Source organism: Pollicipes pollicipes, unplaced genomic scaffold (genome assembly GCF_011947565.3).
Source record: "Pollicipes pollicipes isolate AB1234 unplaced genomic scaffold, Ppol_2.1 Scaffold_7262;HRSCAF=8765_pilon_pilon_pilon, whole genome shotgun sequence".
NCBI lineage: Eukaryota > Metazoa > Arthropoda > Thecostraca > Pollicipedomorpha > Pollicipedidae > Pollicipes > Pollicipes pollicipes.
In genome coordinates, this window is record NW_023597055.1 from 8,942,705 (window position 1) to 9,012,946 (window position 70,242).

General features: G+C 55.6%; 3 protein-coding genes across 7 annotated transcripts in view; 1 reads left to right on the top strand and 2 right to left on the bottom strand.

The window, feature by feature from the left end:
* The first annotated feature begins 8,103 nt into the window (after positions 1-8,103).
* LOC119113388 (kinesin-like protein KIF19) lies at positions 8,104-51,448 on the top strand. The gene is made up of 26 exons (XM_037237709.1): positions 8,104-8,173; positions 9,457-9,567; positions 10,205-10,292; positions 10,820-10,935; positions 11,435-11,584; positions 12,013-12,105; positions 13,097-13,204; positions 16,079-16,206; positions 20,527-20,659; positions 21,983-22,090; positions 24,009-24,118; positions 24,568-24,743; positions 25,139-25,214; positions 25,449-25,521; positions 26,936-27,019; positions 38,133-38,262; positions 38,916-39,058; positions 42,552-42,581; positions 42,613-42,626; positions 42,894-42,989; positions 45,767-45,904; positions 47,400-47,477; positions 47,958-48,066; positions 48,646-48,700; positions 49,781-49,814; positions 51,319-51,448. The coding sequence occupies exons 2-26, from the start codon at positions 9,457-9,459 to the stop codon at positions 51,446-51,448; spliced, it is 2,511 nt and encodes an 836-aa protein (XP_037093604.1). The 5' UTR covers positions 8,104-8,173.
* Positions 51,449-52,272: 824 nt separating this feature from the next.
* On the bottom strand, positions 52,273-58,976 carry LOC119113389 (thioredoxin domain-containing protein 3 homolog). The gene is made up of 8 exons (XM_037237710.1): positions 58,816-58,976; positions 58,284-58,436; positions 57,392-57,606; positions 56,492-56,647; positions 55,747-55,842; positions 53,521-53,692; positions 52,525-52,681; positions 52,273-52,313 (listed from the first exon to the last, which is right to left on the bottom strand). Exons 2-8 carry the CDS (start codon positions 58,434-58,436, stop codon positions 52,273-52,275), a joined length of 990 nt encoding a protein of 329 aa, XP_037093605.1. The 5' UTR covers positions 58,816-58,976.
* Positions 58,977-61,459: 2,483 nt separating this feature from the next.
* Positions 61,460-70,242, bottom strand: part of LOC119113855 (phosphoribosyl pyrophosphate synthase-associated protein 2) — a 16,415-nt gene continuing 7,632 nt past the window's right edge. For 4 of the 5 annotated variants that reach the window (XM_037238079.1, XM_037238082.1, XM_037238080.1 and 1 more), the window contains exons 4-11: positions 69,935-70,098; positions 69,312-69,436; positions 68,264-68,351; positions 65,947-66,083; positions 64,414-64,518; positions 62,943-63,065; positions 62,103-62,249; positions 61,460-61,639 (exon numbers count right to left, since the gene is read on the bottom strand). In XM_037238079.1, the coding sequence (XP_037093974.1) occupies positions 61,481-61,639; positions 62,103-62,249; positions 62,943-63,065; positions 64,414-64,518; positions 65,947-66,083; positions 68,264-68,351; positions 69,312-69,436; positions 69,935-70,098 (1,048 nt within the window). In that variant the 3' untranslated portion in view covers positions 61,460-61,480. The remainder of the gene's footprint in view (positions 61,640-62,102; positions 62,250-62,942; positions 63,066-64,413; positions 64,519-65,946; positions 66,084-68,263; positions 68,352-69,311; positions 69,437-69,934; positions 70,099-70,242) is intronic. The other variant, XM_037238083.1, reaches the window with a different exon arrangement.

A 70,242-nucleotide genomic window follows, 5' to 3' on the forward strand; every position in this document is an offset into this window, starting at 1 on the left:
CCTTGGAACACCGGACTGATGTTCGGAGGCCTCGGAGTCACGAGTCCTCGAAGCGATCGTCCGGTCTCGTGAGATGTGCCAAGTCGGGTCCGCAACTCGGACTCATTCAGCACACCGTGATCCGGACTCGGTCTCGGAGTCAGTTGGCTGGACTCCGCCCCAGCCCGGCAGCATCCCTGTGAAACTGAAACACAGCTTGGAATCGCGAGATCGCGCCATGATTGTTGCCCGAACGGGAGACCTACATACGTCCCGGATGACACGACAGCTGAGAGTAGCTCGATCCCCAACTTCCGCCACCATCAGCTCATGCTCCACCCAGGGAAACCGTAGGTGGTGGTGGGGGGTCGAGCCACAGTTCAGAAATGTCATTTCTGAATTTTCCTGACTGCTGATCTAGCCTGTTCTGGCCATTTCATCGCACGAATTCGATACATTTATAATCATTGGCATCAAGGCGTTTTTTTTTTGTTTTGTTTTTTGGCGCTCCGGGGAAAGCTCACGACAAGGATGTTTCTGAATCAACATACGGGAATGTGTGGACGCACGGCAAACGTGCGGCGTAGAGGTGCGAGCTAAGACAGCTACGCATTTGCCATCAACGCCACGCGATCAATGCGTCATTTCGGCGCTGCTGTCAACATGAGAAGGTGGCGCGTCACTTCTGGATTTGCATGTCGACCTGCAGTGCTCTTGCGCTTCGCAGGATTTTACCAGTCAGCTGGTCTTGAACTGTGCCCCGTTGTAAATGGACCACAGGGCTTGCGATTCGTGTAGAATTGCTGGACCCGTCTTCCCGATGAGAGTTTGGAATGTTGTACGCCTGTCAGAGAACCCCATCGGAACACAATCGGAACACCATAGAACACCATAAGTACTTAGCATGACGTCGCAATGCCGTTCTCCGTGGTGGGAGTAATGAAATGCGTTTTTTCAAAAACTTCGGAGGCGTAGGCATTGGGTGGTAAAATTCCCTCAGGAGCGTATTTCGGCCCTCAACCATTTGCTTTTGAGCCCCATGACTGTTGGGCCGTCCATGCCTACGTGCACCTAGGCGAGTAAGCCGATACCGACAGCAGCTGCCGTCGCGTCGCGTCGCTTCCGCGCCGCTACCCCCCCTCCCCCCGTGCGGCGTCAGCGTCGGTGTCGGTGACGGGGATCGTCTCCCGGCGTTGCGGCGGCACGTCTGTTATTCGCGTTGCCACGCTACAGGCGGCGCGGGCCGGCCGCCGGGCCCCCGCCGCCGCCGCCAGCCAGTAGCCAGCGACCGGCCCCCGCGTGGCACGCGCTGGCCGGGCCCGATGCGGTGAGAAGGCGGCGGAGCCGCAGCGCGGGCTCGCCCGCGCCCGCCGCCATGGGTGCCAAGAGGGCGGAGGGCGGCCCCGGCCCCATCGCCGGCGGTGGTGACATGGAGCAGCTGACGGTGAGATGAGAGGCCGGGGCGCGGATGTCCGCGGTGGCGGCGCGCTTGGCACGGCTCGTGCAGCGGAGGGCATGAGTTGTATGGGTGGTCCGTTGTTGTTGTGTGTTGGTCTCGAGACCTAGTTAGCAAGTACGGCAGTCCTGCTACTCCTTCTGTAGGACGCGGGCGCCTCGCGAGACTCTCCGCAGCGAGACCAAATCAGTACCGGCAGCCCTTGGGCCGGGGCGCAAAGTGCCTTGGCAACACTACGGCTTTGCCCGTGCCAGGAAGTGTTAGCCAATGTCAGATGCCCTGAAAAGTGCAAGGCGCGTGTCATTGCCGTTGTCACTAAACGATGGCAGTTCTGGGTCGTTGATCATAGTGTTAGTACAATACATGATGCTGGGGCTTAAAATAGCTTAAAAGAACTTATTTGCATATCCATATACGTAAACAATAGTTGAGAACATCTTACATCCTTCTTGTCACAGCTTCAACTTGTCGGTTGATTCATTTGCGTTATTCTCCGATACGCTAAAATGAACATTTAATTCTAATCAAAGGTTTGTATGCGACGGATTTGGTCCTTTAAAAAGATTTTGTTTTGATTTTCAGAAAGATTCAATTCTTGCAATTATAATACCATTGGAACGAATAGAACATATTGATGCCAAAAACCAGCTATCAACAGCAACACAAATAAAAACGATAACCTGAATATTGTAGCGATTAAACTTTGTATTCCACTGCAACGCCGGGGACTAAAATATTGCCGTAATGGCAGTGTTACCAGAGGCACTCGCTTGCCATTGAGTCAGTTGCTATTTCAAAAGGTTGTTAAAATCAAAAACTATGCCTAGGTTATGCACTGAAAAGAGAAAACTTCCACTAAGCCTATAACAAAGCATGCCACGGCGTTAGTGGTGCTGAATGCAAAAGCGATTTTACGGGCTTGGCCCCTTTAAGAGTTTTGTCAAAGTTAAGTTCGAAACGTTTCCAAATCCCCAATGCTCACGTTTCCAATTTCAGCCACTTGCGATTGTTAAATTTGTGCATTTGTTGGTGCTCCTGGTGTATGGAATCCAAAGTATAATATTTGTATACTCCCACCTGGGCAGGCGTCTGGGTAACATACAACTGCAGGGGTCGTTGCCGTTTTTACAGACTTGGCCTCTGACGTCGAATGGATGAGTGTCAAACAATGGTGAAGACTGTTAGTGCCACCCCTGCTGGTCGAGCATGATGTCTTGAACAACACTATTGCGAGAAGATTGGGCCCAGTTGATACCGCTCTGATGGGGGCCCAGTTGATACCGCTGTGATGGGGGGCCCAGTCGATACCGCTCTGATGGGGGGCCCAGTCGATACCGCTCTGATAGGGGGCCCAGTCGATACCGCTCTGATGGGGGCCCAGTTGACACCGCTCTGATTGGCAATAGCCACGACTGCCTTGCACAGCGTCATCTTACTGCCCGTGTTCTACTCAATTGCAAAATTGGTGCGTGAAAAACTGCTCGTGTTTTGCTGCCAATCACGTCAAGTCATTTTACCCCCATGGTCGTTATTCTTTAGCAGCCACCGACATTGTTTCAATACCCCCCACCCCCCAATGCGGTGTGAACAACAGAAGAGCTGACCTGACCCAAACTCTGTCAGTGTTTTCGGGGACGATGTGAGGAACATTGGTTACCACGCCTCAAAAAACACTGTCAGAAAGTGCCCTGACCTCTAAGCCTTTCCGACGTCAATTTGAGGTGGTCGTTGAGGGATCCCTTTGTGCAGACGCGAGCCGATTGTAGCGCCGCGATTCCACGGTCCGGTCTTCGTACCTCGTGTATGTATCCCCCCCCCCCCCCCTGCATCCGCACTATCACCACAGGCGGCTGCACCCTCCTTGCCACCTCCCTGCACTCGCCCCTGTCCCCACACTGTCCGTCAGGCCCGCTGTACCCGCCTCTTTCACACCGCTTGGGCTCGCCTCTGCTACCAATCACAGCAGAGTGGGCGAAGGGGCGGGGGCCGAGGTGCAATGGCGGCGCCTGACCTCCTGAACAGCCGTCTCATTACCTAGACCGGCCGGACCCATAGCGGCCGCAGTCAATACCGGCTTACGAGCCGCCCGAGCCGGGGAAAGGCCTCGGGCTGCGTCACAGCGGACGGTCAGACGGGCTCGTCACACGAACCGCTGGAAAGAGTGCGTCACAGTGGCCCACCAGAGAGGTCCGTCACGATAGGCAGTCACAGCGGCCAGTGACGGATTTTCGTCACAGCGGCCTGACACAGCGGCCTGTCCGGGTCAATTTGTTGCGGGGATTTGTTTCTGTGATGGAATGCAGTAGCCTGTCACAGTGGTCAGTCATTCCTTCGCAGGTTGGTCACAGCGCTACGCCACAGTCCTTCGCAGCTGCAGTTGCCTTTCACAGCGGCTCATTACAGCGGCCCGTCACGGCCGCCCGCCAAAGCAACTCGTCACACTGGCCTGTCACAGCGGCCCGTCACACCCGTCCGATACAGTGCCTCGCCACAGTGGAATGTCACAGTGTGCGCCACATTGGCCTGTCACAGCCTCCGTGACGCACGTTACATTGCATGTTGCGTTACCCACCACAACAGCCTGACGCCATGTCCGTGACAGCGTCCCGTCACAGTGCCAGTCACAGCGTCCCGTTACAGTGCCAGTCACAGCGTCCCGTTACAGTGCCAGTCACAGCGTCCCGTTACAGTGCCAGTCACAGCGTCCCGTTACAGTGCCAACCACTATGTCCTGTTACAGTGTCAGTCACAGCGTCCCGTTACAGTGCCAGTCACAGCGTCCCGTTACAGTGCCAACCACTATGTCCTGTTACAGTGTCAGTCACAGCGTCCTGTTGCAGTGTCAATCACAGCGTCCCGCCACAGTGCCAGTCACAGCGTCCCGTCACAGTGTCAGTCACAGCGTCCCGTTACAGTATCAGTCACAGCGTCCCGTTGCGGTGTCGGTCACAGCGTCCCGTGACAGTGCCGGTCACAGCGTCCCGTTACAGTGCCAGTCACAGCGTCCCGTTACAGTGTCAGTCATAGCGTCCCGTTACAGTACCAGCCACAGCGTCCCGTCACAGTGCCGGTCACAGCGTCCCGTTACAGTGTCAGTCACAGCGTCCCGTCACAGTGCCAGTCACAGCGTCCCGTTACAGTGTCAGTCACAGCGTCCCGTCACAGTGCCAGTCACAGCGTCCCGTCACAGTGTTAGTCACAGCGTCCCGTTACAGTGTTAGTCACAGCGTCCCGCCACAGTGCCAGCCACAGCGTCCCGTTACAGTGCCAGCCACAGCGTCCCGTCACGTATTCGTCGCATAGGCCCGTCACATGGTTGTTTAAAGCAGCCTACCACATGCGCAAAGTCTGTTACATATTCCGCTGAAATGCCATTGCAGAGTTCGTTACAAGTTCCGCGTAGGAACGGACTCCGGCGCATCAAGAGGCCTTGTCGGCGGGTCGCGGCATGAAAGATCATTCCGCAGCCTGCTTGCCAAAAATTTGAGAGCGTTGTGATAAGTGTCGTCGTCGTCACTGTGGCTGTGCGACGCACCCAGCTGCTGAGGCTATATGGCGTCGCCTGCGTCTCACCCTGGCGGAAAGGGCGACCACCGTGGGCATCGAACCCAGTTCCTCCGGTTTCCCAGACGCGCAGTGGTTAACGCAGACGCGTTAGCCACTCGACTGCCGGCACGCAGCTATGATGAGTGTATAACATGAGAATATTACTTATACCTTTTCGTTATTCTGCTAGTCAATTTTGATTCACATCACGTCATTCAAATGCAAATTTCGGGCCTGTTTTGCCAGAGAGCCGCTGTCAGGATCACTGGAATTAGTTGCTAAAATTACCATTTCTTTGTTGTCGCTCTTCTCAAACTTAAGCCACGATTTAGCTCCCACTTCATTTGGGCAAATGTGCATTTTAGAAACGTCGGTTACTGTAAATGACTGTGGGAGGCCGAGGGGACAGGCCGACAGTGAAGCCTATCCCGAAATGTGAGTTTCTGGACGGAATTAACCCACTTCATTTCGGCAAACAGCTATTTCTGTGTCTAATTTGTGTGTAATTTACAACATATTTTTTTGCCGAGCAGCGTTCTGGTCAGGGCCGGCAAACAATGCCCATGGAAGGTAGTTTTTTTCATGATAACTTGATTTTACTTTTTTGGGACGTTCCTGCCAAAAATATTGTGGGACACAAAAAATTCCGATGAGGCCCAAACCAACATGGGGCCAGCGCCCTCTCAAAAGCATATAAAGTACCAGCTCTATTACAATCAACATTTCATTAAGCCGCTTTTCTGAAAGCAAGGCTGGTTTAAGCCAAGGCTCCGTGTCCAGTCACTTGGGTTAACGTAAATTCGATTCGCGCTGCTTTGCTTGCTTATGTCTTCTGTAATCCGACGCTAAACAGTGTCAGAGTGCTCAGACCCAGCGAAACGAAACGCCATGGAGTGGCGAAAGGCTGAAGACATATGCCACATACACTGGGATGCAGCACGGGCGGGAACGGGACACCGTTGAAACAGAGAAACAGAGAAACAAGAAGACAGCGGTGACATACATGCAGCAAATAGACCAAACAACGCAGACGCAAGAGGCAGTACGTGCACACACGTGGCGGACACAAAAAAACACAGCGCAGTCATCGACGTCACAGAGAAACAAGGAGACAGCACTGACATAAGCTTAGCGAAGGGATCAAACAACGCAGACACAACCTTCGCTAAGACAGACACAACACGAATACATAGGTTGCAAGTACACATTGCAGCACGGACACGGACCTTCAAAGACACAGACAAAGCCGGCAGTGGCGACGGCTTCTCGGCAGCTAGGACCATGACGTGACCGGTGCCGGGCTTGTGTCGGCGACCAGAACTATCACGTGACCGGTGCCGGCCCTATGTCGGCGACCGGGGCCATGACGTGGCCGGTGCTGGCCTTGTGTCGGCGGCTGGGGCCATGACGTGACCGGTGCCGGCCTTGTGTCGGCGACCAGGGCCATCACGTGACCGGTGCCGGCCTTGTGTCGGCGACCAGGGCTATCACGTGACCGGTGTCGGCGACCAGGACCATGACGTGACCGGTGCCGGCCTTGTGTCGGCGACCAGGGCCATCACGCGACCGGTGCCGGCCTTGTGTCGGCGACCGGGGCCATCACGTGACCGGTGCCGGCTCCGTCCGTGGAATCAGCGCGGCATCTATGCAGACCGGAAATAGCCCCGGGCCTTCGGGGCGCGTGGCTGTAAAGACTGCGGACAGTGGCGGAGTTGGCCACGCAACCAGGGGGGGGGGGGGGGGGGGGCGGTGATGCCGTGACTTACGCTAGTAATCACACTGGGCTGAGGAAAGAGCTTCAGTGGCGTCATCCCACTGGAGGGAAAAATCATTGAGAATGTTATACAGTTTGCGGTTTCGTTTTCTGTGACCCGGTTTTGTTCACAGAAAATAAAAAACAAAAGCATAGACATCACGGTGTCTATGCCGGCAAGAGATAGCATATTTATGGGCGTCACTGGTGTAGGGAATGCTGAGCTGTGGGCATTATTCAGCACTTGGCGAAGCACATGACGTCACGCGGACCCCAACGCCGTAGAAAACCTCCCAGGCTCATCCTGATATGCCTGTATGGGCCATGGAAAGATGTTGTCTTTATGCTGCGGTAATGCGTGTAGCTTCGTGTTCATGCCGAGCTGGTTACGGGTAGTGAATGGCTATGTGATGATTTGGTACGTGACTGAAGTTAAGTACCTCCATCTAAGTTGTCGGTGTCAGTGTTTGTGCGCATAGGCGGATCCCGGGGGGGGGGAGGCACGGGGCCATGGCCCCCAAAAAACTCTGGGAGTATTTTTGGACCCTCTCCAAAACATTCCCAGGACCTCATAAAAGTTCCGTCTAATTACTGTCCGTTTTAACTTGTGATGGTGCGGTATCAAACATTTCTGTTGACTTGAAAGAAATATATTATGTTATGAGCTTTGTAAACATGCATACTGTATATAGAGATTCAAAAACATTTCGGTGCTTGAATGGTGTCCCTACTAGGTACTCGTGAGAGGCACCATGCACTGGACCTCGGATCCCACACCAGCCAGCTGACGACGAACGGTTGCCCCCCACCCCCCCCCCCAAAAAAAAACTCCAAGCTAGATCCGCCCCTGTGTGTGCACCTGTACTAGAGTGTATATTAGTATTAATGATACAGCCTTAGGTGCGTAATTTAACAAAAGAAGTTCGGGCGCTGAACAGTGAAAAATGACGTGACCATCCCCTGATTACGTGAGCAAGCTGGTTTCTCTCTAGGTTCACTTTCTTCTCAATGTGTGTGTGGGGGGGGGGGTCCACATTGGAACCCAGCTGAAAACAAAGCTACAATCCTCTGCGGCGTACGACGTTAGCAGCACAAATACCGGTACTGCTTGACAATGCTGTGGCTCACCGGATCCGGTGAAGAGTTCTGTCGCCAACACCAAACCCATTTTTATCCCTTTTTATCCATTTTTTTACCGCGCCATGCCATGTCATTAGTTGTACATTTTTCAAATATTGGGAACGCCTGCCCTCTGTCCACCTTCTTCCCCCCTCCCCCCCCCCCCCCATTCCGGCCGTTCGTGTTCGACAGTCGTGTCCGTCACCACGACACGACCGATGCTCACTTCTCGTCTCTGCCGGCAGGTGGCAGTAAGGATCCGACCCCTGGCGCCGGCGGAGCGGGCCCGGGGCCGTGTGGCCGAGGCCTCAGATGACAAGGTCAGTCACGCGGTGACAGGGTCTCAGTCACGTGACCGAGGCCTCCGACCGCTCTGTTGGCCGCGCATGAACGAACCACCAGCTGATTTTTTTTTTTGCATGGAAAGGGGACCGCGACGCACGCCGTCTTGCATCCTTTTTATGCAACGTCAGCGAATGCAGAAGCCGCATTAGCGCTGAAGGGCTAATTGGCAATCGGGGTGTGAGCCCGGGCTCCCCACGTGGAGGCCGAAGGCGTTAGTTTTTCGCTTATGGCGCTCATTGTTAGCTGATCATGTCATGATGCATGTCAGAATGCTATATCGAACCCGCCGAAATTTATTTTGGCAGAAATAAATAAACTCCCTACCCTTATTTGCCACAACTTATATATATATATATATATATATATATATATATATATATATATGCAAGAGAGAGAGACAGAGAGAGAGAGACGTATGTGTGTGAATAAAGCGTAGATATACGTTCTTGCTTCTGAAAAAGGCTACCTAGCTAACCTTGTATCCCGAAACACAATGCCTACCATAGAGAGCAGCCATTCACTGAGTTTGAGATCACTTCATTCGTAGCTGGCATGCCAAACAGCACCCGAAGGGAACGCGAGCTGCTTTCCCTCGTTCTGCCACCTCGCTGCGCAGATGTTAACTATCTGTGCCGCTGGCACAGCTCGGCTTAGCAAATGAAATTAAAACGTTCAACGAGCGGGAGCAATAGACGAAACCGATTTGAGCCCTAACTGACTTATGATGTACGCTGTATGCGACAATAAACAATGGCTTATTTCGGAGGCATATGACCCGCCGTGACCTTTGTGAGCATGACCTTTGTGGAATAATAACCTTAATGCTTTCCTGATGGGGACGTTGCAGAAGCAAGGCTTGATGAGATATTAATTCTTTCAGGTGAGTAAATGTTCGTCGTTATTGTGTTATCAGGGCCCATGAGGACACGCCGAATGGAAGAGCCGGCTTGCGTGAATTTGATGACTGATTAGGCGCGTCACACCTCGCTTGCAGCTGCGCATGTGAAACAAAGAATGTGAACTCGACATGTGACGTGCCAAAAGCGTCTCTCCGGAAAAGATCCACGCTCGGATACACAGCACACATCCAGCGAAGCCCGCTTAAATCGTAATTGTATCTATGAAGCGGCAGGTTCAAGGCATAAGCATGCGGCTGTGACATTATGCACACCTCACTGCGTGATGAAATAAGGACGATATCGTTGGATGACCGCCGACCGGTGTTGGGTAGAGAGTTGAAGCACCCGCTGCTTCTCAGATGGTCACGCTACAGGAAAATGACGGCGACAAAAATGACATTCTGCGGCAGAAGAGGCGACACGAGAAGCACTTCGTGTACGACTTGGCCTTTGGCGAGGACTCAAACCAGGTGAGGGGGGCAGGTGTTTGCTCGGTCGAGGTCCACAAACGCCGGAAACTATCTCCACTTTTGGACGAAGCTGAACAAATGAGTGGGTGGTCTATGCATTGATTGCAGCATTGAATCCAGTTGCGTTTGTACGTGCTTTAGAGAAAACAAAATAAAGAGTGGTTAAGTAAGTAACTACTGATTTGCAATATCATAATCTTTTGTATGTCAACGTTCCGCCACTTCACAGCAGGTGTTTGTGCCGGAGTAAGATCCTACGTTTGTATTAGATAACGTACGCGGCTGCGGACTGGCTGCCAATTTATCAGCAGTCACAGACTGGCTGCCAGTTCATCAGCAGTCACGGACTGGCTGCCAGTTTATCAGCAGTCACGGACTGGCTGCCAATTTATCAGCAGCCACGGACTGGCTGCCAATTCATCAGCAGCCACCATACCAGCCATGCGGCAGAGCAACTGATGACGTATCGAAGATACAGGCAGGCTGCTAATTTGTTAGCGACCATTACTCCACATCATCCTCATAAGGCAGAAATGCGAGTTTGTGTGCGGGTATGCTGTATAGCCATGCATTTTGCTGTCGTTGCGTGCATTGCTAACGGCCGATTTCGGGAGTTGAGCGAATCGTTTGCTTTCAGAAACAACTGTATGAAAAGACGACCCGTCCACTAGTGAACGACGTCCTGCAGGGATACAATGCGACTGTGTTCGCTTACGGTCCTACAGGTGAGCGCCAGCTGGAGAGGCCGATAACCGCAGCAATGATTGGTCTAGGCTAGCTTTACCCGCTCGCGCTCGCAGCGAACGTTCATCGAAGACATAGTCAGCGATTTTTGTAGCGCTGACTTTGGAGAGAATTTTGGAATGGCTCAGGTCGTCGAAGGAGATGGTGTCCGTTACGCTTCATCCGAAGACGTCTCGCTGCTTTCTGACCCAGAAAGTTTTATGTAAGCCCCTAACAACTTCTGATATTTTTTGCCATAGGGCTACGCTGCACGGGTTGTATATTCGCTCATAATGATGTCAGTAACGAGAGGGCAAACGTGAAAATAGATGTCTTTGTTTGCGAAAATATTGTTGGAAGTTCATTTGGCAAACATTTAATACCAAAAATAATTTGAGAGTAGACAGCTGAGATCTGTTCTGCTGGTCATGATGTTAACATTTTGTCATTAAAGGATATTAACTCTGGCAGCATTCCTGCACTAACTTCCCTACATGTACAATATCTTCAAATGCGTGACATATCACAGGTGCTGGGAAGACGTACACTATGGTAGGAACCATGGAACAGCCAGGAATCATGGTGCGCGCCCTCAACGAGTTGTTCAAGGCCATGGCAGACAAGAAAGACGAGCTCGAATTCGGGGTAAGGCACTTCTCTCTCTCCCCCCCCCCCCCCCCCGCTCCCCCGGGAGGGGTCTGTAACGACCCTCTAGCTTCACTTCGTGAATTGGAGACATTTCAGCGGCGGCTGCAGATGCTCTCAATTGCGCATTGCGAGTCAGACAATGCGTCCTCAGCGAGAAGGAAACCCTAGCTTAGAGGGTTTGGGATAAATTTGGAGGAAGGATTCTCTGACGCGAGACAACTGTGATCTGAAGCGGCTGTTAGGCCAATAAGACCGGCTGATGACTCGTGTCTGGAAAGAGCAGACCACGCCGCGCAAACGAACGCAATCAGCTGAGTGCGCTTGGCGTGCATTTTCTGTTCAGCGCTCTGGTGTCAGTTATTCTGTATCCATAAACTGTTGTCGAGAGCATTGGGCAAAAACGTCGCCATTACGAAAATGCTGCTAGTCATCGTCACAAATGTGTTTGCGAGTCGCTTTACACATGCATGTCTTATCATCCTGAACGCCGATGCAGATGACCTTGAGTTACCTGGAAATCTACAATGAGAACATCCGGGACCTCCTGAACCCGAGCAGCGGCACACTGGATCTGAGGGAGGACGCCAAGAAGGGCACCATCGAGGTCGTCGGGCTCTCCGAGGTCACCACCATGAACACCAAGGAGGTGAGGGAAGTGTCCTAGGTGTATTGTCTGTGCCTGTCGTCCCTTTGTTTTGCCATTGGTCGGCCCGTTGTCGAAAAAAAGTGAACAGGAGCTGGGAGCTGAACAAGCCGCGCTTCACTGGGCTGTTTGAATTAGTGACTTCTATGTGATGTGGGCATTCAACGCAGCAGCACAGCTGGCGCTGTACTTATTCGTAATCAATGTTCTTAGTTTCCATCGGGATCCTTCACTATATATCTTATTCTTCTCCGCTCCTTTGTTACGCCCAACATTAATGTCGTATAGCACGGCGCAGCTGATACACTTTTAGTCATGCAAGTAATGCTGCCCGATGAGGAATCCGGTCTGATCATTCATGCTAGCGCTGCAGCTCGATTCAGCGCTAATGCGCCATTGTCAGAGATGCTCACCATCCCGTCACGCGCCAGGTGATGAGGCTGTTGACCAAGGGCAATAAAGAACGGACCATGGAGTCGACAGCAGCCAACAAGACTTCTTCCAGAAGCCACGCACTGCTGCAGGTACAGGCTCGGGACGCCGTGGCTTGGAGTGTGTGGGGATCATGTTGATGGCGAGGATTGCTTTCGCTGACGCTATGTGGCTTGCCTAAACTGTAGATCGGTCCAACCCTCCAGTTTTAAGAAGGCATCTCTGAAACCGTTCAGCAGGAGGCCTTGAAACATGGGTTAGTTTTAATATTTTCAAACCGATTTCAAGCATCAGATTTCTTCTTCGTGAGGTCATGGAGTTGCGACACGGTTTTTGAATGATTCCGCGGCGAAAATACGGAAAATCGCGTTCCGCGAAAAATCCTCGGAGCCCAATGCCGTATCCTGTTTCCGAGTATTTTTAAGACGTTAGGCGATATTGTGGCGAATGCGATTGGGACCAGAACCCTTTCAAAGGTCATTCAAATCCGAGACTAGATCCAATCTTGGTGTTGATGTTAAGCTCGCCTTTGCATCCACTGTATGGTGAATAAAGTGATTGATATGGGGAAATGAGGACCAAGTGTCCCCCAAGGCAAAGGGCGTGCCAGGTCAGGTCAAGCAAATTGTCCGATGTGGTGCCAGTAGTCTTCATCACACCAACATCGTCACAGCGCTGGAGGATTAAGGGCTCAAAAATTTTCCTGTCTGATCGTTGGATAACTTTAGCCGACCTCACGCTAAGTCTCGGAAGTAAATGGTGGTATGCTTCGTCTGGCTTTGGCTGTGCGGATGCATTGAAAGCGTCCCAAGAATTTCGCCCGGTTCCCGGCGACCCGTAATCAGTCGTGTCATAAGTGGATGTAAACAAACTCTCGCAACCAATTCTCTGTGCCGAAGACATCCCATTATGTAATCGTCCACAACATCAGGAATCCAGGATACCAATCCGGGAGCCAGTAAATATCAGTTAGGCTGTTCTGCATGGCACCTGCGGTCTCCATTCCCCCCCCCCCCCCCACACACACACATACACATGGACTGGTGTGGTCGTGTCTGAAGCCGGGTCCTTCGTGCACCGCAGGTGAACGTACGCCAGCAGTCGCGGGTGCGTGACATTCACGAGACGGTCAAGGTCGGCCGACTCTACATGATCGACCTGGCCGGCTCCGAGCGGGCCAAGCGCACCAAGGTGAGTTCGCAACCCGCACCAAGCCACGATCCGTGTCTTATGGGCAGCTAGTGCTCGGCAGCCGTGGTTGAGTGCAAACGACGTGGTAGGTAACCGATGATGGCAGTGTGGCATGGCGCGCAAACAACAGTGGAACGATGATTGATGTCGCCCTGGCGACATATATCATGCCGGTCGCGGCCAGCCGTGGTCGGTATGGTGTCGTGTTGGTCGTATTTAGATATCACGAATGGCTTGACGCTGCTGTTGTAAACTTAATAGAAGAGCTGTGCCGTAAATCTTCGCACGCGTCGTGTTCAGTAAACGCTCGCATAAATACCAAACAACAATGAATCGTTGTCCTGCAGCATAACATGAAACGCTCCACTGCTCAAGAATACTTTGAAAATGTCTCATATTATGAGAATCAAAGCCTTGGTGCCATCACTCCACTGCATACACTACACATTGGAAAAAGCCAGAAGGTATTAATCGCATTCCTGAAGGCTATGACCGGATCAGCGCCGTAGCAGCAGCGGCAATAAAGACGCCGCTTCCGGCTTGTGGGGAGTTCGCATGGGGCGGGATGGTGGGTGTAATTGATGAAACGATTTCACGACACGTTAATCGCCACGGCGACATAAATCATCGTTCCGCTGATGTTTGCACGCCATGCGGCGCTACCACCATCGGTTAGTTACCGCGTCGTTTTCACTCCCGCATTTCACACGAGTCTTTTAGCTACGTACGTTGTTCTATGCATTAGCGAGGAACATTATTCGCATAGACAAGACAGAAGTATTAGCCTTATTCCTCGAAGAAAAACCAGAACAATGGAGACACAGTTGGGTTGATATTTTGGCAACATGCCTTAACGAAACAATGGCACAATGTAATTTAATTTAATCTAATGTAATGTAATTTAATTTAATTTAGATATGTAGCACATTTTAACACAAATTAAGCTTAATAGACTTAATTTAGCACTATTTAATTTGATTTACATAACAATTTAGCACAATTTAACGAAGCAATGTTTCGATGAAGGTATATATAAAGGCTAATGTTGGAAGTGGCCTGCTGTCAGGTGAACCGACCGCGCCAAACACGAACAGCCGTCAGACAGCACTGCACCCAGACAGCACTGCACCCAGACAGCATTGTACCCAGGCAGCATTGCACCCAGACAGCACTGCACCCAGACAGCATTGCACCCAGACAGCATTGCACATCCGATTCAAGTCCACGAGGCGCGCGGGGTAGAGCGCACCGAGCTGCGCATGGCTGGCCAATACCGGCTTTCTCAGGTTTGCAAGTTTTGTCGCTGGCCTGTACTGATGCGGGGCCCAGTGATGCGAAAAGCCTGAGCTTGATGTGATCGTTGTCGAAATAAGGGAGTGGCCAGAGGTCTGAGCGACCAGCGGTCTACGGCGAGCGGCCGAGGCGCGACGCTGAGGACGAGAGGCGAGGTCCGGGTCTGTGCTCTCAGCCGAGGGTACGGGGTCACGTAAGGGCGAGAGGCGAGGTATGGATCTGTGTTCTCAGCCGAGGGCGCGGGGTCACATCACAGCGAGAGGCGAGGTATGGGTCTGTGCTCTCAGCCGAGGGTGTGGGGTCACATTAGCTAACAACAGCAGGCCCAGAAAGAGTGCGAGGTCACAACATCAGGCCCGGCCCGGCCGTCCCGATAGCTCAGTTGGTTAGATGGCCAATAGCTCTTCCCGATAGCTCAGTTGGTTAGATGGCCAATAGCTCGTCCCGATAGCTCAGTTGGTTAGATGGCCAATAGCTCGTCCCGATAGCTCAGTTGGTTAGATAGCCAATAGCTCGTCCCGATAGCTCAGTTGGTTAGATAGCCAATAGCTCGTCCCGATAGCTCAGTTGGTTAGATAGCCAATAGCTCTTCCCGATAGCTCAGTTAGTTAGATGGCCAATAGCTCGTCCCGATAGCTCAGTTGATTAGATAGCCAATATCTCGTCCCGATAGCTCAGTTGGTTTGAGCGCCTGACTTCTGACTCATTCACCCGTGGCGGAGTACGCTTGAGTCTCTGCAGGCGCCCGCTATTTGACCTTGATTGGGATGGTCCGCAGTCGAGGGCAGCGGTCCCGCTGAAGGTCAGAGCGGAGGGCGTGACGGACTGAGCCGAGTAATGCGGCGCATTATACGCTTTCGCGACAAAACTTGTGCTGATAGCCTCAAATTTTACGATCGGATGGTTGGGCACGGCTGACTCAGCAGGCTCGGCTTATCTGCCTATCATGCCAGAAATCCATCCAGCTGATAGGCCCATAATAAATTTGGTGAACGAAGTAAATCGAACCAGGTACGGATGCTATTTTCGAAGTTACCTGAAACAGAAAACTGTAGCAGTGCAGTGTACAAGGCTAGCCGGTACTTTGAATGCATGAAGGAGGAGAGACAAGCCTCATATGACCTCACGACACTTTATAGCACGCTCCGGTTGTAATGGTTCGGCTCTGTTGGGCAATGAGCAAAGCAAAAACCTGAAGTGTCCGTGTCACTGCGGCGAGCGAATAAAAGCTCGTTGGAAAAGGCTATTTCAGCTTAGGAGCACCGCTACCTAGCGCAAAGGCGCCTTCAGCACATCTTCGAAAAATGCACGGTACACGTCACACGAACCGCTCGCCTCTAATACATGAATCACTTAATCCTCACACCGCACGAAGCACTCGTCCTCTCGCTCGTCGCATCACTCGTCCTCACACCACACGAATCACGCGTCCCCACGCCACACGAGCCATTCGTCCTCACATCACGTGAGCCACTCGTCCTCACACCACACAAGCCGCTCGTCCTCACACCACACGAACCACGCGTCCTCACCACGTGAACCACTCGTCCTCACAACACACGAACATCTCGTATTTGACAGAACCAAGGGAAGCGGCTCCAAGAGGGGGCTCACATCAACCGCTCGCTGCTGGCTCTGGGCAACTGCATCAACGCGCTGGCCGTCAAGGGCGCCAAATACGTCAACTACCGCGACTCCAAGCTTACCAGGTGAGGCCGTGAAGCGCGTTAAATGCGTGGGTAACCACGCTTTTAAGCTCAGCAAGTGAGGCCGGGAAGGCTGGAAAATATATCCATAACTAGGACTTGAAAAGTACGAGGTGGGGCATGAAATGCGCCAAATGTCTCCACGGTCGCGACTGGGAGATCACCAGGTGCGACCGCGAAATGCTCCGAACACGATAAGCCGCGTCCTTCTGTGACAGTGTGTGAAGAATCGTGGGGTCGAACCTGGCTCTCGGCCTAAAGTTTTAAAGTCTCAGCGGAAGCCGGCATGGTCCACCGCGACGCAAAGTGACCTGAGATTATTAAGTGTAATTAAAACCTTAAAGATGCGATGCTGACCTAGCACAACTAGCATTACAATGAATTGTTTGAGCAAATGCTGCATACACATATGATACAAGGGACTGCCCATGCGAAGCGATCTTCGGGACCATTGCCCCTCGGATGTTGGTTCCCTACCAAATGGCCTGTGCGAGTGAAGGTGTATTCAAGGGTGACATCGGAGGCACGTGCCCGTCTTATCAAAAATGTCATGCAGTTCATCGAAAAACATCGCTAAATGCATCATTAACTACAAAACTAAATATGTGATGCTGTTAGTTTAATGCGTCATGTAAGAAACTTTGTGTGCTCGTAGCGCGCTAAAATGGACGTTTTTTTGTAACATAGTTGTGCACTCTTTGTCAGCTCCTTCATATACCTATATGCATTGCATCGGAGCTTCTCCTTCTGTCATCATTTCCGCCACCAGCAAAGCCCGATAACGCCACTTCTACCTCACTACGAAACTAGAGTTCTGCAGTGAAATGGCAGCAACTCGGGCAAAGCACACCTACAGCAATTTACATTCTGGCGCGAACAATCCACAGCCGGGTGGACGGCACCCTTGACCCGTCCTCGTTGTCGGGCTGTTTAAGTGCCAAACCTTGAACGCGGGGTGGACGTCGCCTCGGGCCGCGGCTTCTGAAAGACCTCTCCTCAATTTGCCAATCGATTCAGCTGTTCGCTGGACAGTGTCGGCCGCGGAATGGGATCGCCCTGGCACGCGAAGCACTTGATGCTATGTGGATCGCCGCCCCCGCAGCGGAGGCGAACGGCGAGCATTGAGGCTGCTGGATGTGATCCTTGTGTGCACCAAGGCAGTGAAGAGAGCATAAGGGATGTGGACACGGTCAATGGAACATTGATGCGCAAGGCACTCAAGGAGAGAGCTTGAGCATTGATTGAATGTCGATAGGGTTTTATGTGAAGTCATCGTTGTTGAGCCGATGCAAGTGAGTGTGTGAATAGTAACGTTGAGTTGCAACGATATTTTTCGACATCTGCGTGCTCTCCCTGCAAAGATAAGCGTGAAGATCGTGAACACATTGCTTCCATGAAATCTAATGCGCTGTTAGAAATGTCAAATGTCAGGTTGGTTTTCTCACGACCAATTGCTGGTTGAAATGACGTTGGCTGCATGGGCCACTGTGCATGGTAGCAGTGCCGGTGATAGCTAAAAGTGATAGTGTGTTTTCGTGTCCTTAAAACCTCTGATATAAATTGTTATAGGCGTATCCATTTTTCACAGAGCGAGATCACGTGTGGGGTTAAACGCACGCTGAGGACACCCAGCACGTGATCGGAATATTTCATTAGAACTATCAGAGCACGGGGCAGAGATTCAAATAATTGAAAAGAATCGAACCAGTCGATAGCGTGACAATGGTGTGGTAGCGTGGCATGATAGCATTATAAGAAACCAATGGGTTGCGTGCATTCGAGAGCATCAGTTGCAGTCACCGCCTATAAAAAACATACTTGGAGATCCGTAGCCGCTGTCATGGTGTGGAAACCGTACGTTATGCTCTTAGCGGCGTTGAGGACTGTTTCAAATATTATAATTTGAAGTGTTCAAGAGGAGAGAGGAAAAGGCCTGCCCAGATAACGGTGCAGCGTTTTACACGTATTGCCGCTTACCACCTTTGTCAATGGATCACCATACATACGTAACGCTCCACCATACATTACTTGCTGCGTCAACGCGCGGTCAAATAAAACGCTGCACGTGATCAATTTTGCTCTGACAAGAGGATTAGGAAAAGATGATTCGTGAAGCACTCAGTTGCATTTTCACCAAAAGAGTCCCATCATTTGTCCCATTTGTCCCATCAAGAGTCCCATCATTATCATTTGTCCCACCCAGAAGAGAAAAAAGATGACAATAGATGTTTCATCCCACAACGCGCTGTTACCTGGTTTGGACAGACGCTTCACCAAGTTTAGAAGGCCAAAAGTGTTTCGTTAAATTGTACTAAGCTGTGCAAGCTTCTCTTCAATGACCATCATTTGGAACGTCTGGAAAGAAATAATACTGTAGACGGCCGCCACGTGGAAGACACCGAGGTTTCAGGTGCACTATATTTCATGACCGCCCATCGCCAACACCGCGTCTCAACTCCTCGTGGACGCTGACAGGGAAACAACGAAACCTCGGAAATGGACAGAATAGACCTAGAACTAAACAGAGCGGAAACAGACAGAGCAGAGACTAAAATTAGCAATACAAAATAAATACCAAAATAGCATGGATTGACTAACACTAAATTATGCCTCAAGATAACCGCAAACTAAGTGACTCAACAAACGAGAAGCAAGCACTAAATCAAACTAGAAGTGCAAACGGTACACCGACTACAATACATCGGCGTACCCAGAAGATGCGCTAGTTTTTAGAAACCGTACATCTTATCATTTAGAAACATTCTCCAATCGATTGAGCATGATAAAACAATCCAGTGGTGAAAAACGCGTTGGGAAGTGAAGGGTTTGCACTGATCGCAGCAATAGGTTCTGATAACTGGGTTATTTGTCAGCGATTAATTTTTATTTTCTAAAAATCATTGACGTTTAACCAGACCAAAGGTCACCATATTGGCAATTCCCTCCCGGAATCCTGTATGGGAGATGGAGGGGCGAAGGTTTCGTGCCTATTGGAGAAATTGGTTACGAGATCCGAGATGTCCGCTTTTCCCCTTGCGTTTTAAGGTGTTTTACCTCAGGTTAGGTCACTTTATTCCAGCCCACGTTCACTTTGTTATGCTGAATCAATCAATTGGTGAGGGTTTCAAAATTATTTAAATAAAGTGGATTAACATTCTCTGAGGACAGGCATGTCTCTGGGCATGCCGGATTGTAGTCCCTGTCGCTTATCCCGGTCGTGTTAACTGCGCTGGTATACTGTCCCGCCAAACACTGCTACAACCTAGCGGCGCAGTATACCTACCAGCCAGAGACGACGCGCCAGCATTCGCATGTCCTTGGGTGGCCCACGCGCCCTCTTGGTGGGAAGTTTTAGCGACGGCGCCATGCCGGTACCGCTGCTCGGCCGCGTCTTTAGATAACTGATAGGTGCACGTAGCTCCCAAATTTACTGGCATCTAAGAGCCCTCATTGCAAGCCAACGAAAAGTAACCCCTGAGAGATGGATCAAGGCCGCGGATCTCTCACATGCCTTGAAACCTCGACCACTTGCTATGCTTCGCTTGACCTCTGTCGCATGTTATACCTCATGAGACTGATGGCGTCGGGCTGAAGGTCTTAGGAATCTGAAACACACTAAGAGTAAGAGTCAACACGTGCTATGTTCGAAATTGGACTCCTGCGCCGGAAAAAAAGAACGCATACTCGCAACTTTGCATACACATAAAAACGGTTGGTCTCCCATCTCACTGCACTCTGTTGACGAGGCTGATCAGAAGTTCCATCAAGCGAATTAGGCCGAAGGCACGTCATTGATCTTCCCCAGCTGTGCAAGCTTCTCTGCAATGACCATCACGTTAGAAAACGCCATCCAGGCTGTGTTTACTGCGCTGGTATACTGTCCCGCTGCGCATCCCAGGGCTTGCGGCACAGTATACCTACCTGACAGACTAATCGCTCTATCGACTTATCTTTTCACATGCCGCCAGCGCTGTAGTAAAATGTCGAGTCTTTGAGGCGACCTCGTCGTGTGCTTTAGTGAGAGGCTTTGGCGTCGGCGTCTTGCCAGTGCCGTTCCTGGGATATGTTTTTAGATGCATGCTCGATGTACGCAACTTGCAAGGTCACGGAGGTATCTGTGCCCTCATGCAAAAACAGGAAAAGAGTCCCTACCGGGCTGGTCCAGTACGGATCTCTCACATGCCATAAAACCTCGATTACTCACTACACCTCGTTTGTCCTTTGCTGCTGTAGATTCCGCAACTCAAGTCTTTTGAATTATACCATTTAGAGTAGCTGTGCAACGGCGTGAATAGGGACTTCAGCTGACGTCTGCTTTTCCAGGCTGCTGAAGGACGCCCTCTCGGGCAACTGTCGGACTGTCATGATCGCGCACATCAGTCCAGCCATGGCGCAGAGAGACGAGACGTTCAACACGCTGGTATACGCCGACAGAGCCAAGAACATCTCCAACAAGGTCGTGTCTAACCGAGCTTGTTTTGAAAGCAGCCCCTTCGCCGCAGCATGCTGGTTGCATTGGGTGTTGGGTCATACGGTGTCTGGCGCTGTGCCAAGACGCAAATCGTGAGGGAAATTAGAAATTTATCCGGGCAATGCGTTAGCGGTCTGAGAATATTTGGATTGCAGACAGGCACCAGTGACTGCGTCTATTAGTTGAATGCAAACGTTATGGCGCTCTGTGTTTTTGCACCCGTGGCGCCAAATGTCCGGGGCGATGGTATGCAAACGTATTTTTGCGTCGTTTTTTTCCTTGTAATTCACAAAAGGTAGTATCCAGGGGCGGCGCCACCAGGAGGGCAAGGGAAAGCCGCTCCCACGCGTTGTGCCAAAGGGCACATAGATCTTTTTGGCCCACTTGAAATTGCCGGAGGTCCCATCATGCAGACTCGTCGTCGTCCTTGGGACTTGACGACACACTGAGGCAACATGGCGTCGCCAGCCTCTCACCCTGGCAGAAAGGGCGGGCACTGCAGAGAATGAAACCCCGTACCTTTGGTTTCCTAAACCATCATGCAGACATGGAGCCACGCATGGGAAATATTTGAAAACAATATTGCATCAAATTAAAGGAACATTAGGAAATATTGCATCAAAATAAAAGGAACCGCAGGGACATAGAGAGCTACAGCACCGCCCTAAATTGCCAACATCAGGCCATAATGGTTGACAGGTGGCTCCAAATGATCCAAAGGCAGCACATCAAATGCGTAGAAGGCCTCGTGAAAACACAGGAAGTCACGGCCGTCCAAGAGAAGGCCAAGATGGGAGATAGACTGACCACGAGGAGGTCTTTCCAGTCACATATACGCGATCAAGAGGCCCTTATGGAAAAGCGGGCGAAGTCTAAAGGACAAAATATAGATACGGTGGGGGATAGGAGGCCACAGATCTGCTTACGAAGCAGAAAGATCTGCCTACGAGGCTTTTAGATGTGCTCACTCCTCTTGAAAAAGTTGGTGGCGCCGTTCCCGGTTGTTTGTTTCTAAATTTTATCAAAGTGGTTGGGATTGTCCCCCTTCGCGTCCCAATCCACCGGCGTTAGTTTTGCACACCTCTGCGATGAAGAAAACAAAGCAGGAGTGCGGAATACCACATATTTTCCGCCAGCATCTTGACCTTTACCGTGACCTTGACCGCTAACCTTCACCACTGACCGTCACTGCTTAGCCCTACCGTGATCGCAGCGGCCGACGTCAGGCGGGTCACAGCTGCGTCAGGCCTTATTGTCGCTCTGACCCATGGCGATCAGTGACTCTGGCTAATCGCTCCCCGTGCGCAGGTCAAGAGGAACGTGCTCGACGTTACGCATCAGGTGTCGCAGTACCAGAACATTATCGCCGAACTGAAAAACGAGATCGGCAGGCTGAAGGGGAAGATGGACTCTCGCGTAAGTGTGCCAGCGTCGTCCATCCGGCTTTCTATTCGTGGCTCTGTGGCTACACCTTAGGGAGAAACGAGCGTATAGTCGTCGTTCATGGCCAAACGGGGCATGGTTGTACATCCTGTCGATGCTGCCAGCAGGTGCCGTACGTGTTGACATGTCCTTGATTCAGTTCCCATCGTGGTAGACATGGACTGATGCCGTGGATCGGCGATTGAATGGTCCGAGCGATTGCAAATCTCGCTGCAAGTTTTGAAATAAGTGGACTGCTAAAGGAAGAAATGAACAGCTTACCAAAAACGAGAACAAGTTTTCATCTGCCCTTATACGGTTGTTTTCATCAAGCATTCCACTGAGTGCTAAATGTCATGCCCAATTCAGGAAATACAAACGGCTGATATTTCCATTTTAGAGCTGGGGACACTTCAATCAGCCATATGTATCTTTTATGTCTTTTATTACCTATAGCACGACCCTACAGCGAGTCGCTCAACCCGCACCCTGCTGATACCAGCGCAATTTTATCGAGCTCCCGCCTGTACCGTGGTATGACCTGAGCACAATCCCCAATGGCGCAGTCACACAAGTCTCTGCATGACATTCCACTGAGGTATTGTTATTGCAACAGAACTGTTGCGGTCGGCCTCGTGCTCTGAATGCGCTATTAATACCGAGAGATATTTGCAGCCGCTCAATGTAGGGCTAGTGACGAGTGGTGGCTGCACCGTATCGGAACTCGGTGTGGAAAAACATCATCGATTCCGCCCAAGTGTTTGTTTTTTCGCCGTGTGCCCGCAGCGAAATAACCAGAGGCAAAAGTTTTGAACTAATGACTGAAGACCTATTTGTGCACTGCAGAGCGTGAGGATAATGACAGGCACTCAAACCTGATGCGGGAAAAACAGCGGGCTAGAATTTATTCCGCGCGCTGCGTACCATTCTTCGCTGCTCGTGGCTGTGACGAATGTTTGGTGGGTGTCATGGCAGGGAAGTTTCGACCAGAATTGAATTGTGCATCGCATTGACTGTGAGACAGGGATTCGACTTCGATAGATCCTTCCCTGGCGATTCTCCATAGCATGAGCGAATGCCGAATAGAAGCCACGGATAGTGGACATAGCTTCCAGAATTCATTATGTAATGGCAAGTACTTGCAAGGTGTGTTGCTACTACCGGTGCTACATTTCCTTTTTCGTCTGTCGGTGCGGAAATCAAGTGATTCTACGATGCACGGGCAACTGTGCGTAAGCAATTCCGATCAGCTTCTCATATTTATACTTGCGCCTTATTGGGGCATGCTGCTGCGTCCGTGTGATGTGATGGCTCAGGCTCCAAGCGTCAAAAGCATTAAAACGTTGACGACACCGTGCCAGGGAGAGGTTTAAATATGCGGCTCCAGCTTAAATGACATAGCTGGCATGGCCAGGATGTGGCAGCTGGCACACAACGCACGCTAGACAGTACAGCAACATGGCTCACAGCTAGGAAAGCGTTCCGGTGTTGTCAAGCAGCCAATTAGATAGTTGAAGTGTTTCCCCCGCGACGACTTGTCGTCGAAATAACAAAACAAAATAAAAATAATGAAACAGAAAGTAGAAGAAATAAAGAAGAAAGTCAAAGAAAAAAAGGAAGAAAAAGTTCTGAGCAACAAAGCACAGATGCATTTCATGACGAGGCTCTCTGATTGGTCAATTCGTTCGTCCTGATTGGTCGGTTTGCCCTGAGCATGTCACACATCCCAATGCTGCCCGTGACGTCACAAGCCGGCACACGCCAGCAGCGGGGCCTGCCCGCTGCTGCTGACGCCCGGAGCGCAGCGGGAACTCCCCCGTGACGTCACAAGCCAGCACACGCCAGCAGCGGGGCCCGTCGGCCGATGCTGACGCCTGGAGCGCGGCGGTGACGGCGTATTCCGCTCGCGCAGGAGAACGAGCCGGACCTGACCTCGCAGCCGCGCAGCCACGAGCAGGAGGAGGAGCTACGCCGCCTGCGCAACGAGCTGGTTGAGTCGTTCAAGGAGCAGATGGAGCACAGGTGGGCACCGGCTGCCGGCGGCGGCGGAGTCGGCTGGAATGTCCATGGCAGACCTCCCAGCCGGTACATGGATAATAAAGGGTAGCTGATGGCTTGGAGCCAGTTAATAAAAATCATGAATGGCCAAGGGGTAATCTATAACTGACATTACATTACAGATAGGTAATTTAATTACTTTCGGCTTTATTCACAGCATGACAATAATTATTCAGTCACCAACCATTATTTACTTATTCATTAATTTCTTCATAATCAGCTACCTATCAACGCATATTTACAACTATTATCTATAATCGAAAATTATTGATGACTTGGTCGCCAGGTGATTGCATCGCTCGCAAAATTTCCATTACCGCTACTTGTTGGTGCCGACTGGAATGTTGCATGGAGGCGTACAACCGCAGGTGTAACTTTTTGTCCTGCCTCTGACCGGTAAACTTCCCGACCAGGAAACAGCTCATGGAGGTTGACAACGTGCTGCTGTGGTTGGCGATGGAGTTCGAGAAGCAGACGACGCTGATCAACGAGCTGGAGCAGGTCCGGGCCATCCACGGCGGCAAGCGGTCCGGAGCAGGGGAGGAGAAGGCGACACGGGACCAGCACGAGACCGAGCACCGCCAGAAAGGTCGGCTGACTCAGCGTCGCCCTCATCGGTGGGCCAGTGATACCTCGGTGGTGTCTGGCAGAGGGCGTGGGTTCAAGACGCGACAGAGTCAGATTTTTGTCACTTGTGTCGGTGATCATCTGCGTGCGGCGTTACCACAAGCGCTTGCGCAAGCTGACATTAACCACACGTTCAATATGTTAAGGGGTACAATTTCGCAAAATGAGCCGGGGGAAGGGGCCTGAACAGACAAAAATGACAAAAATTACCTCGAAAGTACGCCCACAAATGGGTTAGTCCATAGGTATGGCCCACTGTCTTCCGCCTCCCAAGAAAAACGACGTTCACCGTCGTCGCCGTCGTCAGGGCGATTCACGCCATTCAAACGACTGATCCGACGTGTGGAATGTGGGCAGGCTCCGATGACGAAATGTCGGAGGAGATGGCGCAGGCCTGGGACGACCTGCACTACATCCAGGAGGAAGAGCAAAGGTCAGCCGATCACAGACGGATGGCAGAGGCCTGTAGGCGCCGCGCTTTGAAGGCAAAACTGGCTCTGATGACCGAGCTGACAGATTGCCCCGCAAGGCGATAAAACTGGCATGGAGGCATAAAGCGGTCACCGAGCTTTTGACTTCTGGACTGAGTACCTTTGATGACAATGGCGTATCGCTAAGCGTGCAGTCTGCGCAGAGGACCTCGATGACGGCGCGCAATTATTCCCAGGTACCAGGGCATCCGCAAGAATGTGGAAGCCGACCTCGCGGAGTTGAAAGGAAAGGCGAGCAGAATGGAAGAGGTGGGTGTGCCGCCACAATGGTCGCAATATTGTTTCCGAGGCAGCTTTCAATCAATTTTTACCCTCTTCATAGCACAAGGTACCCATTGGCTGTCTGACATTTTTACGCCGCTTGAAAGCACTCGTCAAATAGAGGCTTGTACAATTATTGCCGCACAGATAATGAACAGCAGCATCCCGTCGATCCACGTCATCAAAGCCGTCATTCCTCCCGCCCCCTCCCTTCCCAGACGTCTCAGCGGCAGCTGTAGGCTCCCGACACCGTCGCCCCCTCCCCTCCCCTGCACCTGCTCCAGCCCGGTGCCGGCGGGCGGGCGGCGGGCGATGAATTCGGCAGGCCGCGCCCGCCATGGTTGAACTACACAGTATTGACCGGGCGGGTCTAGGCCAGGTAACGGTCTCCACGCGACAGCGGCACACGGCAGCGATTTAACGGCGCCCGCAGCCATTAACTGATTGTTATGGTCGCCGTCGCTCGGGACGCTTTCGTCGCTTGGAGCTGAGGGCTGGACTCGGCTGGGGATGGGGCGCCTCCTGGAAGGTCGCATGGGGCTCCGGGGGACTCGAGCTGAGCGGTCGCCTCGAGCCTAAGGGCTCGCCTAGAGCTGGAGGCCACCTCGAGATGGGGAGGATGTCACCTAGAATGGGGGAGGGTCACCTTGAGCTGGGGGAAGGGTCACCTCTAGCTAGGGGAGGGGACGCTTTGAACTGAGGGTCACCGCGAGGTGAGGGCTCGCCTTGAGCTGGGGGTCACTTCGAGCTGTGGAGATGTCACCTTGAGTTGAGAGGTCACCTGGAGCTGGGCGCCCAACTCGAGCTCGGGGTATCACCTCGAGCTGGGGGAGGGGGGAGGGGCACAGTGAGGTACAGATCAGGGATCTTCCTGGGGTGTGAAGGCAAGACGTGAAGGCATGTGAATGTGAAGGCAATCTCTGGCTGAGATACTATCTCGAGCTGAGATGCTATCTCCAGCTGAGATACTATCTTGAGCTGAAATACTATCTCGAGTTGAGATACTATCTCGAGCTTACATTACCAAGTCTAGCTGCGGGTTTTCTCGGGCTCTGGCTGAGCTATATGGCAGCGCAGCACGCATATCTGTCATTTCCGGCTCACAACGAGCGGATCGGCGCCATATGGGCGCTGAGCCGGACTTGTGAGTCGTGGAACCGAGCCGACTTAGACTCGGACCCTGTGACGTGACTCCAGTGGATTCGGGGCTCAGACTCAGATTCAAGACAACAGGACTCGGACTCGGACGTGGACTCTCGAGCTCAGACCCACGTCTGCTCCGCGCTCGTTTGTTTTGCGTGCGTGCGCTAGCGCTGACCCGGAACCGCAGGGTCTGTCGCACGCTCGTCTGCTTCGTGGTCAGCAGACTGGTGCTGGACTCAGCTCTCCGTGGCCTTTACAGGCGCTGCCGGAGAAGATATCCACTGACGAGCAGCGGGAGCTGCTGGAGCTGCTGCTCAAAACCCACGAGCTGGAAATAGAGAACGTAAGTAGCCGTGGATCAGCCCAGCTCTGGTGACATTACTTCACAATGTGCAGTAACGCCACCGGATGTGAAGTAAAGCCACGAGCTGGAAATAGAGAACGTGAGTAGCTGTGGATCAGCCCAGCTCCGGTGGCATTACCATCAGTGTGAAGTGACGCCACCGGATGTGAAGTAAAGCCACGAGCTGGAAATAGAGAACGTGAGTAGCTGTGAATCAGCCCAGCTCCGGTGACATGACCTATCAGTGTGAAGTGACGCCACCGGATGTGAAGTGAAGCCACGAGCTGGAAATAGAGAACGTGAGTAGCTGTGGATCAGCCCAGCTCCGGTGGCATTACCTATCAGTGTGAAGTAACGCCACCGGATGTGAAGTGATGCCACGATTTGGAAATAGCGAATGCGGGTGGCACTGAACCGGCCCAGCTTCGGTGTCGCCACTTTACAGGTCTGGTCTGGTGGTCTTTACAGGTCACAGGTCTGGTCTGGTGGTCTTTACAGGTCACAGGTCTGGCGACTGAGACTGTGAGTCGCAGAGGGCCAAAATATGCCCACACTTGACACAACCGAAATAGAACAGTTACAGGTTAGGGTGCAAATGGCAAATTATTACTCGGAACCCGGTGGCTAACGAAAGTCTAAAAGTTGAGCATCAGGATTATCAGCGTAAAATTGTCGCGGGATACTCCAAACCTTTTCATGGGATGGATTTGCGGGCACCACCGTCCAAGCTTATTATTGCCTGTTGCGTGAGCCCTAACCCCGCCAATTGATCGTCAAGGCGAAGCCTTAACGTGCCACAATGCTCGGCAGGGTCTGACCTGCCCTCTGACACCACATGACCTTAGCTGCGGATGGCCGCTGGCCATGTTGGTCAGAGGCAAGCAGTTTGCTTGTTTGCTCACCGGCAATGTTTTGGCTCGTGTCCAATGCAACACGAAACTAATTAAACAAAGAAAAACTGAAAATTGCTCCCAGAGCGACGGCGTGCCCAACTGTTTGAGCGGTTGTCATGGAACTTGGCGCAACTGGGCTGGCGCGTGGCGTACCGCTATACGCCACACATTATGAATAATATACGGTGCACGGTCGTGTGTACTTACACCTTGCAATCTGTGAGTGTAACAGTGCTGTGACCGCGCAGCACAGTTCAAAGCCACCGGGTAGGTAACAATGGCAGCAACTGGCAACAATGGCAGCAACTGGTACCAGGCAGAGGTCCTTGTTGACTTGACACGGTCAGGATCTTACTGCGGTCTAAGCCCAAGTTTTATAGGATTAGAATTATATGAAGACCACTAAACACCATTCACACCCTGCGGACTGGCCGCAAAATCCGCTGCAGATGTTGTAGTCAGCTGTTCACGCTGGAGGTACCCCTTCTAGCTCTTCTTACCCGCGCTTTGCGGACCTGCGGACTCAACTTCGGCACCTCTGGTCCACAACAGCGATTGCAGAACTTGCAGCGGATTCCGCGGCCCGTTCGCATGGTGTAAACAGGCCTTGACTCACCATCCGCGCAATCTTTTGGTGGCAGGTCTAAAAATAAAACACTGCAGCTGCGCCTTGCGGGATCCGACTGGTGGATGCGCTGTGCTGGCTTTTATTGTGCACACGCCTCAGTGAAAACAAGGAGCCGCTTGCGTGAAACAATGCAGCAACGTCCCCGCTGCTAAACTAAGCGGCAACGGCGGCCCGGTAAGTGAATCGGCAACAGCATTTTGACCCTGTGTGTCATAGTACATTTTCATCGGCGTCCGTCGACGTGACTGATTCAGCGAATACATCCGACGCTAGTGTCCTGCATCCCACGCATACGCTGCGGCGGGCTGTGAACTGGCCAACAATGCCCGACACGTGCGAGTTTTCACGAAGCGCCTTCGCCGTAGCCGACGCTGGTGCGCCAAGTCATGGCATAACACCCAAAACTAAAAACTGGTGTTGGTCCGGGAGATGCCGTGCTGTCCCTGACAGCGTTCTGAGCTTTGAAAGTCAGCGTCTGTCATGCTTGCAGTGTTTCTGCGACGGTCGTTTCGACAGGCTGGCTCCCTCCCATGCAGTGCAGTCGGCAGCAACGTGCAGGAGGTCCTGCGGCTCCATTGATCGAGCGTGCAGCATTTTGCAGCAACCCAATCTCTGTCATTTTGCTAATGCTACTCGAGCGATGAATCATGCAAAGAATAAAGGCCACGAGTTCTGACTTTCTGGCTTCGTACAATAATTTTTATGTGATTTGCGAAGACCATCCTGAAAACTTTTTGAAAATACTCAAGCTTAGCATTGTTTAAACATTTTCTAAATTGTAGTATTCTATGATTTAACTGCAATCATTTATTTACACGAACAGCGTACCATTAACAATTTACAACGCATGTCATTCTCGCATAACTCGACGTATATTAGCCAAGGAGGCATTTTTGCCCCTGTTAGTGAGCATTGGCCTTTACCGTGCACTCCTTCTTAAACTACGTCTTAAAACAAGGAAGGTATTGTGCTGGCCAGACAAGTAAGTTGCATGCCATTATTTTTACTTGTCTTCGTTGTAAAATGTTTTCAAGGTACGAAAAATTGTGAAGTAACAAAGTACATTGCAGCCTAGTTAAGTCGCGTGTGGATAAAGGGGCTCTTGAAGTTTATTAATAACACGTTTTCGCTTGAAAGTACTTGAGCTCGTGCATGTGGGGAGCATGTCAACAGCTTTGGCGTATGAGCCTGTCAGAAAATGATGGAGTCAGGTTTGGCAGGATGCAGTTCTCCCTCCAGTATACACAACGTCACCCATGGACCAAGAAAACATACCGTGAGGAGAAAACATACCGTGTGGAGAAAACCTACCGTGAGGAGAAAACATACCGTGAATAGAAAACATACCGTGAGGAGAAAACATACCGTGTGAAGAGCGCATACTGTGATGAGAAAGCATACCGTGTCAAGAAAGCATACCGTGAGGAGAAAGCATACCGTGAGGAGAAAACATGCCGTGTGGAGAAAACATACCGTGTGGAGAAAGCATACCGTGTGGAGAAAACATACTGTGTGGAGAAAGCACACCGTGTGGAGAAAACATACCGTGAGGAGAAAACATACCGTGAGGAGAAAACACCGTGTGGAGAAAACATACAGTGAGGAGAAAACATACCGTGAGGAGGAAGCATACCGCGAGGAGAAAGCATACCGTGAGGAGAAAACACACCGTGAGGAGAAAGCATACCGTGAGGAGAAAGCATACCGCGAGGAGAAAACAAACCGTGTGGAGAAAACATACCGTGTGGAGAAAGCATACCGTGTGGAGAAAGCATACCGTGTGGAGAAAGCATACCGTGTGGAGAAAGCATACCGTGAGGAGAAAACATGCCGTGTGGAGAAAGCATACCGTGTGGAGAAAGCATACCGTGAGGAGAAAACATGCCGTGTGGAGAAAGCATACCGTGTGGAGAAAACATACCGTGTGGAGAAAGCATATCGTGCGGAGAAAGCATACCGTGTGGAGAAAGCATATCGTGAGGAGAAAGCATACCGTGAGGAGGAAGCATACCGTGTGGAGAAAACATACCGTGAGGAGAAAACATACCGTGAGGAGGAAGCATACCGTGAGGAGAAAGCATACCGTGAGGAGAAAACACACCGTGAGGAGAAAGCATACCGTGAGGAGAAAACAAACCGTGTGGAGAAAACATACCGTGTGGAGAAAGCATATCGTGTGGAGAAAGCATACCGTGAGGAGAAAGCATACCGTGAGGAGAAAGCATACCGTGAGGAGAAAGCATACCGTGAGGAGAAAACACACCGTGAGGAGAAAGCATACCGTGAGGAGAAAGCATACCGCGAGGAGAAAACAAACCGTGTGGAGAAAGCATACCGTGTGGAGAAAGCATATCGTGTGGAGAAAGCATACCGTGAGGAGAAAGCATATCGTGAGGAGAAAGCATACCGTGAGGAGAAAGCATACCGTGAGGAGAAAACACACCGTGAGGAGAAAGCATACCGTGAGGAGAAAGCATACCGCGAGGAGAAAACAAACCGTGTGGAGAAAGCATACCGTGTGGAGAAAGCATATCGTGTGGAGAAAGCATACCGTGAGGAGAAAGCGTACCGTGAGGAGAAAACATACCGTGAGGAGAAAACACACCGTGTGGAGAAAACATACCGTGAGGAGAAAACATACCGTGAGGAGGAAGCATACCGTGAGGAGAAAGCATACCGTGAGGAGAAAACACACCGTGAGGAGAAAGCATACCGTGAGGAGAAAGCATACCGCGAGGAGAAAACAAACCGTGTGGAGAAAACATACCGTGTGGAGAAAGCATATCGTGTGGAGAAAGCATACCGTGAGGAGAAAGCATACCGTGTGACGGTCATTTGCCCATGGCTATAATTGGCATGCGGTGTTAAATGGCCGTTACCTGTGTAAGTAGATTAACACCACTTAACTTCAAGCACGAGGAGTCCTGTGGTCGTGAACACCAGGCTTTTGATCAGCTCCTTAAGGGCACGACCTCCGTGCTGATGGTCTCACCCGTGTCATGTTAGTGGTGTCCACATGTGGAAGGGGTCATCGATCCACTCCTCATTTCCACATGACATGAGCCATCAGTCCGTTGATGGTCGCTGCGGTGGGCACGGATGATCAACTGAGGAACTTTGCCCTCAGAAAAAGGTCCGGAAGCACTGTTTTCAGCATTGCAACGGAATAACAGTTCAGTTCTCGTATCAACAGGACATGGGCTTTCAGAGCAGCTGTTGCATCCACAGAGTCACGGATCACTAGTCCAGTGGTCACGTCCTTAAGGAGCAGGTCAAACGGGTCACAAGGATGTAGGAGCTTTCCCCAAAATTGGGTGGGCCAAGCCCCTTTTCAGGTCAATAATTTCCACACAGCGCATGGAGTCGCCTTTAAATTCCCACGAAAGGAAGTGAAACGCGGCCCCTGTACCCTGTTTTCCCGCTAGTCAGCGTTTCTCGGGAAAGAAAAGTACTTTATGAAAACATAATTCCTGCTCTTTGAAGGGCACTATTGGCCTTGTTTTTGGTAATCTTAGGTCCTCAAATTCTGCTCCAGACATCGAAAGTGATAAAATACGCTCGTCATTCACGGCGAAGTGGAGGTCATGGCAGTCGACCTACAGCGCCACGCAAATACTGCAGAGAATGATTACTTCAATCAAATGCGTTAACGCAAGCCTATGATTACAGATCCCAAGCCTTTTAGCGGCCAATAATACTACACGTATATTGGGATAGGGGGAGATTCCGTGAGCTACGACAAACTATAATTCGGAAGCCTACTCACTGCATTCCATTGCGGCGTTTTCGCCTATTCCGGCGTCACCGCCACGGCCCGGTGGTGACGAATCGTACGCGCCCCCCCCCCCCCCCCCTCCACCTTCCCCTCCCCGTCAGCTGAACACGCACCTTTGCAGAACTCCTGGCGGGGGAGGGAGCCGCGGTATCTGGCCACGTCACGTTTGCAGGCTGCAATAATAGCTCATTCGCCGCCGCCACCGCCGGATCGATCAGCCCCAACCACGGCCGCTGTCTCGGCCTCCTTGAAACACTGACCAGCGGGGCGATGGTCACTGCGCACGGGCCGCGGCCGGCGAGCCGCGCCAGATTGTCCGTCATCACGCTCGTCGACTGTGGCAACGCTTGGGACTTCCGACCCCGAACAGTCGGCTTCTCAAGGTCGAGTCATGGTGCGCTGCTAAAGGTCGAGTCATGGTGCGCTGCTAAAGGTCGAGGCATGGTGCGCTGCTAAAGGTCGAGGCATGGTGCGCTGTTAAAGGTCGAGGCATGGTGCGCTGCTAAAGGTCGAGGCATGGTGCGCTGTTAAAGGTCGAGGCATGGTGCGCTGCTAAAGGTCGAGGCATGGTGCGCTGCTAAAGGTCGAGGCATGGTGCGCTGCTAAAGGTCGAGGCATGGTGCGCTGCTAAAGGTCGAGGCATGGTGCGCTGCTAAAGGTCGAGGCATGGTGCGCTGCTAAAGGTCGAGGCATGGTGCGCTGCTAAAGGTCGAGGCATGGTGCGCTGCTAGCCGTGATTTGCACGCACAGTTGACAGCTTCAGGCTGCTTTTTCGTGTTGGACGGGTGCACACACAGTTCTTTAGAGCGCTGTTGCATGCTTTAGTTTTTACGTCACTACCGATCACGACGCTGAATGTTTCCGTACGGAACAGGGGCCCAGAACCTGGACGGGTGCACACACAGTTCTTTAGAGCGCTGTTGCATGTTTTAGTTTTTACGTCACTACCGATCACGACTCTGAATGTTTCCGTACGGAACAGGGGCCCAGAATCTGTAGGGGCTGCCACAAAGCTGTTATGCATTACACATGTACTGCTATTGTTGTCTGAGGAGAGCCAGGCCGCCTAGGATATTCAGCCCCGGCGCCAGCAGCCGCGCATCACGTTGCACCAGCGGCCATGCACCATGCACAATCACGAATTTTCCCACAGCCTGGTGAATAATACCGCGGTCACAGCACTCGAGGTCGCACGCTTTATACCTGCCATGCACTGCACAGGTCACGGAATAAATGTCAATGGAATCGTCGCGAGGGTTTACGAATGGTAATGACCTCAGTCATTCCAGTCTGCGTCAAGTGAATGGGCTAATGGTGTCACCAGCCGGTAATGGCTCAGCGACCTGAACTGACCAGCAGGTAATGGCTCAGCGACCTTAACTGACCAGCAGGTAATGGCTCAGCGACCTGAACTGACCAGCGGTTTGTGCTGCTAACTGGATCTCGACGGCTGGCGCGGTACAAAAAAAGATCAACAGATTCTTCATCATTTTAGGAGGGTTCTCAAGTCGTTTATTCGGTCGCAAGAGAGATATTTCCCCGTAGTATCGAAATCAGAATTCGTGCTTGATTTAGCCTCATGCGTCAAAACCTCACCAATCTGCGTATCACACAAGTATTCCAGCCTGCTGACTAAATTAAACCCCGCCTTTTGATAACACAGTAATCAGGCAATCCATGAGCTATTCTCGTTATTCAGCGTCATGTCACAGCCGACAGCGTTAAGTTTTCCCCTAAATTGGGGCGAGGGAGGCCGATGAGGTAATGGTACAGTCTGCGGCCACTCGAGGCCAAGAACGCCGTCACTTAAGTGACTCTGTCTGCTACACATAGATGAGTGGTAATGCTGTGAGGGGCTCAGCTTCGGACTCGGCGCCGTCGCCGCGTACCAAACACAAATCGGCGTTTGAACGTCTGTTCAATGTGGCGCTCTTGGCAGGAATCGAACTCACGAGGCATGCCCACTGAACACACGCTGCAGGTATACGCGAAAAACCTCAACGCGAGACATGGCCGGTGTGCTGATGAACGCCACACGAACTTTAGGGATCACTCAAGGATTCCATGCATTAAACACAGAACCATTGAAGGGTTTATTTTTGCGCTGGCACCAACACCCACCCACGTCGATTATCAAGCGTGAAAAAATAGTTCATTCTGATGCACATCGCTGGACGCCCTATGCGATTCGGTGTTTCGCATTTCGCTTCTGCTTTGCTTGTCCCTAGCCTCCACTTATCCGAAGCGCCAGCGCCAGCGGCAGCCGTGTATAGGACCATCCCAGGGGCTGTAAAAGACCGGGACCTCGTACACTGTCGGCATGATCAATGAAATTGTGACCTTTCAGGCTTGCACGGCTAGCGCCGCGATGTTATGTCCCCACAGCATGACGGGCAGTCGGGGCACTAGGCTCCCAATGGCAGACAAGCAGTGCTCTAGTTATACATTGAGGGGCGTCCATGTGTTCGCACCGACGGAGGGCAGGGTCCTAGGTCAGCGCAGTCCGACAGTCCGGACTGAAGGTCCACACCGACGGGCAGTCAGAGCCCAGGTCCAGAAAGATGGACAGTGTGCTCTATCGGTCTGCACTGACGGACTGCCAGAGCTCTAGGTTCACAACGGCGGGAAGCCAGAGTTCCAGGTCCTCTTTGACGGGCAGTCAGCGCTCTTGGTCCACACTGACGGGCACTCGGAGCTCTTGGTCCACACTGACGGGCACTCAGAACTCTTGGTCCACACTGACGGGCACTCAGAACTTTAGGTCCATACTGACGGACAGTCAGAGCCCTAAACCCACAATGACCGGCAGTCAGAGCTTTAGGTCCATGCTGGCGGACACTCAGAGCTCTAGGTCCACACTGGCTGGCAGTCAGAGCTTTAGGTCCATACTGACGGACACTCAGAGCTCTAGGTCCACACTAACGGGAACTCAGAGCTCTCGATGCACACTGACGGAGTCAGGGCCTTGGGTCCTCAACGATGAACTGTCGAAGAGCTACCAGCTCCCTGCCAGCCAGCGTCGCCTCGCCGCTGTGAAATGAGCATCGCTGCGGTCAAAGGCCTGAAGAGTGGAGGCCTACCGACAGAGACGTCCAAATGTATGTTCCTCAGTGACCTGAGGTCGTAGAGTCGGTCAGATTTTCGACGATCAGGCAAGCCATCCTTCACAAGCCCATGTGAGCTGGGTAAGCCTGTTTCGAGTTGGATGCTTGCGCTGCGGGACGTCTAGTTACCTGCGGTCGCCACGCGCCGGGCGCCAGTCAGGTACTTTTCCACGGAACCACTGAACCGACCACTGGATGGCGCCAAACGGCGTGACGTCACAAGTTCGCTTGTCGACACCACGCTGTGTGTCGCAGCTAGTGGCGTACCTGAGGCAGAGGGGGTCGGGGGGGGAGGAGGATTTGGAGGCCATACCCCTGGAGGCATGGAGAGCCTCGTGGCTGAAGGTTCTGCCGTTTTTTGGCTGAGTGGCATCCCGTGGGGCTCCTAAAATAAACAACATCCCGGCGCCAAGGCCGGGACAACACCCCGAGGCCTGAAAACATCATCCCGACCGGAAGAGCTTCCAAGTAAAAAAACGCGGTCATCCATGGACGAAGACGAGCCTCCTGGCTGGAAGGACCGCCTACGATCTGGTTTGGTCCTTTTTGAGCGAAATCTTGGCTGCGCCACTGATTAGACGGGATAGCGTGGTCCGGGGCAGTGTCATTGGTTCTCAAGCCGACGATGGGCGATAAACGCAGCCGGACAGGCGAGCTAATGCTACTTTTAGACAGTTTTAAGTTAACGATTTAATCAAAACCCTTTTGATTGGATGAATTTCTGGGACCCATGCCGACCTTCAGCAGTCTTTGAGCGTGAGTCCTATTTTCACGATCCGATCGTGAAATTCCAGGTCAACGGCAGAACTTTGTGGCGAATGCTTACCGTGCCGCGATGCTTGGCACGGCCCATCCTGCCCTGTGACGTCACCTGAACCTTAGCGCGGCTACTGCCACTGGCCACAACCATCCCGCCAGGAGCAAATAGCGAGTGCCTGGAGCCATTCGAACCCGCGCTGTCATAGCTGGGCCCGTCAGAGCCGAGCGCTCTGACCAACTGAGCTATCAGGACGGATGCAGTTGTAAGGAGAAGCGCTACTGGTGAGCAGGCAGACGCCCGACGCTGTGCAATGGCTGGGCATGTGGGCTGGTGTCAGAGGTGTGGTCTCGCGAGAACAGTTGGGGGCTCTGCCCGAGATTGAGCTGATTGTGGTATCCACAGATGCTGATTCCGCCCCGGATTTGAGGCATTCTGTGTCGCGTCCCGAGCAAATTTAAAGGTCGGCTATAAGTCACATGCTTCCATTTGTACTTGGCAACTTAAGTATCATGCAGGATAAGATGGGTAGTTAGCAATTGGAAAGTGAGCTTTGCATGTTAAATTTGCATTTCTTTTGATTGTATTTACTGTTTGCGGTGCTCACAATTTCGCATGGGCGTGCTTTCTTAACGGAGGAGGACCTGTCGTGCGAGAGTCCTCCTACAAGTCTGGGATGCTCCCCTGTGAGTTTGGGAGATACAAGGCACAGGTTGAGGGTCTCGAGCTTCCCCATTCCCAACTCAATACGATGATATATTCATTGATGGCGTGGCGTTGGGTTTCATCGGTCACATTGACCTCGTCTTGGCTGTGTGGCTGCGATTACGTGCAGCCAAGGTGTATTTACGACATATTCCAGAAATGCTTGTTTCAGGATGTTCCTGAAAAATTTATCGCATGTCCATTGATCTGGCACAAACGCGTGCATTTCTACGCTCGAAAGATTTCAACAAATCACCTAAACGCTTCGGAAACGTGCCTGAGCCAGTTAGATTTACCAGTTGATTATTTGGAAAGATCAGTCACTCCTGGTTTGCCTGAAGAGGCTCACATGTACATACATTCATTACACGTCAGTTGGTTCGGCCTCCAATACACCGCGTGCGGTGTACTTTAGCAAAAACAACAGATAGCCGGTCACGCGAGATCACGTGACAGCAATGTTCTTCGTGACGACATAAAACTGGCGGGCGCTCGCCTGACGCCGCATTGAACGAGTGACCATCGGTTTCCATGGCATCGGTGAATAACAGAGTGTCTGTGCACCAGGAAGGCAACATTCATAGCACGGTATCTTCACGCTGTGCCTGGTGTGCTGCTTTGGTTGGGTATGCAGGGACTTTGGTGGCGAAAAGACACGTTGGCCGGTAGTACGCGTGTCGGCATCCGCAACTTATGCCGGTGACAACCAAAGCCAAGCATATTATATATATATATATATATATATATATATATATATATATATATATATATATATATATATATATATATACCTACATATGTATATAGACTCTGCTACAGGTGCTGCAGGTGTATATACGCATACATATTTATATACATACGCTAATTCTGGTGCGAGGCCAGTAGTGCGCTTTAGGAAGTAGCACATCTCTGGTGTGTCCCGTACTAGGATCAGTTACCGTCGCCGGCGTCAGATGATAACGTCGGGCCGTCTCTGGTTTTAGGAGGAATGTCTGGAGACCTTCACCGCATCGCAACGGGCACGACAAAAACATTTTAAAAATTCAGTCGTCTCTAGAGTCGAATAACGGAGTTTGAGTGAACAATTATTTCCATTTCTTATACAGTTTAATTTTCCTGACACCATTATTGCGATATATTACATTACGCACGCTTTTTTGATGTTTGATTAACGCCGGTGTTCCTTCTAAAATCAGCGCCTGCGTCGCCATCGCCTCCGCTGTGGTCTCAAGGCGTCATATTCTGCCGCAGATGGAAATCCGCAGCAATCAGCTGATCAAGGACCACGAGCTGCGGCGGCGGGACCTCATGATCCTGCGCTACGACCGACAGAGGGCGCTGTGTGACGAGATCATCAGCCGACAGCGGGACTTCATACAAGGTCAGCAAAGGTCAAACTTGTGTTACCAGAGCCAACAACGCGACTTCATTTAAAGTCAGCAAAGGTCAAACTTGTGATGCCAGACCATTATCCAGCAGCGGGACTTCATGCAAGGTCAGCGAACGCCAACCATGTGTCACGAGCATTGTCCGACGTCGGGACTTCATTCAAGGTCAGCGAAGGTCAAACCATTGTGACCAGATCATTGAGCAACAGAAGGACTTCATGAAAAGTCAACGAGGGTGAAATGTTTATTCCCAGAGCGTTAGCCAACAGCAATGCTTCGTGCAAGGTCAGTTAAGGTCAAACAGAACTGACGGGGTCATCTGCCGACAGCAGGGCTTGATGCAGTCTCAATAGCAACAGCAGCTGCGTGCGACCAGCGGAGGCCGAGCAGACGACAATTATCTTATAGACAAGACAATAGTATTACCCTTATTCCTGGGAAAAACCAGGAGAATAGAGATATAGTTGGGCTTGATATTTTGGCAACATGCCGTTCTCGAAACAATAGCAGAAGTGATAATTATCAATTATCACAAATTATTAGTTAGATACACAGATAGACAATTATCTTGTAGTGGTAACCGGCTGCATGCAGACACAGGACAATATGATCCATTATTGGATGATGCTCTCTCCTATGCCGCCAGATATTGAGTCGGGCCGGAGCCCGAATGGCGGCGACATGCCTCCGGAGCTGCAGAAGATGTACTCGCTCTACCAGCAGGAGCTGCAGGGACCCAGCGCGCAGAGGGATCAGCGCTTTCTCAACGGACTGAACGAGGTCATGCGGGTAGGTCGCCAGCGGTCACTCAGAGAGGTCACGGGGTCGCCTTGGGTCATCAGAACGAGCCCCGGCGCTGTGGTGGTTGGTTGTCCGGGTTGTGCCGGAGCGAGTGACAGTCGCCGCCGGACTGAGAGATACCCTCGCTGGTGCTCGACCCCCACTCACCTGACGCGAGTAGCGCCTGATGACTCACCCTCCACGCCTGATGACTCATCTCTCCACGCCTGATGACTCATCTATCAACGCCTGATGACTCATCTCTCCACGCCTGATGACTTACCTATCCACACCTGATGACTCACTTGTCCACGCCTGATGACTCGTCTCTCCACGCGTGATGACTCACTCCTTCCTGCCAGCACCTTTACCACGAGCGGCCGTGTCATGCACCTGCATGACACGATAAGGATCCACCAGCACGATGTTACACCCCACGTTTAGCAAACGGGCAAAGTTGCCAGGAAGTGTGAGTACTCGGGTACGCTGTGAGTACTCGGGTACGGGGATGCGGTACGGGCAGCCTCAGTGCACTGGTTATGCGTAGCGAGGCGTCGAACCACATCGCCGAAGTTACGGACAATTGTGTGAGTAACTTTGGAAGAAAAGGCATGAATCACACGGGTGTGCTCTTCAGAAGTAGCATGATGCTCGTAGGTCCATCAGGGATGAGGTCGTAAGGGCAGGCCTCCAAAGAAACGAGCTGATACACGCAGCGTCTCTAGCAGTATGCATGACTTTGCCCGATGAGTGGAAGCGTTTTGGTAGGTGTTCATGCAGGGTCGAGGCCTCCCGTGTGAATTCTTGGTATTGAAGTTCCATGATGCAGATATAATGCGAAGCAGTGGTCCGGAGCAGAGCTTATGTGTGAATAAGTGTAATAAGCTGAGTAATATAAATGAACGTGAAACTGAACGTAAAGAGATGTGTTGCCAACATTGTGATTTAGAAACACCAGAGAGGAAAACTGTCCAAGATGTAGACATTTGACAATCCCTTTTCCACGGATGTGACTCGGCATCGTAACGCATGGGTACCAGTGCTTGACCTATGACGTGTTCACGCTGCTTATCAGCCTTGTGCCTGGACGCCTATTCGTCTGTCTGTCTGTGTATGTAACTCGGCGTTGTATATTTGCTGCGCTCTGCGACTGCGATGACCGCCTCCGGGCGCCCCTGACACGGCTGTCGTCTCCGTGCGTCCCTGACACGGCTGTCGCCTCCGGGCGCCCCTGACACGGCTGTCGCCTCCGGGCGCCCCTGACACGGCTGTCGCCTCCGGACGCTCCTGACACGGCTGTCGCCTCCGGGCGTCCCTGACACGGCTGTCGCCTCCAGGCGCCCCTGACACGGCTGTCGCCTTTGGGTTTTCCTGATACGGCTGTGGTGACCGCCTCCGGATGCCCCTGACACGGCTGTGATGACCGCCTCAGGGCGCCCCTGACACGGCTGTGGTGACCGCCTCAGGGCGCCCCTGACACAGCTGTGATGACCGCCTCAGGGCGCCCCTGACACGGCTGTGATGACCGCCTCCGGATGCCCCTGACACAGCTGTGGTGACCGCCTCAGGGCGTCCCTGACACGGCTGCGGTGACCTCCTCCGGGTGCCCCTGACACGGCTGTGGTGACCGCCTCAGGGCGCCCCTGACACGGCTGTGATGACCGCCTCAGGGCGCCCCTGACACAGCTGTGGTGACCGCCTCCGGATGCCCCTGACACGGCTGTGGTGACCGCCTCAGGGCGTCCCTGACACGGCTGCGGTGACCTCCTCCGGATGCCCCTGACACGGCTGTGGTGACCGCCTCAGGGTGCCCCTGACACAGCTGTGGTGACCGCCTCAGGGTGCCCCTGACACGGCTGTGGTGACCGCCTCAGGGCGCCCCTGACACAGCTGTGGTGACCGCCTCAGGGCGCCCCTGACACGGCTGTGGTGACCGCCTCAGGGCGCCCCTTGACACAGCTGTGGTGACCGCCTCAGGGCGCCCCTGACACGGCTGTGGTGACCGCCTCAGGGTGCCCCTGACACAGCTGTGGTGACCGCCTCAGGGTGCCCCCTGACACGGCTGTGGTGACCGCCTCCGGGCGTCCCTGACACGGCTGTGGTGACCGCCTCAGGGTGCCCCTGACACAGCTGTGGTGACCGCCTCAGGGTGCCCCTGACACAGCTGTGGTGACCGCCTCCGGCGTCCCTGACACGGCTGTGGTGACCGCCTCAGGGCGCCCCTGACACAGCTGTGGTGACCGCCTCAGGGCGCCCCTGACACAGCTGTGGTGACCCGCCTCAGGGCGCCCCTGACACAGCTGTGGTGACCGCCTCAGGGCGCCCCTGACACGGCTGTGATGACCGCCTCCGGATGCCCCTGACACAGCTGTCGCCTCCGGGTATCCCTGACACGGCTGCGGTGACCGCCTCCGGATGCCCCTGACACGGCTGTGGTGACCGCCTCAGGGCGTCCCTGACACGGCTGCGGTGACCTCCTCCGGATGCCCCTGACACAGCTGTGGTGACCGCCTCAGGGCGTCCCTGACACAGCTGTGGTGACCGCCTCAGGGCGTCCCTGACACGGCTGCGGTGACCGCCTCCGGATGCCCCTGACACAGCTGTGATGACCGCCTCAGGGCGCCCCTGACACGGCTGTGGTGACCGCCTCAGGGTGCCCCTGACACAGCTGTGGTGACCGCCTCAGGGCGTCCCTGACACGGCTGCGGTGACCTCCTCCGGATGCCCCTGACACAGCTGTGGTGACCGCCTCAGGGCGTCCCTGACACGGCTGCGGTGACCGCCTCCGGATGCCCCTGACACGGCTGTGATGACCGCCTCAGGGCGCCCCTGACACGGCTGTGGTGACCGCCTCAGGGTGCCCCTGACACAGCTGTGGTGACCGCCTCAGGGTGCCCCTGACACGGCTGTGGTGACCGCCTCAGGGCGCCCCTGACACAGCTGTGGTGACCGCCTCAGGGCGCCCCTGACACGGCTGTGGTGACCGCCTCAGGGCGCCCCTGACACAGCTGTGGTGACCGCCTCAGGGCGCCCCTGACACAGCTGTGGTTGACCGCCTCAGGGCGCCCCTGACACGGCTGGTGGTGACCGCCTCAGGGCGCCCCTGACACGGCTGTGGTGACCGCCTCAGGGCGTCCCTGACACGGCTGTGGTGACCGCCTCAGGGCGCCCCTGACACGGCTGTGATGACCGCCTCCGGATGCCCCTGACACAGCCGTCGCCTCCGGGCATCCCCTGACACGGCTGGTAGGTGACCGCCTCCGGATGCCCCTGACACGGCTGTGATGACCGCCTCGGGTGCCCCCTGACACGGCTGCGGTGACCGCCTCCGGGTGCCCCTGACACGGCTGTGATGACCGCCTCCAGATGCCCCTGACCACAGCTGCGGTGACCGCCGCCCCCGGGCGCCCCCTGACACGGCTGTCGCCTTTGGGTGTTCCTAATACACTGTGGTGACCGCCTCCGGAACGTCCCCTCACACGTGCATGCCGCCTGCCCGCAGTCGCCATCCACGCTCTCCATGATGAGCAGCGTCAACCAGGACGGCGGGCGTGCTGCCGCCGATCGGCACCGACCGGTCAGTGACTTCACTGGGAACCGCGCGTCGCGTCGCTGCCGCTCCGTGCCGTTTAGGCGTTGGCTTGTGTGTGCTCCGGTGGGAATTGACAGCGCTAGGTTTCGATGAAATGACGTATGTGGTGGCCTACCGACTGCATCATATCTACTCTGCATGCTGTCCGGATGGCAGGCCCCCATCTAGGTGACATCGATGCCTGACAAGCGTCACATGACACGGAGCGATGACACTTAGATGCGCAGCGACAGCGGTGTGCGCCGCCCTCAGGGACGAGAAGCTGTTCCAGCACCTGGGGCGAAGGAGCAGCGTGGACTTTGACAACAAGCGGCCGCAGACGCCGCTAAGCCTGCGCAGTCCGAACAGGTGAGCGTCGTCATGCAGATGAGTGCAGTCTGGTGTCGCAAAGGCCGCTCTTACGACAGCACCTGCGGGAATCTTACAACGCGCTCGGCCTTACGGCGGACTGTTTCGCGAAGTTTGTTGCGAAGATGTAGGATCGCTTACACGTAGGTGGTTAAGTAGAATGCGTTGTTGCATTTTGCGTGCTCGCTCACGCACTGGGACAGCAGCCCACAGCATAATATCTTTCGAAGAAGGACCCTTTCCCTGTTCACGACCATCTTGAACTGGCAAAATTGCACAGTAACAAGTGAAACGATGGGTACTCTAAAAGGTGGGTACTCTAAAAGTAGTCTTTGGCGGATTGTATCGCTCTCCTAAGGGAATGCTCGCTCCGCCTGAACAGCAGAAGCAAGAAGTGATGTACACGTACCGACACTAAGTCCAGATTTAATCAATTTTCGGGATGCTGCATTCAGATACGCTCTAAATTGACAAATATAACGTTATATTAACTTCAAGCAGGTCTGTGTATGACGCCTTTCAATCTTCAACCCCTTCGTCTGGTTACGCACTGGTTACGCAGTGTTTAAACAAGCAATGTCACGTTCGCTTGGCCCCTGCTCGAGCTAGAGGTGATAAAAAGATAAGAGCGCATTTCTTGCAATGCGAAAGCTAGCAGTACCCGGCTGAAAAGCTTTTGAGAACATTTAAAAAAGATGTCAGGATAATAATCTCATCAACGTCTGGCCATGAACGGTACACTATCCATGACGTCAACCGCTTGTTACCTATCGCTTATGCTCCATCAAAGCCCCCTCTCTACATGCGTAACGTAATTAATGGACGCTCCATAGGTGCACTTTTGGTAACTGTCCTTTACTCCTCAAAACTCAGGTCTCTCAGCTGGTTGCAGAACGTTGACGGGTGTTTTGCGCGGTCTTGCAGCTCTGCCAATCCTCAGCTCCCACGGATCCAGTCCAGCTCCTCGCGAAGCGCCCCTGCCTCGCCCACCTCAGACGCCAAGAGCCAATCAGCAGTCACCCGTCCTGCCGCGGCTCTGATTTCAAGGCCACGCTTAGCCAATCACCGCCCGGCCGCCGATTCGTTGACCAATCGGCCACAAGCGTTTCTGACGTCACAGCCTTGCCTGCAACCGCCTCACAGACAGAGCGGTGTAAGATTCACTTTGTGTTTGTCCTGTCCGTGTTGGCCTACCCCTCCGTTACTGTCCCGTTTGCTCGGGGATATTGGTGTTGAGCTACGGTTTTTCTGTGACTTGAAATCTGCCGCGGCCTTGGCCTTACGATTTAAAGGTCATTTTCAGCCTGCAGTACAACCGGTCAACGTAAACTATTTTACGTTGATGCCCTGTCATATAACTTGCTGCTAAATCGACATGTATACCTCTGATGCAGGTCATTGCCATTGGTGCCTTGTCCATAAAGATATCTTATATATATTGGTTGACTGGAAAATGCTCTCATCATCTGATGAGCACCTGATATCTGGGCTCCATGATTGATTTTCAGCTGTCAAAATCAACGGAGGTCAAAACAGCTAGTGCGATGGGTTGGAAAATTACGTCACAGACTGACGTCAGCTTTATCAGCAGGGGCGCACTCGCGCCAGAAGAGACGTCCCCTTCATCGATAATGACCGGGATGTTTTATGGGATAATGACCGGGATCGGGATGTTTTAAAATGACGAAATGCTACTCAATCCTGTGGCTTGAGTGGGTGACTGCTGATGGCTTCCGGCTCCTCCTACACGCCTGTCGTGGAACAGCTCACACACCATGTTTGGAAGCGACCACATGCCCCTGTCCTCTGGCGTGACCCCACGCAAGCCTCGGTTGGCATCGGCTCAAACATGGCGGCACAGAAGGCTGGTTTGTTTTAAATTATGTACCACAGTATGCAGTTACAGCTATTTCGCCCTCTTTCTAGACGAGTGCGTACACTTGGAGCCTTTCCTGATTAGACTGTGTGAAAAAGGTAGTCCTGCTATGGCCCCAAAATCTTTCCAACTATGTCTCGTGTCGAATTTTCCAAGGATTTCGCAGTAATTTGGCTTTTGATTAAAAGCTGAGACGTTGTGCAACTGAGAGAGAATCAGACTTCATATCCGGCCCAATCAAACCAAGTTACACGGTGTGATAGAAAAAGGGCTAAATGGCATTAGCTATTAAAAAACGAGGGTCTTTTGGAGCTAGGTCTGCGACTGAAATCGGCTGAAAACCGAAGCTATTATGATAAGAAAATGGCGCTAACGAGCAGTGACAATAAGCCACCTCGTCGTTGCTGCAATACATACAGAGTGTGGGTTGCATTGCGATTATGCACCCGCTAATGCTTCATTCTGTCGTCAGAATTCTCTGTTGTGCCAGTGTTCGACAGCTTGTCTCGTGAAAGTTAATTTTTCCACGTGTCAACACATTCCTCATCCATCTCTTAATTCTTCTTCGCCGACTTGCCTGTTTTGGCGGTAAAGTCCTATGCTCCTGTTTTGCTCCATAAAACTTTTTCCGCAAATTTTCATGTTATACAAACCCACCGGTATGTTACAACAACCGCTCTGCACGTTAGCTGGTTGTGTTCCTGGCTTCGATTTTCGCTCACCCATTCAGTTTCTACCTTTACGAGTCCTTGTCTGCTGTGCTTGCTCACGTTTTCGCCGCTTTTGCCGCGCGAGCTCCGCCGCCCGCCCGCTGTCCGGCCTAGGGCGCCCCTCCCCACCCCTCGGCGTCGCTGTTCCGCTGTCCGGCGCCGCTCTGACGGCGCGCGCGGGCCGGCCACAGCTCTGTGCCCAGCTCCGCCGCCTCGCCCCTCCGCCTGCCTCCGATCCGGATCAGCAGGTCGCCCGACTCGCCACCCTCGTCAGCTGACCGGCGCGAGATGCGCGACAGCGTGCACGGCATTCAGTCAGTAGCCGGCAGGTGAGGGTTGTGGGCCTGTGACCGGCGGTGTCGTGGGATCGGGACCCGCCACCGGCAGTTTTTTGGGTCGCGTGCTTCGGTTGCCGTACTGATTACAGTGTTGATGTATGACCGTAAAAATCAGGTGCGTCGTGAGATATAATACATTTATCATGCTTTGGAAGCAGATGTCCACTCAGTGGTTTCTGATTGACCAACATTCCTGACGTGTTTTCTGTCAACGTCCGAAAGGGCGTGTAGGGTGAATCAAATTCCACCATAGTATTTTCAACCAGGCGTGGGCATGCAGCGGCTATTCATTTTGGACCAGTTTTAAAGCGCTGGCTGCACACGGATACGTTAAGAGGGATTCTGCCAAGCTACATTTTGCGGCCGGCCTTGAAGGCAGATGCTCCAGTTTTATAAGTGTTCGTATCTATTATCTTGCACCCTTTTCAGAAGCGTTTTGGTTACTTCTGCAGGCAGTATGCCCTTTCTAGTTTTGACACGTTCTTGTTTGTTTATAGCCATTTGTTGATGTCCACGAGCATTTGGCCGCTCTGTATTTCGTGCCCAGATACGTCCAGCAGGCCCAGGGGCCATGACCGATCTCCAACACCCTTCACCTGTGGCCAGGGTCCTGTCAGTTCCAGGGTTCCGTGACAGGCTCCAACAGCCCTTCACCTGTGGCCAGGGTCCTGACAGTTCAAGGCCGTGACCGGTCTCCAACAGCCCTTCACCTGTGGCCAGGGTCCTGATTCAGGATCCGTGACCGGTCCAGGACCCTTCACCTGTGGGTCCTGTCAGTTCCAGGTTCCGTGACCGGTCTCCAACAGCCCTTCACCTGTGGCCCAGGATCCTGACAGTTCTAAGGATCCGTGACCGGTCTCCAACAGCCCTTCACCTGTCGCCAGGGTCCTGTCAGTTCCAGGGGTCCGTGGCCGATCTCCAGGGGCCCTTCACTGTGGCCAGGATCTTGTCAGTTCCGAGGGTCCGTGACCGGTCTCCAACGGCCCTCTACCTGTGACCAGGGTCCTGTCAGGCACATGATCTACCCTGGCAGCATCAACCGAGTCATCGCTACTACCAACTGTGACCATTCACCAACCATGCAGGCCTCCTAGATCAGCCACGATCAGCCAGGGAAGGCCTCTGGTGGTCTCCGGTCTTCTGACCATCTCAGGAAACACCGATCTTTTCGGGCCCCCCGATCACTTACGGCCCCTCAGCCGCCAAGGCCCTTGTCCTCTCGAAGCCCCTCGGGGTGTTCCAGAAATCCAATCCGTCTAAAAACAACAAAACATTCCACATCGTGGGAGTTTTCACACTAGGATGCAGATGGAGTAGGAAGGGGGACTGGGGCCCCCAATTACACCCTGTTCACCAGAGTGGCCTCTCCTGAGCCTCTCGAGAGTCTCAGGGAGGCGGTCCACGCTTCAGCTCTCCCCGACCAAGCCACTGCTGTAAAAGTCCCGATCGTAACCGGGATTTCAGCAATGTCTTGCGACGTCCGCAGGCGAAGACGGCGCGGAAGTAGGCGACCAGGGTCCATGGATGAGGGCAACACAAGCCGACGCGGCAGCTTCGCTAATGGGTGAGTGAGTGGTGGCAGGGGTTGCCTCAGTGGCCGTTCGTACAACACGCACTTTGTGACGCGTCAGCTGCCACACAGCAGGGACGTAGCCAACAGATGGGCGAAGGGGGCCATGCCCCCCACTCTCGCCCTCCTGAGCCAAGAGTTTTACACGATATTTTATTATTAGTATTATTATTTCACATGATTATTTGTTTCGCAAGATTTACACCTACTGGGCCATTCCACAAGAGTTTAGTGACAATTCGCATGATCTCGCAAAACTTTGACGTCTGGGTTCCTCCCCGAGCTAGAACTCGAAAACAGTGCAGGCGCCAACAATGCAGCTACTACGATCCGCCCAGTCAGCAGTCAAGACCCAGCAGGCTGACCGGCACGTTGACCTAACAGAGCCGCCTGCGTATTTCGGTGCCCCTTCCCCCCCTGCGTGGTGCACCCCCCACCGGCGCTTGGTCTGATGGCGGAAGTGCGTGTCCTCAGGAGCGGAATGCGTCGCTGGGGCAGCTCGGGTGACCTGGAGTCGGCGGCCGGTGCCGGCCGGCGCTCCTCCCTGCCTAACCGAGATGCGGCACGCCGACCGTCGCACCAGGTGGGCGCCTGCCGGTGGCGCCCCCGGCCGCGGCAGAAACTGACGTCAGATGTGGGAAACGAGGGTTGTTCGCTGCCGGTAACGATACGCGCTGGAGGCCTTTTATTAGATAATACTTCGGTCGCGATCGCGGTCTAGGTCGTAAAGAGGAAAGAAAGGAGCCTGTGTAACTCTTACGGTATAAATTATTACACCTACGACGACCTTCTGCGTTGAAAGAAGGGGCTTAAGAACCTCAGCGCGATTAAAAAAAAAACATCTGACCTGCAGCAGAGCCTCTTGTTCGCAGCACCCAATAGGCAAGGTGGCGTCGCCAGCACCTTGCCCCACTCACCCCAGTGACTTTTTCCGAAACTGTGAAATCGGACACGACAACTGGACGGATGGAGTAGCTTTCCCTGCCTCCTCCTTATACTCCTGCGTCGCTGTGGTGGGTCGGACCCACACTGTGACGTCACCCACCTCCGTTGTGACGTCACCCGCCCCTGCTCTGTGTTGGCCAGGTCCAGCCGGCGCCGCCAGTCGATGGTTGCAGTCGGACGACGAGTTTGACGACTCCCGCCTGCCGTCGTCCGGCAGGCGGCCGGCGGCCGGCGACGCGCCTCCGTAGCGCGAGACAACGGCGTCAAGACGCGTCAGTATACCCGCCGCCGCCGCCGGCACGGCTGCGGCAGAGGGTCGTGCGTGCGTGCGTGCGTGCGTGCGTGCGTGCGTGCGTATACGTGTGTGGAGGGGGAGACGGAGGGTGTGGGTGAGTTCCTGTTGGGGGGGGGGGGGAGGGGGAGACGCGTACCGTTACGTGCCGAGTAAACGGCGCAAATGTCTCCTCTCTTGGTCATCAAATTCGTGGACAAATATCGCGTGGACGCGCATTTTGAAAGACAATAAGTGATGCTGTTTTGTTCCCAAATCTACGAAAGATGAAGTGGAATGCTTTGTTATGCTGCGGGCTAAAGATAAAGATAAGTGAATTTCTGTTTGCGCCTAGGTGAATGGCATGTGCCGTTGCATCACAAATTACATTAGATTAGGCGTTCTGGTAGGCCAGAGGCGCTAGCACCAAGTGCGATGCCTGACAGTCACAAGAGTTTGGAAAGGGTCAGAGCATGGAAAAGGCTGGGGCAAAAGCGGGGCCAAGAGAACGAAGAGGCTGAGAGCCAGCGGCGGCTGCGACAGGGAGGCAGACGGGGATGGCAGTCTCCACGGAGCCCTCAGGCCTATCTGAGAACTTGGCTTGTAGCGACCCTGAGACGTGTGCGGAGTGGAATGTGGGGTGAATGGAAAGAAGATGAGTACCAGGTGGGATATGAAAGGTAAGGTTCGTATGTAACGGGATGTGAGAGAGGGGAGGCACATACCATGGACCTTAGAGAGGGGAGCACGTCTAATAGTGCTTGGAATAGGGAAGCTGCACGCAGTGAGATGTGGGCTGATGTCAGACAGGACGATGTGGTGCATGAGAGGAAATCTTATTGTGATGGTCTGTGAGAGGAGGCATATTTGCGATACGCAGATTTGGAGAGCAAGCACGCATGCAAGTTTGTTTGGTGGAGGGAGTACGTGTATGGTCTAGTGTGCGTCGTGCGGTGTTTACAGCATATGGTATCCAAGGAACAACGTTCTGGTCCGTTCGATATGTTTTTGTTTGTGGCAGATGCTTTGGCTGATGCAGATGCAACTGGCCGTCTCTAGCCGGCGTTGCCCTGCGTTTCAGTGCCGTCCATCAACGGCACGCAGACGAGCAGGAGGCGGAGGCGTGCGGAAGCGATCCAAGTCCGAGGACCGCCAGTCGATCGTCAGCTTCGCCCTAATGCACTGACGGGACGGTCTGATGCCTTGAACACGCTCCTGTGCGTTGCCGCAACCGCCAGTGGCGACATCTATCGGCGACACCGACGTTAATACTTGGCGGCGGCAGACGCTGTCGGCCAGCGTCTGTCCACGCCGCTGCCAGGCGATAGCTGGCCTTTTCCCCAGGGGCGGATGATGACGTCACCATCTCAGCGAAGGCCAAGAGGGAGCCCGCAGGTACGTCTCGGACGGCGGCGGGGGGGGGGGGGGGGGGGGTGGGGGTGGGGCAGGTGTTGCGTGACGGTGTGACGACCTCGTGACGCTCGACTGACGTTTGATTGCGTGTCGTCCGGCCCCGAGTGATGTCCCGGCCAGGCAGCGTGCCGGCCACGCGCGGACCGTGTTGACCGCACTTCTTCCTGCGTCGGCGCCCGCGGGGCCCGTCGGGTCCGCCCCGTCCGGGCCGGGCAGCGGGCAGTTTGGGTGAGCTGGCGCCCTCCAAAGCGCATTCAGTGCCCTACCCCTAGCTTCTTTACCGCGCTATGTGCCACGTGACATGGGTGCGAGCGTTTTGCGAGGACGCCTAGTGTTATCGGGGGTGGCATTCGCAGTGCCCTCTATTTCGGTGGTCAAAGTGATATTTTGTTATCGCTGCACGTCCTGACAAAGTTGTGAATTCTACTCGATTTATCTCGTTTGAAGTGATGTTAGCTGTGTTAAAGGCCCTTCGCAATAAATAAACCTTCATCGGAGATGCTGAGTGACCAAGTTTATGAATATGCTCAAACTGGGCAGAAAAAGACGGCAATTCAGGACACTTGCGTGGAACGCTTGGAGATACAGCTAGTTTGTGAGTGACTTCATGTGAACTTTTAGTCAGCCCCACAGTTTGCGAGTTTTCCCTTAGTCAAAGTGAAACAAATTCCTTTCAGCATGAGTTCTGAGCGAACAGGAGTCGTAACCGAGTCAACCAAATCATTGGTGGATCACTCGAGCCGACATGTAAGCAGAAGCATACACTAAGATGGCAACCAACACGTGCATCCAGCTGCCCTGCCTTCGTCACTGCAGACAGCCGGCTCTGCGGGCACTCAGCCTCCGCCAGCGAGGTGCTCTCGGGGCCGCTCCCTCCCCCACAGCACGAGGTTACTGGCAGCGGCTGGGGCGGGTGATATCTCCTGCCAATCCGGCCCTGCGCGGCACGCTCTGAGTTGCGCGTGCTCAACGCACAAAGGAGGGAAGGAGACGCAGGCACGGCGCCAAGTGGAGGACAAAATAATGCTGAGTATATGAGTATTGCACTATCTGCCTCCACTCATCCCCCTCCCACAAATGGTAAATCATATAGGAGTTGTGCTTACCACCACATTTATTCGGCCGCTGGAGCCTCCTCTGCTGGGGCCTTCTCTGCTGGAGCTTCCTCTGCTGGAGCTTCCTCCGCTGGAGCTTCCTCTGTTGAAGCTTCCTCTGCTGGAGCTTCCTCTGCTGGAGCTTCCTCTGCTGGGGCTTCCTCTGCTGGGGCTTCTTCTGCTGGAGCTTCCTCTGCTGGAGCTTCCTCTGCTGGGGCTTCTCCTGCTGGGGCTTCTTCTGATGAGGCCTCCTCTGCTGGGGCTTCCTTTGCTGGAGCTTCCTCTGCTGGGGCCTCCTCTGCTGGAGCTTCTGCTGGGGCCTCTTCTGCTGGAGCCTCTTCTGCTGAAGCTCTTCTGCTGGAGACCCTTCTGCTGGAGCTTCTGCTGGAGCTTGCTCTGCTGGAGCCTGCTCTGCTGTGGCAGCGCCTTCCGGAGGAGTTTCTTCAGCGGCTGGTGTTGCGTCTGTGGCACCCTCCGCTGCTTCGGTTTCATCTGCCGGCGCCGCCCCCTCGGCAGCATCCTCCGCAGGTGGCGCCCCCTCGGCAGCACCCTCAGCAGCACCTTCCACCGGCGGCGCCTCCTCGGCAGCACCCTCCGCCGATGGCGCCCCCTCCGCCGGCGGCGCCCCCTCTGCAGCACCCTCCGCCGGCGGCGCCTCTTCGGCAGCACCCTCCACCGGTGGCGCCCCCTCGGCAGCACCCTCCACCGGTGGCGCCCCCTCGGCAGCACCCTCTGCCGGCGACGCCCCTTCGGCAGCACCCTCCGCCGGCCGGCGCCCCCTCGGCAGCACCCTCCGCCGGCGGCGCTCACCTCAGCAGCACCCTCCGCCGGCGGCGCCCCCTCAGCAAGCACCCTCCCGCTGGTGGTGCGCCTTCTGCAGGTGGGGCCAGCAGAGTGTCGATCTCGACGCCCCAAGAGGCAAACACCAGCTTGGCGTCCAGGTCGGCTTGAGCTGGGGACGACAGAGGGATTTCATGACGGGTGTGCGGGTTTTTACAGGCTTGTTCACTGGGCGTACAACAATACACAGCGCACATGTCGCCACTAGCCACAGTTGTCCTCTACGCTACACGGGCGAGCCCGAGAGCTTGTACTGACACACTACGTCTACAGGCATCAAACACGGCCGCTGAAATCCAGGTCCCACACTTCCGCGTTTCCAATGCAACTTCCCGGGTTTCCAACACGAGTTTGAATACTAGGGCACACACATTTCTCCCAGTCTCGGGTACACTAATTGGCGGCAGTCCAATGAGGGAGTCCTGCCGTGTCTGCCTGCTCCCGGTCCAGAGCGGCTCGCCGCCGCGTCCCATTTCACAGGGGCCGTCGGACAGGTAGAGCGGGTCCATGTTGACCATGGCGGAGAGGGCGGCGTCCGCCGGCGCACCCAGTGCCGCCGCGTACACCGGCTCCGCCAACCAGCTCTGGGATCTGGCTCTGGCCGCCCTCCAGGCTGGCACCAGCTGCTCGGCTACCTGGCGGCGGCGCGCGGGGCGGGGCGGTTGACGGCCGTCTGCCAGGCGCGCGCGCGGGGCGCTCGGCGCCTGGCGGCGGCGAGGCGGGCGGGCGGGGCGGGCGGGCGAGGGGCCGGGGCGCGGCGGGCGCCAGCGGGGGCGCGGCGGGGCGCGACGGGGCGGGCGGCGCGGCGGGGCGGGCGCCGGCGCGGCGCGGCAGGGCGCGGCGCGGCGCGGCGGGGCGCGGCGCGAGCGGGCGGGCGGCCGGCGGAGCCATAGCGGCTGCCGGTAGGCTGCGCGCCGCGGGCCAATCCGCGCCTGGGCGATCGGCCGCCTCGGCGCGGCGGACACGAGCCGGCGGTTGCGGCCCGGGACACGTCTGGTTTGAAACAGTGTCCGCGCCACGGAGGATTAACACGCGCCGGATGACGCTTTAACATGATGGATCTGGTTCGAGTGATCGCGTCTGTGTGACGGTGGCGGCTCGTTCTCCTATGTTCGTCTTTGCCGCGAATAAAGGGCTGGGTAGAGGCAGGATCCTGCTGAAGGAAGCAAACTCTTGCAGAGTTGCGAAGTTTTTGGAAAAAAACGTTCACGAAGGAATGCTCATGAATGGCACGGAAATGTTCAATGAATGACACGAGAATGTTCATAAAAGACACGAGAATGTTCAATCAGCATTGTCCACTCCAGGCAAAGGCCCGTGTTTCCAAAGCTCGCAGAATCAGACGGCTAGTGCTGTGACCACGAGTTCATAAGCAAAAACAGGTCTTTCCCCCGAACAAACAACTCACTCACTCAGCAGCCAAACGGAGGGTTCTCCACATAAGCCAGCCGCAGTTCTCGAGGCATCAGCGTACCTCCTCTATGAGGGCGTCGGAGCCCGAGTGCAGGACGCGGAACCCGGCGTCGACGAGCAGCTGCGGCGCCTCCTCGCGGCTGGCCGGGAAGATGACGAACGCCACCTGCTCCGTCGGCGGCGCCGGCGCCGCCCGGTACAGCTCGGGGAATGTACTTCCGCAGGGCGGCCCACTGCGACGCGCGGACACAACGCGTCACGCCGCCGGGCGGCGTACTGACCGCGAGCAGCCCAGGGCGGGAGGGCGCGACAGGCGGCGCCGGGGGCACAGTTTGCCGGAGCAGCGTCGCCACCTGACGGCTCTGCTTCTCATCCCGCTGTGTGGTCAGCATCGTCACCAGCACTCTGACCTCGGCGTCGCCCACCGGAGTCTACCGCATCGTTTGATGGGCGCGGCAGATGCGTGCGAAGGGGCGCAGGCACGCCCCCCCCCCCCCCCACGCCACAGCCCAATTACTGCATGGGCAGTTTGACGTTTCTAGGAGAAACGTTAGTAAGTCATGCTGCCAGGCATGGCACGGCCAAACGCGCGACAGCTGGGCCTCACCTGACCGAGCACGGTAGGAGGTGTCCACGCGGCAGGACTGAGGTCCTCCAGCAGATCCTGCAGTCTCTCTCTATGGTCGGCAGGGGCTGCCCTCCTCTTCCTCCGCTGGCGCTTCCTCCGCTGGTGCCTCATCTGCTGGAGACTCCTCCGCTGGAACCTCCTCCGCTGGTGCATCCTCCGCTGGCGGCTCCTCCGCTGGCGGCTCTTCCTCCGCTGCACCATCCTCGGCGCCCTCCTCGCCCTCTCTCCGCTCTCGGCCGCCTCGCCATCCGCTGACTGGTCACCACCCTCCTGCCCCTCCAGCGGCGGCCGGCGCAACTTCAGCTTCCAGCTGGATCTCGGGAGGCGGCGCTGGTGCTTGGCCCAGGTACAGGGTTTGGGGGGGGGGCGGTGAGCCAGCCGGTTTTTATGGTTTGTCTTCGCTTGTTATTTCCGACGTCCAAGATGGAGCGACCAGGGCGCACTGCCGGGGCACACACGGAGTCGCGATAAATTGCCAACCTGCACCGTCACTCCATTAAACCGCGCCCCGCTAGACGTGCTAATGCGAATTACCAGCCAATGTGCATGATGTAATAGGAGGGAGATGGAGAGGAAGTCCGTAGTGCCATGCGACCTTCACCTTCCGAAAATGTCTGACCCTTAACTCTAACTCTAGGCATTTGGTAAGACCATGCAAAGCATCGACTCCAAAATTGGTTTTATCGCACTTTACCTGTGCCAATGTGAGTTACACCTCAACCTTCATCTACACATGTTGGAATCCCTGCATTTGCTTTCCAACTGTAACCTCGACGATACTAATCCTCTCCCTCCGCGCCATCCATTGTCCTTGATCCGCCTGTCTCTTGGCCCAGTATTTCCGGGGTCATCCTCCTCGGGCTTCCGCCGGCTCGCCCGCCAACCCCGCCGTCGGCCCTCGGCGTCGGGCCGCCTCCGCGTCAGCCGGCTGGCCGGGGCGTCGGCATCCTCCTCCGAAGGCGTTCGTCACCGGTCTGTCCTGTCCGCCGGCCTCGTCGGCGTCCTCAGCGGCGGCTCCGAATCCCGCCTCCACGGACTGTCGACGGCACCGTGCAGAGGGGGGCGGGAGTGGGGGGGGAAGAAAGTGACAGGAGAGAGAGAGAGAGAGAGGGAGAGGGAGGATGGACAGAGGGAGATTTTTACGGCGAAGCGCCGAGAAAACGCGTGACTTCTTGCAATCTTCTTTCGCTTATGCCAGTAAGTAGCATGTTTCAAAAACCAATTTAGAATGCAAAGGTTCTTTGAAAGCCACAGTAGACACCCCAAGCACAGGGGGGGGGGGGGGGATCCCTAGGACCTATGTCTCCATCAACACCACTAACAGTACCTATACTGTGCAAAACCGCAAAACCGATTCTTACACAGCAGGACGGATCCGTGACACGGAAAAAATGGCGACAAGGTAATTTGTAACCTCAGTGGGGACTTCAAACCACTAGCCTGTATCGTTGGTTGCGTTATTTTCCGCTGTTCTGTTTGGTTACACTTTAAAGCGGCCCCCACGCGCTCATGTTACATCACAGTTCAGCACATCCTGAACTGTGACGTCACATGACCTAGCTTCATTCCCCGACATTAAACCGGGCGCTGCGTCCGTGTTGAGAGCCCCCGGCGACGAGAGCGTAGCGGCACTCACCGGGCTCCGGCGGCGGACCCAGCAGCAGGGCGTCCACCTCCTCCTCGGAGAGCACCGCACACGTCTCCGCCCCGCTGGTGAAGCCACGCGCGTCCAGCACGGCCTGGATCTCCTCCTGCCTGCAGACAACATTAGTGGCCGGTCCAGGCGGGGCAGACTGTTCCGATGCGACAGCGCTGTTGTCTGTGATGATGGTGATGGAAATGAGCGGGTTACATTATCCTCGGCACGGACGCGTGGCATGATCAGGCTGCTTCCCTGCATGCAGTGCTTGAACTTTCAACCAAACGATACAACAAAGCGCTAGAAGCGTCAGCATATAACAATGACGTAACGTGTCGCTGTAGCCTCCCAGACTACTGAAGCACCAGCGTTGGTCCGTATGTCAGCGTTGTATATCACATCGCACTGCATCAGTCGTATCTCGAACAAAGCACGGCAGCCATCGGACGAAATCGGACGCGCTGTGGCCGTTTCGCATACCGCAGACTAGCAATGCACTTTGCGTTAGGTGCACGCAGGCCACACCTTGGAACGCCATTTGTGCACAACGTCCGCCGCCCTGCAGCGTTGACCCCTTTCAAAGGACACTAACGTGAGCAGACTGGCGCGAGCACATCACCCTGAGAACACTGACGCGAGCACCTCGACGCGAGCGTGCTTCCGCGTCCGACCGAGAGCGCGCCACCGCGCCGGCGCCGGCTCGTCCTCCGCGCCGACCGACCGACCTGTCCCTGACGGCGGCCGCCACCAACCAGCAGGCGTTACGGCGCCAGGGCGCGGCGCAACGCGCAGCTCGAGCGCTGGCGGCGGGCGTTGAGCGCCGCCGCCGTCTCGGCCTCGTCCTCGACCACCGGCACCTCGGGCAGCTCCACCTCGGCCGGCGCGTCGCACTCGAGGGTGATTGGTGACGCGCTGCCGCTCCTGCCAGCAACCTGACGCCGGAGGGGGTGGGGGGGGCTCTCAGAGACGCCGCAAGGGAGGGCGTTCAGGGGCACCACGAGAGGAGGGTTCGAGGCGCCGCGGGGGGAGCTCAGAGCCGCCGCTGGGGGGGAGGGCACGCAGGAGCGCTGCGAGAGGAGTGCTAAGGAGCGCTTGGGGGGGGGGGGAGCTCAGGGGCGCGGCGGGCCGGACGGCGTCGTCCGCCGCCGCCACGAATGTCGTGGCGAATAGCGCGGTGGCCAGTACCCAGCAGCGGAAGCAGGGTGTGGGAAAATGCCTCGCACGCCCAGTATGTGCTTTCCACTAAAAGTCAATGTTTGGAGGGTCCCGGCCCCTCTCCTTTACGACCTCTAACAAATGTGCGACCTTTCGGGCTTGAGACGTACCTGGCATTTTGACGCAGCGCAACATCTACTAACCACCCTTGCCTCCACCATCCCACCATCAAAAAACCCGTGGCCGATACTCACCGCTTAACCTTTGTTTTTGATTGTCATTGGATTCCGTGCCCATCATCAAAACATCCCGACCAGGCCAGCTCACACCGCCGGTGCCGCCACCCCGCTACCCGCCACCCGCCACCCGTCAACCGCCACCCGCCCGCCCATCAACCGCGACCCGCCACCCGCCACCCGCCGCCCGCCATCCGCCACCCGCCAACCGCCAACCCGCTACCCGCCACCCGTCAAACCGCTACCCGTCAACCGCCTCCCGCCACCCGCCGGCCGCCCGCGCCGCACCTTCTTCTCAATATCGAGCTCCTCCAGAATCTTGCTGGCCAGCAGCGGCAGGTGGGCGCCGCGCAGCTGGTAGACGGCGTTGCCCGAGCCATAGAAGATCCAGAGCGGTTCGCAGCGGCCGCGGAACGCCTCCAGCGCGTCGATCGCGTCTGACCGGGCCGTTACGAAGTGCAGCATGTCGTCGCCCAGCTCGAACTTGATCTGTCGGCGGCGGCGGTCCGTCAGCCGTAGGCTGGGGCCGAGGTGCGTGGGGGTGGGTCCATCTGGCGGACTGGGGCGCAGCTGGGCGGCTCGGGCTCGGCGCACAACACTTCTGGGGAGGCCAGCCGGTCTGAACAGCCCACGTCAGATTACGTCTGATTAAGGCTATTTAGACTAAATAGGGCAAAGTGTATGTGGGGAGGAACGGCCCTCGAGTTAGCCAGGATCTATGGCGTTAACTTTGTTCTCACGTTGGGCAGATGATCGCCAAAACGTGTTTTAGCAATTGTTTCTCGCAATGTTCTCAGTCTACATGGCTTATCCATATGTCGTAAACGTATCGGATGAAAGGCATTTTTCCTTCGGCTCGAAATTGTTATGATCTTCTCGGCATGCCAACGTGCCTCCCAGACACTTGTCACAAGTCCCAAAAAACGATCAGATGGAAAATTGCGGCCCACAACTTCAAGGACTATCCAAACTTGCATGATTGCATTAGCTAACTCTCCACTCAAACCTGGGTAAACAAGCGAACCGACCTCCTCAGTCCACGCTCCACACACACTGACCGAAAACTGACTGTCTGCCATCAATCTAAACCGCGCTCATGCACGCAGTCGTCGACAGCGACGCGTCGACGGACAGAGGGCCAGCAGCCGGACGTCTGCCGCACACACCTTCTTCAGCATCCCCAGCATGGAGACGCAGGGGCCACACCACGCCGGGTACACGTCGACAACAGTCAGGCCGGGCTTAGAGATCTCCTGTTCCCACTCTTCCTGTGTGGTGACATCCGTCTGGATCTGGATCAGATCCCTCTTGCGGGCCATCTGGCGGTACAAGGACAGGTGCAACATATATATGTGTGCGCGTAGGGGTGGAACCGCGGCAACGTAAGTTTTGTGGAAATTAACTCCAATCCAGGCGTCCAGAAGTCGCTGGGGCTTAGTCCTAACTTTTGCATACAAAGTCTGTTAAGTCAAGCCACGATGCATGTAGAATACAGCATACGTTAGCCTCACAACATAGGCTAGGTACCTACCTTCGGTATATGTTAGTTATGCTATGCCCGTGTACACATGTAAATTGTCTTGTTCAGTTCCAAGTGGTGCGCTCGTTCCTGAGTGTGACTGCCTGAGAGGAGCCGGCATAAGTGCCAACATCCTCAACGCAAGAACAGTTTGACGCAACCAAGCCCCCAAAGCTTACCTTTTTGACCGATTAGATCTGTTGGACTATGAATGCGTTGGACATGATCAGCTTGTGTGAACATTAGGCACCATGTCGGAAAATATTTCGGTATAATTGCTACACCACAAACGTGCAGCACCCGAGCTTTTTTGGACTATCTGGACTTGTCCGCACCCTCCCGAAACATTTTACCCGATCTGAATCATGTCATCATGAGCCCGTTGCCATGGCAACACTAACGAACTATAAGTTTTTAGAATGATCACTAGATGTCAGCACCAATGCGACACTACAGAATTCTATTTGGGGTAGGGCCGCACGTACCTAACCTTAGGACTTTTACGGCGCGTTTACCTGCGAGCAGTAGCCACTTTCTTGATTTAGATTCGCTAATTCTAGCGCTGGGGGTAGGGAGAGGCAACGAAAGGTTAAGCCGGCAGCCGGAGCCACGTCCACGACTCCAGCCGAGATCGTGGGTGAATGCCCGACCGACGGCCTGGTACCGCCATCACTAAAATGTGTAGATGATTTCTGTTCGGCCTGCGTCTGCTCTCAGCATTTTTACGTTCTGCGATGTTGTTGCAATTGACTGCAGCCAGGGTGTCCCGGTGTCTATGTCCAATTCAACATGACATAGCATGTTCAATTCGTATCTAATGGGGCTAGATCAAATGTGCACTGCGTGTAACAAGCGGAGGGCATATGACCCGGACGCGAGGATGGTCAGTGACCTTATGTCTGTAATCTCGGCTTAAGCGACGTCGATGTGTTCGAAAGCTATAAACCTGAATGTCTTTCAACCGCTATCCCGACACCGCTGAGCTGTACAAAAAGGGAGACAGTTGTTTGAGCATCGCTGTCCCCGTCGTTATTGGGGCTTTACGACCCACCCAGCTGCTAAGGCTATATGGCGTCGCCTGCCTCTCACCCTAGCAGGAAAGAGCGGGCACCGCGAGGAATCGATTCCCATACCTCTGGTTGCCCAGACGCAGTGGTTAACGAAGACGCCCTTAACCACTATACTACCGACACTTCCCCATCACTGCCGCCGCTGTCGCTAGCCTGTCTTGCTTTCACTGCTCTTGCCTTCACAACTGTCGCATCTGCGCCAAAAACAAGGTGCAGAAATGCCGTGGTTTATTACGACGGTCCCGCAGTACGTGCCATACAAGTGCCAGCCGAATTCCTAACCTGATCCCCGGGGACATCCAAAACAAACACTCGGTCTACGAAAGCCCGACTACAAGGCTACTGTACACCGTTAATCAAGTTTCCGTCATGAGTTCACAGACCGTCAGTAGTTCACCACGGTGCGCGGAGCAATCGATGCTGTAGATCTTCATAAACGCGGCAAAATTCACTACAAAATAACGGCCACTTACCATCATGTCCGCAAATACCATTTCCAGTTTATGTACACGCAGATATCGCGAATGTAGTAGATAATACAGGCGCCCTCCCGGCTTCCATCATGCCGGCCGGTTGGGTAGTCAATATACATGTTGAGGATACTAAGTTGGCGATTGAGTCATTTTCACAACAGGGTAATGCAGCGCAGCAGCAAAAACCTAACTCCGCCGGGACAATAAGTGAAACCCCATGAAGTTCACACTTCGACATTGCACTGTCTATGGCTGATGCCGATTGCTTCATCGACGTATAAACATCATGCCCGGCACCTAGCAGCTACATGGCTAAGCACAAGTGCTGGTGCAATCCAAGGCGCGGCGCACCCCGTCGCGACACCTGTTCCACGTCCCGTCGTCTACTGCGGCGTCCTGCATCGCCGGGTCGCGCGGACGGGTCCGGGCCCGTCACCCCCCCCCCCCCCCCCCGACGCCACGTCCGGAAGTCCCGTACCGGACCCCGGAGCCGCGACAGTCGCGGCCCCACGCAGGGACGACGGCCGCCCCCGCGGAGCCACGGCACCGGCGGCCGGGGCCGCGGCGACGGCGAACGGACGTCCTCCTCACCCCAGCCTCCCACCACACGCTCAGTTCACCCAACCCGCCGGACACAGCCTGCCGAGCGTCCACCCGTCCCGATCCAGCCCGCGCCCGGGTGGCGGCCGGCGCCCAGCGAGCGGTCCAGCCGCGTCGCCCCAGCCGCAGGCCGCGGCAGACCGACGCCAGCTCGCGCGCACCATCCCTACCTGGCGACCTCCTCACAGCAAGGCCCGCCGCCCGGCCGGCGCGTGGCCTCCACCAAGCCGCCTCAGGCCCGACCGACGAAACGCATGAGGGACGCCGGCCCGCCGGCCCCACGGCGCGGCGCACAGGCCCCCCCCCCCCCCCCCGGGGCCCGGCCCAGACGCCACTCGAGACGCTCCGCCGACGGCGGGTCCCACTCCCGGTCCTCGCACTCGGCGTCACGCGCGCACATCGCCGCGTCCGCCGCTCTAGCGCGCCGCCGGTCACGCGCAGCAGCGCACGCACGCCACCATGCGGACACGTGCGCAGCATCGCACGCACATCGGCGCACCGCGCCCGGACACCTCCCGCGCCCAGCTGACGGCCGGCCTGCCGCCGGCGCGGCGGCACCTCGGCCCTGCCCTCCCGCCGTGGTGCGTCGCCCGCGCCCGGCACACCGCCTCAGCCTCCCCCCCCCCCCCCTCCACCGGCGTTAGGCGGAGCTCCCGGTCGCCGGCGGTGACGGCGGGGGGGGGGGGGGCGCCCAGCGTCGCCTAGTCTTCCGTGGTGATGTTGCGGAAGAGGTAGCTGAGGCTCTCCTTGTTGTGCAGGCGGCGGATGGCCTCGGCCAGTAGGATACTGACGTCCACCGTCTTGATCTTGTGGCAGTGGATCTTCTGCACGTCGTGCGGCACCGTGTTGGTGACCACCACCTGGCGGCGGCGGCGCGAGCTGTTGACGTCGGCCCGCCGGGGTCGCGAGGCAGTGTGCTGGCGATTGCCGACTCCGTGCACACTCCGTCGACACGCGCCGACGGGATAGGTCCGGACACGGTGTACCAGGACGAAACGAAACTCGTCAAATACATGGTATGCGATCTGGGTAACAATCGGTATGAAGGGTTTGCCAGGCAGATGGACGACGCGCGCTACCGCGAGACAAGGGCCAACGAAAGACGTGATCCAGGCGAGGTTCGGTGCGTGCGGCCAGCTAAGCTGATTTCACCCTTTGCGCGCCATGTGTCGCACCGCACAGAAAACCAAGTTCAGAGTCCAAAAGTTCAGCCCGGGCCGGCACAGACAACCGTCAACACCAGGCGTAAGCATGCGCGCAGAGGCGACGCGGCGAAGGGCGGCCGGCCGCGGGTGCGGGCGGGGATGGGGGGGTAGGGGTCACCTCGTCTATGGCCGACTCCTCGATGAGGCGCGGCGCGTCGGCCGACAGCAGGCCGTGGGTCGCCAGCACATAGATCTTGTAGGCGCCGCGCTCCTTCAGCATCTCCGCCGCCGCCACGAACGAGCGCACGTCGTCGATCATGTCGTCCTGACGGCACACAGGTCCGGGTCAGGTCAAGCCAGGTCATGTCAGCGACCGGTCACGGGGGGCCGTCGCCTTGCCGCCCTGCCGTCGGCGGAACCCCGGTCGTATCGCGAGCTCAGAACAATGCCAGTCAGTCAGTCAGCCTCACCCCCCCCCCCCCCCCCCCTCCAGGGTCAAAACGCCGCCAACCTTGTCATCGCTCGGCCGCAGAAACGTCAGCCGCGCGTTCCCGCAGCCTGCAGCAAGGACCGGTCGTCACCATACAATGCACCCGTCCCGCAGCTGGTTATATGCCATCTCCGCGCGGGAACGTTACGGGCTGCGGCATCCTGCTTGGTGCACGCGGGAGCAGTTACGTCCCATCGGCATCTCCCGCTGCCACGGAGAAACCGGCACAGACCGGCGTGAGCTATGCAGCACGTCGCGGGCGGGTTCCCAACGCCGGCACATAACCGAGCATACTGTCCCTCACCGCCAGCTGAGACCGGGCTCGGCGGCGCCTCGCTCAGCGCTCTGCTCATTCGGAAGCGTTCCCTACATCTCGGATGCACGAGCACGCCGAGTCCGGAAATGTTTACCCGGAAAGTCCTCATCTCTACACATCCCCCGCCCCAACATCCGTTCCCAGAGCGGCGGACGGTTGGGGCGAGGGGGGGGGGACGGTTGGGGGTGAAATGAGTAGGGGAGCTGACTCACCACCATGATGGCGATCCTGCCACCAACGTCTCCTACCACCGAAATGGGCGGCTTCTCCTTGGCCGCTTGCATGGGCACGCCCGTCACGCCCGCGGTCATGATCCGAGACGGGTCCACTTCGCCCTGCGGGGGAGGCCGCACGCGACGCGCGACGACGGTCAGGCGGCGCCAGGCGGCGAGCGAGCCTCCACGCTTCTTCTCAACACACCCCGTCAGGTACACGCTCTCGGGCACGTCACAGGGCACCACAGCGCACACTCTCCAAGTCGCTACGAACAACCAACCAAGGTCATGCACTGCATCCACACCCGCAACAAAGAAAAGTAAACCAAGAGTGTGCAACACTGAAAATACAGTGACACCAAAGTAACCAACGGCGGGCGCGACGCTTTCGGGTCATGTCATCGTCATGAAGGCGTGTTCTCAGCTTCGCTCGTGTCGCCCCGGAGGCGCACGGCGCGGGTGGGCCCCGGTGGTAATCCCCCGCCACCGACATGGGCGCTTCCGTTAGCGTGATCTGGCGCCCACGGCATTCACGGCGCAGTCTCGTCCAGCCGTGTGATCGCCGCGTCGCTAAGCAGACTGAACAGCAAAGCGCGGCTGGTGGCCCATATGACCGTCCGAAAGCATACGAACAGACGCTAGCCAATCACCTTGGGACAGTGATAGGTGGCAGCCAATCACCTTGGGGCAGTGAGAGGAGGCAACCAATCACCTTGGGGCAGTGAGAGGTGGCAACCAATCACCTTGGGGCAGTGAGAGGTGGTAGCAACTCAGAATGAAACACGTGGTGACAGAGGAATAACAGAGGGCATTGATACAATTATGTTATGCCTCGTACTTCCACATTTACTTTAAATACGAATGACAGGTAGCAACAGCTGCGGTGTTTTGATAACGATTTTATCTATTTTAGTCACCGGTGGGTTCCCCCGATACGCTAACGATCTCGACTAACCATTTTGGAACCAGACAATAAAATATCTACGGTTGGAAAAACACCTCGTTCGTTCAGCCCACGCAGCGCTAAATTGCAACGGCAAGCTAAGGACCGTAATCCCAGCTGACCGCTTGCTAGGCTCAACTCGGCATCTTATCAACAACCAGGAGCGGCTACGGTGATGATCATCCCCATGAGTGCAATGTTTGTATCGACTGCAAAAACAACAGTGCCAATAACTCCCCCCCCCCCTTACCACATAAACGGAGCGTGGCGACACCGCCATCTCCCAGCTGATGTCCTTACTGAGCGGCGGCACCAGCGACCAATCAAGACGTAGCTTGTGGCATTGCATCGCGGCCCTGGCCGCCGCACCGACGCCACAACTCCAGCCCTTGACCCACGCGCCTGACAAACTCATAACGCGCCCGACAGCATCATCACGCGCCCGACAGCCTCATCACGCCCCTGACAGCCTCATCACGCGCCTCATTCGCCGGCGGCCCCGGCGGCGACGGCGGCGTTACTCACGATGCAGACCGAGGCCGTGGAGCGGAGGCGGAGCGTCGCGCGGCGCGCGGCGGCCGCCCCGGCCGCGACAGCCGCCATCTCCGACTCGTTCGGCTCCAGGAACGACTGGACGCAGGGGCGGCAGGGTGGCGGGCGTCAGCTGGGCGGCGCGGCCGAGGCGGGCGCCCGCGAGCAGGACGAGACCCAGGCGGACGGAGGAGAAGCGAGGAGGCGCCCGGGCAGCGGCCGTCTACACATGACAGGAGGGGGCGGAATATGACAGGGAGAAGTAAACAAGGAGTTCTGTGAATACGGAAAGGGAGGGGACCAATACGGAGAAATGAACGAGAAATGGCGTGAACACAGCGGGGGAGGAGAGGAATGTGGAGAAATGAATGTGTTTTGTGAGTACAGGGTACGAAGAAACGGACGAGGAGTTTTATGAGTACAGAAGAAGGGGGGGGGGAGGAATGGAAGCTATGCAAAGCAACGCAAAGGAATGGACGAGGAGTAGTGTGGGAAAGAGGCGCGGCAAACGTCTCCCGCAAGCGCTGCAGATAGCCGAGCTGCCGTTTAGATGGGAGCACGGGGCGCGGACAGGACAAAGCGCTGGGCAGAGGGGCGCGGCTCGGGGACGGCCAGCCGCGCCGAGCCAGCGAGCGAGCGCGCGCGTCCCGTTTACCAGCGGCTCACCAGCCACCTCCACCCTCCAGCTGACCTCGCTGCGCCGGCGCTGGAGTCACGTCGGCTGCGCTGCCGCCGGCGCGGCCGCGAGACATTCAAACCGGCCGCCGCGGAACAGGACGGAGCGCCGCTAGTCGACGGGGGCGGCGCCAGGGCGGGACGGTGCAGAAACAAAGGAAAAACCGGCCAACTCATCACACAGCAAACCAAAGCCGCAACACAGGCCGCGCTCCCGGCGTAAAGTGAAAGCAAGGCGTCAGTGGAGTCCAGAAGCGATCACGGGCGTGCCTCCGGCCGGTCCGTCCGGCCCGCCGGGCGGCCGCCGCGCCCCTGCGGACGCCACCCCGGCGCCCCGGCGCCGGGTCAGCTCGGGTCACGTGCGCGAGCTCGGAGTCGGGCGGCGGCGGCGGCGGCGGCGAGCCGGACGGCCCGGCCGGTCCCTCTCTCTCTCATACACACACACACGCCGCTCACATCCCGCAGACAGCGGCCGCCTCACGCCGAGGTCGCGGCCCGGAGACAGCTGACACCGGCGACTCATAGCAACACGGATGCAGAGACACGCGGCGTACGTCCCCACGACCATCCACACCAGCCATCGGCAGACGAACAAAACCCACCACGACCAGCCCAGACGCAACCAGCCAATAACAAACACAAACACAACCCGCACAGCCCCACGGCGGTCCAGACATCCAACCCGCACAGAGACGGACAGCGTCCGTGCGGCCGTTCGCACAAACCGGCCGTCGCCACAAAGCCACCGCCGACGCACGAACACGCACAGACCCCGGACGCGAACAGAGCCGGCCGGCGCGGCCCGCACGGACGGCGGCGCGGGCCGCCGGAGCCGGCGCGCGCGCCACCCACCGACATCGAGACGGAAGAGTGGAGCCGGCCCTGGTGGCGCGCCGGCGGCTCGGGCGGCGGCGAGGTGCGCCCGTCGTCGGCGTCCACGTCGTCCTCGTCGTCGGGCGTCTTCGCCTCGCCGTGGATGACCGCAATGCCTGCGCGCACAGGTCACGGCCGGTCACGGCGGGCGACGCCGGCGTCACGCGGCGGCGGCGCGGGGCCGTGCCGCGGAGGGGGCCGACTTCAGTCGAACGGTTGCGTTGCAGCCACTAGGCCACGCTGCGTCCGGCGGAGCTGTTCGCCACCAGCAGCCAGCAGCCAGCCGCCAGCAGCCGCCTCCGCGCGCTCCGGCGGGTCGGCAGAGGCGGCACGGTGACGCGGGTGGCGGGCGCCTTGAGCAAAGAAGCCGTCCTCCGCGGACACGGAGAGCGGCACTCTAGCGGCGCGGTCGCATTCACCGGCCGCTGAGGACGGACCCGACGTTACCAGGCGTCATCGCACGTCGGACAACGCTACCAGGTCATCATGTTATATCGTACACGTTACGATGTTATCATGCACCGCGTAACACGAGGCAGTGCTGCCATGTCCAGTACCACCAATGGGCCCTAACCTAGCATGGATGCGGACCCAAAATCGTCCCCACGGTCACGAGAGGCCCGCGTGACCCCCGCCGGCGGCGCCCGGTCGCCGCCTGGCGCGTGAGCTCCGCCCGGCGCGGCTCAGGCGCCTCAGTCCGCCCCGCCCGGCGCGGCTCAGGCGCCTCAGTCCGCCCCGCCCCGCCGGCGCCATTCCCACAACGCAGTCGGCCGGTGCCGACCGGGTCATTGTCACTGCCGTCGAAAACGAGCGTGGGAAGGCCTGTCCTGATGCGTTGACCAAGGCTTCACCAATGAGCGCCGAGGAGCGGCAGAGCTGCTGAACTGCTGCCTAGTAATCGCGCGTGCTGGGAACACTATGAAGAACAAAACTTGCGGCCCCCTCCCAGAGCGTTCAGACGGTTAAAAAACATGCTAAAACAGGGCGCGACTGATATAGCCCAATCATGTTCAAAACGAACCAGCAAGACAACATTAGCAGACAACCTGAGTAGCCGACCTGTTTCATCGCAGATTATGCCGAGTTTGGCCAATGCAGGCGCTGACCCACAACCAGGTTTTCACGCGGAGAATATTTGCAAACGGTGCCGACGCACGACATGGCGCCATTCTGTAACGAGCACTCCGCGCTATGACAAGTCTCTGGGCTTCCCACATGCCTCTACACCTGTGCACGCAGTTTATAGGACCAAACGTCCCTACTTGGACCGGAGTAGCAATCACCACTTCACTATCGCTGCAGCTAGCGCATTCTCTCGCCCCTATTCCCTGACCCCCCCTCCCCCTCCCCCCCATGTCCGCAGTCCGCACACTCGCTATCAGAAGCTGGCAACGCTTCCGTGCCCCCAGCCAGAGGGCGTTTTCGGAGAACAGATCTCTACAGCACCACTCAAACTGCACACAGCCTTCTGCAGAGGAGCCTATGTCGGCGGGAGGCGGTCCAAGTGTTGGCCGCACTCGGCGCCGCCGCCCAGGTTGCAGACTACGTTCGGTCTATCGCTGTCTGCCGCGCTTGCGGCGAGCCATCCGCCGGACAAGTGACCGTCGTAGCTCTCTGTGACTGGCACGCCCACTTCGATATGTGACTGGCCAAGAGACGGCCACTGGCATGTTCAACTCGGTGCGTGATTGGCCAGAGGACGGTCACCCTCCCGTTGATTGGCTGCTACGGATTGCGAGCGCAGCGATTGGCCGACAACTATCACATGCGGAGTGAGAGCACGCGAAAGACCGGCAGCCACGGCGGGCCACGCCTCCGGCGGTGACGTGGCGGCCGCCGATTGGCCGACTCACCGCTGGGGGCGGGGGTAATGGCTCAGACCGGCAATAAAACGCACTCCTGCAGGCAGACGTCGCCACTGCTGCGATCACATCGGCAATACATAACGCAACGCAGGAACTCGGTGGGGGGGGGGGGGGGGGTCGGATATTACCACGGCGCAAAGGCGAGTGGCAACCAAAATACCAAACCAAAAGGGGTCTGAGAACGAGGGTAATAAGCATCGCGACAAGCATCTTGTACCTACCGGAGTGAGTGCATCTGCTGAAACTACAACCAAACAGGAACCGAACCTCAGCTACACCAACAAAAAGCACCACGAAAAACTGAAACTCATCTCCGACTGCCAACCAAGGAATAACGCGATGTTCACCAGTGAACCGACTACCGGTCGACGGCGCGTCGTCGCGCCACCAGAGGCTGTACCACAGCGGTGGTCCCATGTCAGAGGGCGTACCGAGACGCAGGCGCTCGGCGTAAGACGTGGCGCGCTTGCAGGAGGCCGGGTCCTTGGCGACGATCACGGCGTTGCGGTAGTCAGGAATCTGAGGGAGGGTCGGAGACGCGGCCGTGGGGGTCTCAGCGGGCCGGCACGGCACAGCGGTTCGGACGCGGCAGGGGCTGACTCTATGACTCTGTTCAGACTCTGCCTGAAGTGCGGCAAAACAGCGAGCGAACGCGCAAGTAACAGGTCTGGTCAAAGCCTGCGGTCTGGAGACCCTCCGCGGAGCCCTGGATGCCCTCGCCCACTCTCTGGCATTCCCAATGTGGAAGGACGGACACCCCACACTTGTACAAATACAATGCAAGAACAAACAGCATGTGCTTTGAAGAAAAACCAGTCATCTCCCACCAAAGACCCATATGTAGCTCACCACCGGTGCCGGTTTAACACACAGAATGACGAGGACATGATTTTACACGATTGAAATGCCGGGGGATAGGCATCTTGATACTTCCAAAGTCAACTAGGGCGTTATAAACAACACTATCACCCTGTCTATCAAGCAATTCACAAAGTGGCCATAGCTGCCTGCACATTTCCACGCAGGCTTCTAGTAGACCTAGCTGAATATCCAACAACAGGCGTCTGCAATAAGCTGAATGGAATTCACAGCAAGCAGCGGCCACTATCATGGCCTAAGTTAGATCACCACGCCGGCCCCGAATGGTTCAAATCCAGGAAGATGACCACGATGATGATTTGGGCTTTGGGGCGCACCGACTACGTTGATCATGTGGCGCCCGAATCCAGGAAGATCTTCATCCCATCAAAGGACAACAAGCATAGGACAACAAATAAGGGACAACAAAGGACAACAAACAAAGGACAAACATCAAAGGACCGTATTCAGACGGCCCCGTTACAGCGTGATCCACTTCTCACAGAGATGCAGCGACGCGCCAGGTCACACTGCCAAGCGGCCCGCAGTCCCAATCAGCCTCCACCGAGCGGCACGGCGCACAGAGTGCGAGCGCACGGCGTCGCTCGCCCCGCCCCTCACCTGTTCCCGGATGTAGTTCAGCAGAAACGGCGAGGCGCGCAGATTGTCCACCGGACAGTCGAAGAAGCCCTGGATCTCCTTCTGGTGCAGGTCCATGGTGATGATGTGCGTTAGTCCTGCCTTGCCTGCCGGAGCCGGACACAACGGCTCAGAGGGAGGCCCTACACAGGCAATGCCAGTACTCGCGGTCACAGCACTGGCTGTGAAGCACAGGATTACAAACAGCAACATTGGGCACGGACGAATGAAATAAAAGTCACGACATAGATATCAGATTTGCGATGCGCGTCAAAACCGCCTTTCCAATTCGCACTTTCACACGGATAAAATTGGGCTGGAGCTGTGGTCTTGAACCTGCCTCGGAACACCCTCTCAGAGTTCAGCATGGAGGATGTCCAAATGAACTCCCGTCCTGTGGCACCGTCACACCACGGATCAGGGGCCTCATCTCTAAGAGAAACGAGGGGCCTCATCTTTAAGAGTAAAAGTAGGAGGAACGAGCCCCCCCCCCCCCCCCCCCCCGGTCCCTCAACACCACACACCACACCCTACAGGCCGCCGTTCCGTCCGCGGGGCGGGCATCCCCGCCGACCGCGAGCCGCACCGACCGCCGGGGCACTCACACATCATCTTCGCCAGCAGCTTGGACACGATGCAGCCCCGCTTCCGCATCTTGGACTGCTTGCTGTACGGCAGGTACGGGATAACGCCGATGATGTTGCGCGCCGACGACGTCTTGCAGGCGTACGCCATGACCAGCAGCTCCATGATGGAGTTGTTGACGTCCCTAGCGTCGGGGCGAGGTCAGAGGTCGACCGGCCAGGGCGCTTCTGGTCACAGGTCACAAGAGGAGAGCGGCTGTCGGGGCCCGACCAACTAACACAGCGAACTAGCGAGGCTGCCACGACTCTATGCGAAACTTAACAGTCGC

What these genes read in the sequence shown, in the direction of transcription:
- LOC119113388 (XM_037237709.1), top strand. Translation starts at nt 9,457, where the DNA reads ATGGTCACGCTACAGGAAAATGACGGCGACAAAAATGACATTCTGCGG. An exon ending in GAAGCCACGCACTGCTGCAG is followed by an intron (nt 12,106 to 13,096) that starts GTACAGGCTCGG and finishes CGTGCACCGCAG; the next exon opens with GTGAACGTACGCCAGCAGTC. An exon ending in GGCACGCAGACGAGCAGGAG is followed by an intron (nt 49,815 to 51,318) that starts GCGGAGGCGTGC and finishes CCTCTGTTGAAG; the next exon opens with CTTCCTCTGCTGGAGCTTCC.
- LOC119113389 (XM_037237710.1), bottom strand. Translation starts at nt 58,436, where the DNA reads ATGGCCCGCAAGAGGGATCTGATCCAGATCCAGACGGATGTCACCACA. An exon ending in TGCTGGGGATGCTGAAGAAG is followed by an intron (nt 57,607 to 58,283) that starts GTGTGTGCGGCA and finishes CGCCGCCGACAG; the next exon opens with ATCAAGTTCGAGCTGGGCGA. An exon ending in CCGACGCCCTCATAGAGGAG is followed by an intron (nt 52,682 to 53,520) that starts GTACGCTGATGC and finishes CGCCGCCGCCAG; the next exon opens with GTAGCCGAGCAGCTGGTGCC.